The 72,089-nt window shown below is 35.5% G+C and overlaps 5 protein-coding genes and 1 long non-coding RNA gene across 6 annotated transcripts; 4 read left to right on the forward strand and 2 right to left on the reverse strand.

The window, feature by feature from the left end:
- The first annotated feature begins 8,084 nt into the window (after positions 1-8,084).
- Positions 8,085-9,505, forward strand: LOC143556537 (uncharacterized). Its single transcript, XM_077045827.1, has 5 exons — positions 8,085-8,091; positions 8,133-8,302; positions 8,419-8,773; positions 8,861-8,970; positions 9,077-9,505. Exons 1-5 carry the CDS (start codon positions 8,085-8,087, stop codon positions 9,317-9,319), a joined length of 885 nt encoding a protein of 294 aa, XP_076901942.1. The 3' UTR covers positions 9,320-9,505.
- Positions 9,506-11,722: 2,217 nt separating this feature from the next.
- On the forward strand, positions 11,723-18,265 carry LOC143556538 (uncharacterized). Its single transcript, XM_077045828.1, has 11 exons — positions 11,723-11,792; positions 11,907-12,032; positions 12,148-12,276; positions 12,387-12,641; positions 13,247-13,685; positions 13,802-14,494; positions 14,537-14,730; positions 14,886-15,043; positions 15,501-16,098; positions 16,191-17,723; positions 18,219-18,265. The coding sequence occupies exons 1-11, from the start codon at positions 11,723-11,725 to the stop codon at positions 18,263-18,265; spliced, it is 4,242 nt and encodes a 1,413-aa protein (XP_076901943.1).
- A 7,312-nt stretch (positions 18,266-25,577) lies between these two features.
- LOC143556527 (late embryogenis abundant protein 2-like) lies at positions 25,578-26,110 on the reverse strand. Its single transcript, XM_077045820.1, has 2 exons — positions 25,997-26,110; positions 25,578-25,793 (listed from the first exon to the last, which is right to left on the reverse strand). Exons 1-2 carry the CDS (start codon positions 26,059-26,061, stop codon positions 25,583-25,585), a joined length of 276 nt encoding a protein of 91 aa, XP_076901935.1. The 5' UTR covers positions 26,062-26,110; the 3' UTR covers positions 25,578-25,582.
- A 10,396-nt stretch (positions 26,111-36,506) lies between these two features.
- LOC143556528 (uncharacterized) lies at positions 36,507-38,746 on the forward strand. The gene is made up of 3 exons (XR_013139384.1): positions 36,507-36,667; positions 36,768-36,934; positions 38,530-38,746. It is a non-coding gene; the product is annotated as an uncharacterized LOC143556528 (long non-coding RNA).
- A 25,508-nt stretch (positions 38,747-64,254) lies between these two features.
- Positions 64,255-65,041, reverse strand: LOC143556529 (late embryogenis abundant protein 2-like). The gene is made up of 2 exons (XM_077045821.1): positions 64,983-65,041; positions 64,255-64,560 (listed from the first exon to the last, which is right to left on the reverse strand). The coding sequence occupies exons 1-2, from the start codon at positions 65,039-65,041 to the stop codon at positions 64,344-64,346; spliced, it is 276 nt and encodes a 91-aa protein (XP_076901936.1). The 3' UTR covers positions 64,255-64,343.
- A 2,608-nt stretch (positions 65,042-67,649) lies between these two features.
- Positions 67,650-68,293, forward strand: LOC143556530 (uncharacterized protein PAM68-like). The gene has a single exon (XM_077045822.1). The coding sequence runs from the start codon at positions 67,698-67,700 to the stop codon at positions 68,214-68,216; it is 519 nt and encodes a 172-aa protein (XP_076901937.1). The 5' UTR covers positions 67,650-67,697; the 3' UTR covers positions 68,217-68,293.
- Positions 68,294-72,089: the final 3,796 nt, after the last annotated feature.

The following is a 72,089-nucleotide window of genomic DNA, read 5'->3' on the forward strand; positions in this document are numbered from 1 at the left end:
TATTTTTCAAATATAAATATACTATTCTAAAAATAAGGATACAATATAAATTTCTAATGGATTTTTAAATATTTACTTCCAAGTAAATATTCTGGAAGCTTACTATAATAATAATATTAACATCTAAATATAATAAACACATATATATATAATATCTTCATTAATATCACACAGCCAAAAACCGATCGTCTTCTTCTTCTTCGAACTTCCAAAACACTAAACAGGTAATTAACTCTTCCAAATCATGGAGGTCCTTTTTTAATAATGTTTTACAATTGTTATCGTTTCCTCTTCTTTAATAATATCAACAATATTTCTGTTTTAATTATTTATAAATTAAGGTAATTTTTCAACCGGTTTGTGTTAATCCAAAAACATTAAATTTCATTTAATAATTAGTTAGTTTTCTGTTTCCATGATATAATCTTCTTTGCTTAAGCTAACCCATAAAAATTAATTGTCATTAATCAATGTGTGTGAAACATCAGTACATATTATAATTTAAACGATTACATACCTGTTTCCCGGTAAAGTAGAGCTGTAATAACACTTTCTAGACACATTGTTCGTAACTAGGTGTTTTTGAGTTATTTAGTGTGTTAATAAAAGAAAACCACTAACATACCTTAGAACACGCCTCGTGATTTGATTTTTGTTAACATATGTATTTGTCATATTTGTATTTGAAGTTGCTCTATATGTTATAACAATTTGTACTAAATGTTAGTATCTTCAGATAGTGATAATGGTGTTACCCGCTGTAACATCCTAAAATTTATAATGTTGAATAAAGGAAGTTATGTTTAGTGATTTCGCGTAATTAATTAAGGTCGGGTAAGGAGCGGACCATGGACTTGGATTAATTGAGATGGGTTAAATGAGAATGGGATCTAAGGGATATAAATATCCCCTAAACCCAAAATATCTTCATTTCCATCTTATCCTTTCACACTTCCAAAACACACACACACCACACACTACAACCGCCGGCCGGCCGGAAGAGAGAAAGGCGGCAGATCCGAGGGAGAGAGAGAGAGATTAGTTGTGATAACGAGTAAACAAGACCCAAACAAGCTCAAAAAGGTATGATTCTTGATCTTTGAAGTTTAAAGATCCGAGCTTTTAGTGTATAAACGACCGAAAATGGTCGGGAAGCGTAGTGGGTGATGTTGGACCGTAACAAGGGTGTTAAAATCGCTCGAAATGTTGGACAGAAACCGAAACAGCGGCTATCTGGGCAACTTCGCCTCATCTGGGCAACTTCGCCTTCAAAGCGATGAACTTCGCCTGCAAGCCAAGTTCGCCTGATGAACTTCGCCTGCAAGCTAAGTTCGCCTGATGGCAACTTCGCTGTAAAGCTCCAGGAGGAAGCTAGCTCGGATCTTTCAGGAGGAAGCCTTTGAAGAAGAGACTCACGCAAGCTCCAATCCTTACTTTACCCGATGGCGACGAGGATTTCGTTGTTTGTGCTGATGCCTCGCATCAAGGGTTAGGTTGCGTGTTGATGCAACGAGGGAAGGTGATAGCCTACGCGTCTAGGCAGTTGAAGGTCCATGAGAGTACTTATCCGACGCATGATTTGGAGTTAGCAGCTGTAGTGCATGCTCTCAAGATATGGAGGCATTATCTGTACGGTACTAAGTGTACTATCTATACAGATCATAAGAGTTTAAAGTACTTCTTCGAACAGAAAGAATTGAACATGAGGCAGAGAAGATGGTTAGAATTGATAAAGGATTACGACTGTGAGATTAAGTATTACCCCGGTAAAGCTAACGTGGTCGCTGATGCGCTAAGTCGTAAGAATGAGGAAGTCATTGCAGCAGTGAAGTCATACAAGTTGATCATGAACCCGAGTCTTTTTGAAGAAATCGTCAAGGTGCAGTCGGAGGTGTTAGTAGATGAAGGGTTAGTAAAGAAAGAAAGGATTTATGGCCAGCAAGACGAGTTGATGGAAAACACTCATGGAGTTAAAACTAGGTTCGACCGTATGTGGATCCCACGCTATGGTGATCTTAGAAGTCGAATCTTAGATGAAGCTCATAAGTCAAGGTACTCAATCCATCCTGGAGCTACAAAGATGTACCAAGACTTGAAAAGAGATTACTGGTGGCCAGGAATGAAGAATGATGTATTGATTATGTTAGTAAGTGCTTAACTTGCTTACAAGTCAAAGCCGAGCACCAAAAGCCTTATGGGAAGATGCAACCGCTAGAGATACCTGAGTGGAAATGGGAACACATCACCATGGATTTCATAACTAAGCTACCTCGTACAGCTAAGCAACATGATACCATCTGGGTGATTGTGGACCGTTTGACCAAGAGTGCTCACTTTCTGCCCATACGAGAGGCCATCTCGTCAGAAACGTTAGCAAGCTTGTTCATCAAAGAAGTTGTAACCAAGCATGGGGTACCGTTATCGATCGTGTCTGATAGAGATACACGGTTTACTTCGAGGTTCTGGAAGAAATTCCATGAAGCTATGGGGACGAGGTTGAACATCGGTACGGCGTATCATCCTCAAACTGATGGACAGTCTGAAAGGACGATCCAAACCCTTGAGGATATGCTACGTGCTTGTGTTTTAGATTTTGGTGGAAGTTGGGATGATCATCTGCATCTGGCAGAGTTCTCCTATAACAACAGTTACCATTCAAGTATTGGTATGCCACCGTTTGAGATGCTTTACGGTAGACGATGTAGAACCCCGGTGTGTTGGGGTGAGATTGGTCAGAAAGAAATGGGAAGCCTAGAAGTGGTTCAGGAAACGTCTTCAAAGTTCGATCTGATCAAAGCAAGATTGAAAGCCGCGCAAGACAGTCAAAAGTCTTATGCAGATAAGCGGCGACGACCAATTGAGTTTAACGTGGGTGACTATGTGATGCTCAAGGTCTCGCCTTGGAAGGGGATTATCCGTTTTAGGAAAAGAGGAAAGTTGAGTCCGAGGTACATTGGACCGTTCAAGATTGTATATCGTGTGGGTGAAGTAGCTTATAAACTGGATTTACCCGATGAGTTAGAAGGAATTCATTCAACCTTCCATGTTTCTCATCTGAGGAAGTGTCTAGCTGATAACACGTCTCACGTGCCATTGATGGATATTGAGGTTGATGAACAATTGAACTACATCGAGCAACCGATAGAGATCGTTGATCGCAAGGAGAAGCAGCTTCGTCACAAGATTATACCTTTGGTAAAAGTGATATGGAAACACCGCAAAGGATCGGATGCTACTTGGGAAGCCGAGGATGAGATGCGCAAGTTTTACCCTAGTTTGTTTATGTAATAGTTAGGTTTCGGGGACGAAACCTCTTTAAGGGGGGAAGACTTGTAACATCCTAAAATTTATAATGTTGAATAAAGGAAGTTATGTTTAGTGATTTCTCGTAATTAATTAAGGTCGGGTAAGGAGTGGACCATGGACTTGGATTAATTGAGATGGGTTAAATGAGAATGGGATCTAAGGGATATAAATATCCCCTAAACCCAAAATATCTTCATTTCCATCTTATCCTTTCACACTTCCAAAACACACACACACCACACACTACAACCGCCGGCCGGCCGGAAGAGAGAAAGGCGGCAGATCCGAGGGAGAGAGAGAGAGATTAGTTGTGATAACGAGTAAACAAGACCCAAACAAGCTCAAAAAGGTATGATTCTTGATCTTTGAAGTTTAAAGATCCGAGCTTTTAGTGTATAAACGACCGAAAATGGTCGGGAAGCGTAGTGGGGATGTTGGACCGTAACAAGGGTGTTAAAATCGCTCGAAATGTTGGACAGAAACCGAAACAGCGGCTATCTGGGCAACTTCGCCTTCAAAGCGATGAACTTCGCCTGCAAGCCAAGTTCGCCTGATGAACTTCGCCTGCAAGCTAAGTTCGCCTGATGGCAACTTCGCTGTAAAGCTAAGTTCTCCTAACTGGCAACTTCGCCTAAAGCTAAGTTCGCCTGATGACAACTTCGCTGTAAAGCTAAGTTCGCCTGATAACTTCGCCTAGAGCTAAGTTCGCCTGAGGTTTAACTTCGCCTAAAGCTGTAACATCCTAAAATTTATAATGTTGAATAAAGAAAGTTATGTTAGTGATTTCGCGTTTTTAATTATTAATATCGGGTAGGAGCGGGTCATGGACTTGGATTAATTGAGATAGGATAAATGAGAATGGGATTTCAGGGATATAAATACCCCCAAAATCCCAAAATATCTCATTTCTCACCAAACTCCACACACACTCCACACACTCCTCAAAACACACACATAACCGACCGAGATCCGAAGTCGAGACCCGAGATTTTGCTGGTAGATCTGAGTTGGAAAGGTAAGAACTAATCCCGCAAAGCTATTATTACTGAAAATGGTTAGGATTTGACGGGTTAATCGGACCCGAAACACAACTGCCCAAATCGGACCCCTAAAACGTCGATTTTAGGCCGATTTGATGGTTGGGATTTGTAGGCGCCGATCATACGATTCCGTGGGTACCAAAATCGAGTTATTTGGCTAAGAAACGAAGGAGTTATGGGCAAACAGATCTGCAGCGCGACAACTTCGCCTTCATCTGGGCAACTTCGCCTTCAAGCGATGAACTTCGCCTGCAAGCTAAGTTCGCCTGATGAACTTCGCCTGCAAGCCAAGTTCGCCTGATGATAAGTTCGCCTGAAGCCAAGTTCGCCTGATGGCAACTTCGCTGAAATGATAACTTCGCCTAAAAGCCAAGTTCGCCTGAGGGTTAACTTCGCCTAAAAGCCAAGTTCGCCTGAGGTTTAACTTCGCCTAAAAGCCAAGTTCGCCTGAGGTTTAACTTCGCCTAAAAGCCAAGTTCGCCTAAGGTTTAACTTCGCCTAAAAGCCAAGTTCGCCTGAGGTTTAACTTCGCCTAAAAGCCAAGTTCGCCTAAGGTTTAACTTCGCCTGAAGCCAAGTTCGCCTAAGGTTTAACTTCGCCTGAAGCCAAGTTCGCCTAAGGTTTAACTTCGCCTAAAGTGAAGTTCGCTTAGAAAATAAATTAAAAAAACCTAATGGAAAATGTGTTAAGACAGTTATCGAAAATAAAATTTTTCCAAGCTGACCTGGCAGCTTAACCCCAGCCAGGGGCTCTGCCCCTTGGACCCCGCTAGGGGCTGCCGCCCCTAGAACCCCGCTGCCAGGGGCGCTGCCCCCGGACCCCCGTTCGTTGTGGGTCATATATAGATAGAAATACAAAACGAGAAGTAGTAGTTAATTGATATGTGTAAATATTATACAGTTAGCCGAGCCCAGTTAAAGAAAGGAATTACGATCAACGGCGATCGTAACAGGATCCAGGTGAGTTTCTAGCCCCATTCCTTGTTATGTTTTCGGGGCTGTGTGCATACTTGATGTGTTGTTAATACATTTATCCTAAGTGATAAGTGTATGCCATATGTGATATATGTGATATGTATGAATGATTGCTTGATGGTTCGTGAACGATCTTCGGATATTGCACGTACTGTCAGGTTGTAACGTTATAAAGCCATATGCGATATATGTGATATGTATGAATGATTGCTTGATGGTTCGTGAACGATCTTCGGATATTGCACGTACTGTCAGGTTGCAACGTTATAAATATGGCAAGTATGATATGTATGTTTATGTGTATGAACGTAATAAAGTTAATAAAAGAAGGAAATGACGGTTGTATGGTTGTATGGTTACGAAAAGGGTACCAGACCCTAATAATATCTGTGATGTTAGGGACCAGACCCTCATAATATCTGTGATGTTAGGGACCAGACCCTTATAATATCTGTGATGTTAGGGACCAGACCCTAATAATATCTGTGATGTTAGGGACCAGACCCTCATAATATCTGTGATGTTAGGGACCAGACCCTTATAATATCTGTGATGTTAGGGACCAGACCCTTATAATATCTGTGATGTTAGGGACCAGACCCTTATAATATCTGTGACGTTAGGGACCAGACCCTTATAATATCTGTGAGGTTATAGGGCGAAAGGCTCTTTAAAACGTATGATTATGAATGTAAAGAAAGTATGTAAGTAAGAAAGAAAGTATGTAAGTAAGAATGAAGGTATGAGTACTTATGTGTGTATAAAAGAAAGTTATGAGGTTAAGTACGTATGTATGTAAGAAGGTGTTGTATAGTATTGTATGATTAACTAGAACTCACTCAGCGTAGCTGACTTTTAGTATGCACGCAGGTGAGTAGGTTGAGACAGCTGGCTTGAGTGGAGGACACATGGCAGAAGACTAAAGCCTGGCATCTGAAGATCTGATATGTTTTATAAGTTATGTTTTGATTTTGAAAGACAAGAGGAATGTTTTAAGACATGATTATGAATCGATATGTAATGTTTTATGAAAGTTTTATATTCCGCGTAAAGTTTTTAATTAACTCTGATATTTAGAACTGTGTTTATGAGTAAATCCAACACGAAAGTAGGGTTACCGGTAACGGGGCCTTACAAAAGCCAAGTTCGCATGATAACTTCGCCTAAAGCTAAGTTCGCCTAAGGTTTAACTTCGCTTAAAGTCAAGTTCGATTAGAAAATAAATTAAAAATCTAATGAAAAATGTGTTAAGACAGTTAATGGAAATAAAATTTTTCCAAGCTGACCTGGTAGCTCGACCCCAGCCAGGGGCTCTGCCCCTTGGACCCTGCTAGGGGCTGCCGCCCCTAGACCCCGCTGCCAGGGGCGCTTCCCCCGGACCCCCGTTCGTTGTGGGTCATATAAAGATAGAAATACATTATGAGAAGTGATAGTTAATTGATACGTATACTTGTTATACAGTCAGCTGTGCACAACTGAAGAAAGGGATTACGATTAACGGTGAACGTAACCGTGTTCAGGTGAGTTTCTAGCCCCATTTATGTGTTACGTTTTCGGGGCTGTGTGCATACTCAATATGTTTGTTAATACACTTATCCTAAGAGATAAGTGTATGCCTTATGTGGATAATGTGAAATGTATGAATGATTGCTTGATGGTACGTGAACGATCTTCGGATATTGCACGTACTGTCAGGTTGTAACGCTATGTATAAGGTAAGTATGTTATGTATGTTTATGTGTATGAACATGATAGAGATAATAGAAGAAAGAAATGATAATGTATGGTTGTATGGTTACGAAAAGGGTACCGAGCCCTAATAATACTCGAGGTATGATGTATGGTTGTATGGTTACGAAAAGGGTACCGAGCCCTACTAATACTCGAGGTATGATGTATGGTTGTATGGTAACGAAGAGGGAATCGAACCCTACTAATATTCGAGAACTAGGGAACCGAACCCTACTAATATTCGAGGAAAGAGGGTACCGAGCCCTAATAATACTCGAGGAAAGAGGGTACCGAGCCCTAATAATACTCGAGGAAAGAGGGTACCGAGCCCTAATAATACTCGAGGAAAGAGGGTACCGAGCCCTAATAATACTAGAGGAATGTAGGGCGTAATGCTCTTTATAACGTAAGATATGAAAGTAAGTTAATACAAAAGAAAGTAAGAAAGTATGAAAGTATAAAAGTATGAATGAAAGGATATAATTTTATGTGTATGGTATGATTATGTGATTAACTAGAACTCACTCAGCGTAGCTGACTTTTAGTATGCACGCAGGTGAGTAGATTGAGGCAGCTTGCTTGAGGAGACACGTGGCACTGAACAAGAGTCTGGCATCTGAAGACTTATGATGTTTTAATTTTAATGTTTTAATGTGAAAGACAAAGGATGTTTTGAGACAAGTTATGAAATATTGTAATGTTTTATGAAAGTTTTATATTCCGCGTAAATGTTTTAATTAACTCTGATATTTAGAACTGTGTTTATGAGTAAATCCAACACGAAAGTAGGGTTACCGGTAACGGGGCCTTACACCCGCGGTTATTGTGTTTTACGATCCTTCGAAACCGCAGATGGTATGTATTACTAATTATAAATACATTTGGTTATTTATTAATAACAATTTTTAGGCATATACGATTTTTATGAATTAACGATTGTTTACCATTTAGGTTATTCCTGCTGAGATATGTGAACACTTACTTCAACTTGAACCCGAAGAACGTTTTATTAATTTGTTTCACAATAACGACAATGGGCAGTTTATAAATATTGACTTCATCAACAATGAATATGTTTTAGCGTTTGGATGGAATCAGTTTGTTCAGAGAAATCGATTTGCTTTTGGAGATCATTTTGTTTTCGAACCTCTTAATGACCTTGAATGGCGTTTCTTTTGCATCCCTGATCACCCGACTTTTGATTTAAAGAATTTGGAGGCTGCTGTCAAATTTCCTACTCTAAGTTATATGGTATAACATTCATTTTAAATCATCAATTATCTTACATTAAAATATAATAATAATTTTATTATGTCATGTTTGTTCATAGTAACAAATTATATATACTGATTTACACTGTCTACTAGCCATTGCGGACTGATCAGGTTTTCCTGTTCTTTCATAACCCTGCCCATGAAGTAATCGTGCATGTTCTTACTGTTGATAGAGTCTCATGGGATTTACCGATATTTAATCTGAACAACGGTGCATCAACTTTTGGTCTTGGCGCTGCTTGGATCGAAGTTGCTAAACACGTGAATCTTATGCAAAATGACCATATTGTTCTAAGACATCTTAATGATAACACATTCAGATGTTATGTTTTTGACATAAAAGACATTGAACGTATCAACTTTGATCCACTTCTTGTCTATTACGGTCCACCCCTGAGTGATCAAATTGATTTTATGGACATACTTTTTGGAGACGACGAACCTGAAGGTTTGAATTCAACTTATTTTTTTGTTTTTTGACACTATGCATGTATTCAACATAATATAATAATCCTATGTACATTAGTTTTTCCAGCACCTGATGAACCAGTTCAAGTTGTAGATGATGATGTTGAAGACATGGATCAAGATGAATTGGAAGATGAACAAAACAACTTTCTCGAAGTCGTGGTTTCTAATAGATTGGTAAGTGATATTACCGTGTAAAATATTTAATTATTTAAACATTGGTTTTGCTTCTGGATGGTTATTAATATGGAGATTGATAATTTTTCAATATGTTTATTTTTAGCGTTTGCCTGCTGACTTTGCGCGTGACAATGACTTGGATGTTGAAACACCGTTGATGCTAATCAATCCCGAGGGCATAGACGTTCCTACAGAGATACGCTTGGAGTTAAATCAGGGGACATACAGGTCGCGTGTCCATGATTGGCAACTGTTTATTGACCTCAATGGTATTGAGAATGGAGATGTGTGTGTTTTCGAGTACCACCGAAACACACATTCACTTATACTTTTGGAAATCAACTGATTCCTGTAAGCCAAATCCGTATCATTTTGTCTCCGTGGGTGTTATTTAGTTTTCTTTGTTTTCTTTTGCGTATGTCGACACTTTTGGTTATGGTTTTCGATGTTTTCGTAATGACTCGGTTGAAGACTATTTAAAATGTTTAGATAATATCGTATGCTAAAGTTTGTATGTTTTATCTTTTTGATGATTGCGACATCTAATTTTCGTCATTTTGTTTACCTTACGTTAATATTCGTTTATAATTATAATTATTAAAACATATAAACTGACATAGTATTATGTAACACTAACGTATGTAATTAAGTTACTCAATTTTTTTAAAAACTATTAATTAATATATATATACATATGTTAAGTAAATCAAATATGTATACTAACCTTCTTGCTTTTTGTCTAAATTTGTTATTAATGGAATTGATATACTTTGCTTTACACATCTTAATGATCACACATTAGGCTATATGTTTTTTGACATAAAACGCATTCAACGTATCAAGTTTGATCCAGTTCTTGTCTATTAATTAATAATTTTAACCAAATTTAATCTTTCCATTTTTACATTAAATAGTTAGTTATCGTTTAGTCCCTTATAATAGGAATAAATTCATCAATATATGTAAATTGTTATTAACTTTTTTATGTTCATTTCTAATTACTTAAAATTGTACCAAACGGAATCAATAAATGAAATTTGATTAAAGTTTTTCATTCAAATGTTATACAAAGATTATGGTAATTAGATTTTTGTTATTTATTATCAAATATTTTGTGCTGAATAAATGTAATTATTAACAACATTCTCGGTCCTTCATTTTAATTGGTACTAAAGATATTTGAAATATGGCATGTATAATTATTTTTTCAAATCAATTACACAATCATAGTGATTGTTTCAAAAAAGACAAGTTAATTAACGCCAAATTATAAACAAAAACACTTTTCAAAATTTTTTCAATTAATTTTTACTTATATAGAAATAACATAATTTATTCCAACCATATATACTTTGTCTTCACTTAAAATAAGGTTACCATAAACAGTCACACCTTTACCTGAAGCCTATATATTGAATAGGTTAGCTTATAAAACATGTCACTCTAAAATTGTCACTACTAATACCTGCTCGGTTATTAACTCTGGCATTCATTCATTCGGAAGTTTTGATAGCATTTTAAGTTGAGTATTATTATAAGTTTGAAGGTATGTAAGATTTACTTTTGGAGAATACGCTATTTTACATAATCGCAATTCTTATAATTACAGCCTATGTAATTATTGTTCTCTACATCATATTAGATTTATAAATTTCACATGTTAATCATATTTTTTTAATTTTATATTTAGATGTCTTCAAGATCAAAGAGACCCACAGATTCTCAATCATCCTCTTCCAATAAGAGGAATAATACAAATGGTTAGTGACTTTCACAATTTAAGGTTACTATGTAAATACTATGTTATAATAATATTAATTTTGTTTCAAATACATGCAGTGTCATCGTCTAGACAACCATTGAGTATCATATCAAACGGTAATAATTTTTTTAGAATTCATTAATTGATTTTAATTTTTTATATTTGATGACCGTCTTTTTTTATTAGATCTTATATTTTATATGACATACGGCAACTAAAATTTTTGCTATTCGTCGTGTATTTGAGTATATTTTATAACGTAACTTACTTCGTTATTAAAACTAATTTAAAGTATCATATTTTACCTAAAAGATACATATAATAAAATGATTTTATTAATTTTTACCTATTGAAGATCAATTTTATATATGTTTTTATTATAAAAACAAAATATAAATTATATTTTTACATATATCTACCGCCATTTTTTACATAACACAGGAGTATTAAATGATACCTTCTTTACGTCAAACTAATATAGATCTCCAAAATCATTTTTTACGTTCTACAATTTAAAAATCAAAAAGGAATCAATATTCATTTGTGTTTTTAATATTTATGTTTAATATTCTGTTTTTTTATATAAATTACAAAGAAAATCAAAACTAATTACAATAGCGTATTACTTAACCGAGCTTTAACGTATTTCAGCAAATATAACAAAACTTTTGTGTACAGACTAATTTGTCTTTCTTAGTACTTATGGTTTATTATATTCTATTTATTATGTTATTCTAACGACAAAACCAATTTAGCGTCTCATCCATTGACATCATCTAATGTTACGCGATTCTACAATGGACAAGAAAATCACCCTCCAACAACTAACGAAGGTTATATCTCCACAAGCTCCAGTAACACAGGTACATTATTTACTTTTATTTTCTTTTTCGATATATTCAAAATATATGTATTCACTACATATATTTCTTATATCCGTGCTTTTAATTAACCAAATTTTAATTTTAAAATATAATAGTTGTCACGATGAATACCAAAGAATTTATTGCTAAGGATAAGCGAAGACATAGAAAGATGGTTCTTGACGGAAGGAGAAGTAAATTATTAAACAACAATATAAACAACACATCAACCGGTAAACTTTGGTTTCTAATAATTTTGTTATAAACCACTAAATTAAATTGATCATGATGATTACTTGTATTTGTAGTTAATTGTGGTAGTAGACTGAATACAATCATTCAATCAACTAATTCCAGTACTTCAACAATGGGCCAACAACATCAGACATCACGTCCTTTATTATCAATTAACGGTACCGGTGAAACTTCCATAGGTTAGTTAATATGTACTTTTTTTATTATTATGTTTTTGTTATTTCTTTTATCTATATTAATTTTTTTCTTTATTGTTTTTATTAACTGACATTGTAATTATTAATAATTATGTAGTTTCACCAACAAACACATTAAAAGATTGCTTAATGGAAAACCAAATAAATCAGAGATTGTTTTTAAACCGAAGACTCAACATTATTAGTCCTCAAACTACAAATCCACAACAACAGTTGTTATCACCAGGTAAACCAAGTACAAGTTATGTTTTTTTAACACATGTTATTTATGAATTTAAATATTTATATATGATGTTGTAGTTTCTTTGTATATTAACAACCAATTTTATATTTTAGATGTGAATGTGACATCTACTTATCGTTTGACACCACTATCTAATATTACCAACCACCATTTTACTTCATCTAATATATTAAGGCCTGGATGTTCTTCCTCATCTACAATGTTGTTTGGTCAATCCTCATCAACGCATCGTGCGTCTCGCAGAAGCTTTAATGTTGATCATCCCATACCCATGCCAAACTTAGATCAATTTGATACGCTTAACGGTGAAAACGAGTCTATCAATCCTTGCAAATCGATATCTTCAGGTACGTGAATTCAATTACATTTGGTTTTGTTAGCTACTATATTTATAATTTAACTTTTGTAACATATTTCATTGAATTTATAATTTAACTGGAGATCATATTTCATTGAATTATATGTATTCGTGTTGTACTTTTTTGGATTCATTCTGTTATTCCCTACTGTTTAAAGTTAATGTTTTTGGAAACTATTCATATATATATACATATGTTAAATAAGACATAGTGTTATTTAACAACACCAATCAAAATAACGTTTTCAATTTTGTGGTAAACTATTAATATATATACATATGTGAAGTAAAGAAAACAAATGATATGAATAGTTTATTGGTTACTGTATAATTTTTTTATTAATGTAATTTATATACTTTGCTTTAGACTTTTATACATTATTAATAAATAATTTCAGCCATTATTAACTTTTTAATTTATATATTAAATAATTTCAACCATGTATGCGTAACTATTGATTTCTTAGGAATGTATTTTTTTTATAAGTGATGGTTTAACTAACAAAATATCTCCAACTACTTTATTCATAGTTAATATATATATATAATTCATCAAAGTTGTTTTTTATTCACGTCATATTCTATTTTCAACAGATTATTTAGATCATGGAGATCAAAATGTCATGTGTGGAGTTTGCAAAGCATTATTATGGGATTTAGAGACCAACAAAGGAAAAACAAACAACGGTGTCACAAGTTACTCACTCTGTTGTAGTACCGGTGATGTGCAACTTCCGAACATCAAGCCTCCACCAATGAGTTATATGAATTTGTTCCTTGGTCATGATAGTACCAGCAAGTATTTTCTTCAAAACATTAGACGATATAATTCCATGTTTTCTTTTACGTCTCTTGGTGGGAAGATTGATAATTCTATTAATCGAGGAAACGCTCCATATACTTTTAGACTTTGTGGAGAGAATTATCATTCGTTGGGAAGTCTTCTTCCAATGCCTGACGCCAAACCACGGTTCTCTCAACTATACATTTACGATACTGAAAATGAAATATCAAATAGACGAGACATATTTCGGTACGTCACTTAACTCTTTTAATTGTTTTAATTATTACATTCATATTTGTATAAAAAATGATATTTTTTTAATTAGACGTAATTTGATTTTTTTCCCTGTCCATGTTTTTATGTAGGGAAACAGATTCAACTGATAAATTGTTGGACAACCAAATTATTTGCTTCCTCAAGGACATGTTGGATTCTCATAATCCGTTGGTTAAAAGTTATCGGATTGCAAGGGATTGTTTTCAACAAAACCCAAATTTGGATTTAAAGTTGAGAATAATTGGAACACGCAAAGGAGACGCAAGGACGTACAACCTCCCAACAACTTCTGAAGTCGCAGCATTGATCGTTGGTGATATTGGTGATGCAGTTGATAAAAGAGAGATTATTGTCACAACTCAAAGTGGATCTTTGAAACGTATTAGTGAATTGCATCCGTCATATGTTCCTCTTCAGTATCCTATTTTTTTCCTATATGGTGACGATGGTTATAGTATTTACATACTGCATCGTGATGTTCGAGGTTCGACAAAAAACAAACGCAAGAAGTGCACTATGCGTGAATTTTGGGCGTACAGATTTCAAGATAGGCCAGACAGCTACCCGCTAACTTTAAATGGCGGAAGACTGACTCAGCAGCTGTTTGTAGATTCGTACACGATGATAGAGACTCAAAGGTTGCATTATGTACGCACACAACAAAAAAATCTTAGGTCTGAAACTTATGAAAACCTAAGAAATCTACATTCGGCTGGAACATCTGACGTTTCCTCTGCTGGCCAACGTATTATTTTACCTTCTTCATTTACCGGAGGTGCTCGGTATATGATGCAAAATTACCTTGATGTAATGACTATATGTAGATGGTTTGGTTATCCCGATTTCTTTATAACCATAACATGCAACCCAAATTGGCCGGAAATCAAACGATTTTTACGAAATAAAAATCAAAAGTCCGAAGACAGGCCCGATATATTATGTCGGGTATTTAAAATGAAGCTTGATTCATTGATGAAAGATCTGAAGGATAAAGCTTTGTTTGGGAAGCTTCAAGCTGGTATGTTTTATTTTTGTAGTTCATAATAACATTGGTTTTTTAAGATATTGTTGATTATAATTATCAAAATTAAGCTATCAAAACAATTAATTTTAACATATGTTATCTTTTTTTTTAAATAAGTTATCTAATTCACAACTACTTATATCGTGCAGGTGTGTACACAATTGAATTTCAGAAACGTGGATTACCCCATGCACACATTTGCCTTTTTTTGCATTCTGAGCACAAAATTCATAATCCGGAGTGTATAGACAACTTTATCTCTGCAGAAATTCCAGATAAGAATGAAGATCCGGAGTTGTATTCGCTTGTAAGCGACCACATGATGCATGGTCCATGTGGTGTTCTCACCCTCAATGCACTTGCATGGTGGATAACGAATGCTCAAAAAATTTCCCAAAGAAACTTCAAAACGAAACGTCCATTGATTCTAATGGCTTTCCTGTTTATCGAAGAAGAGACTTGGGTAATGTTGTTGTTAAGTCTGGGGTAAATTTAGACAACAGACATGTTGTTCCTTATAACAAGAAACTGTTAAAAAAATATCAAGCCCATATCAACGTTGAATGGTGTAATCAAGAGGGTTCGATAAAGTATTTATTTAAGTACATTAATAAAGGTCCCGATCGTGCAACTATATCCCTTGTACAAAACAATGCTGCTAATCAAGATGAAAATGTAGACGAAGTTAAGGCATTTTATGATTGCAGATTTCTGTCTGCATGTGAGGCGGCATGGAGAATATTTGCTTTTGATGTGCATTATAGATTTCCTTCAGTTACTCGACTTCCGTTTCATTTACCCGGCAACAGACAGTTGTGTTTGCAGATGATGATGATGTTGAAGACGTTTTAAACAAACCCACTGTTGGTTCGTCAAGATTCACTGGTTGGATGGAGTGTAACCAGAAATATGATCTTGCACAAACCCTAACTTACACAGAGTTTCCAACAAAATTTGTTTGGAAACAAGACGCAAGGGTTTGGGAGCTTCGTAAACGTGGTTTTTCCATCGGTCGAATTCATCATGTTCCACCCGCCTTTAATGAAGCATACTTTTTAAGAATTTTGTTAAATAAGGTTAAAGGTCCTAAATGCTTTGAAGATATTCGTAAGGTTGATGGTGAAGTGTGTGCTACGTATAGAGATGCATGTTATAAAAGACGGCTTCTAGATGATGACAACGAGTATATAGAAGCTATTGAAGAAGCAACTCATACTGCAAGTGGTTACTACTTACGCGGTTTATTTGCAACAATGTTAATCACATATAGTTTATCTCGGCCGGACGATGTTTGGGAAAAGAGTTGGAAGTTTTTAATTGATGGCATTCTATATAAACAACAAATAGAGCAGAAAAATAAAGGTATCAAATGTTTTTCTTTTATTTTTTATAGATTTATCACAAATATGTTTATAAAAAACCTAATTGTTTAACAATTTTTTTATTGCCTACAGATTTGGTACTTTCAGAAGCCCAACTAAAGAACCTCGCTCTACTTGAAATTCAAAACTTCCTGTTGCGAAACAATTGTAGTTTGCGTTGTTTTCCCACCATGCCTTTCCCTGATGATGATTCAATTTCCGCATCAACAAATCGTTTTATGAACGAAGAACTTGCATACGATACACATCATATGACAGGTGAGTTTGAACGACTTTATAGTTCGTTAACAGATGAGCAATGCAGTGTGTTTAACGAGATAATGGAAGCAGTAGATGCAAAAAATGGTGGTGTTTTCTTTGTTTATGGATATGGAGGCACGGGAAAAACATTTTTATGGAAGACTTTATCTGCTTCCATACGATCGAAATCAAAAATCGTTTTAAGTGTGGCTTCAAGCGGTATAGCATCGTTGTTACTTGAAGGAGGTAGAACCGCTCACTCTAGATTTCTAATTCCTATAAATCTAACTGAGGATTCTACCTGTTCAATAACAAAAAATCCAGATGTTTGCAACTTAATTAAGCAAACTGATATGATTATCTGGGACGAGGCTCCTATGATACATAAGCATGCATTTGAAGCTTTGGATAGGAGTCTCAAAGATGTTTTAAAAGGTGTTAACCGTGATAGTACTCGAAAGCCATTTGGGGGGAAAGTTGTTGTTTTTGGGGGTGACTTTCGTCAAATACTACCCGTAATACAAAATGGATCACGTAGTGATATTGTTAATGCGTCACTTTGTTCGTCCCATTTGTGGTCCAATTGTAAAGTTCTGAAGTTAACCAAAAACATGAGGTTAACTGTCGGGTGTAACCCATCCGATTTTGAAGAGGCCTCCCAGTTCGCAAATTGGTTGTTGGAAGTTGGTGAAGGTACACTTGATGGTGACAATGATGGTAATTCAGTTATAGAAATACCAAATGATCTTTTGATCGGTGATTCTGCTGATCCACTTTCAGAACTTATTGATTTTGTTTATCCTGCATTATTGGATAATTTTAATGATATTTCTTATTTCCAAGAAAGGGCCATACTTGCACCCTTAAACGAGGTTGTCCAAGATATTAATGACAGATTTTTAACTTTCTTTCCGGGAGAAGAAATTGAATATCTAAGTTCGGATAGTATTGACAACTCTGAAACTGTCGGGCCTGGTTTCGATCAAGCATTGCACTCACCGGATTTTCTAAATGGTTTGAAGCTTTCTGGTATGCCTAATCATAAATTGGTTGTAAAAGTTGGTGTCCCAGTAATGTTGCTAAGAAATATTGATCAAAAAAACGGTTTATGCAACGGAACAAGATTACAGATTATTCAATGCGGTAGGCGTTTTATCGAAGTAAAGGTCATTTCGGGTACAAACATTGGTCATCGCACTTACTTAACTCGAAGTACACTAACTCCTACAGATAAAAAATTGCCAATCAAGTTGAAAAGAAGACAGTTTCCTATAGCGGTTTGTTTTGCAATGACAATTAACAAAAGTCAAGGCCAATCCCTAGCAAGAGTTGGAATATATCTTCGACATCCGGTGTTTACACATGGTCAGTTATATGTGGCTTTATCCAGAGTGAAGAGTAGAGCCGGAGTTAAAATGCTTATTTTAGACAAGGAGGGTAAAGTTACAAATCAAACTTCAAATGTGGTTTATAAGGAACTGTTTAATAATATATGAAGTTTTTATTTTTTATCCATGGAGTGATTGTAAAGATCGTTTTATTTTTCTTGGAAAGTTATTAACAATTGTATATTCTATTATCGTGGCAATATGTATGTATGATTTTTGTTTTTGACTTTAAAATTATCGTTTTATGTTACAAGATTTAATTATTTCAACCCGTGGCGCCCACGGGTCAATAAACTAGTGTGTATATATATATATATATATATATAACACTAACTTGAAAGCGGAGAATTACATGATTAAACATATTCGTAGCCGATATCTTCTAGAAGACCCATATTTTAATTAAAATCCCGAATTTATTCTTGCATATAAGTTATTATTTTATTAACTATCTTGTGATTAAAATCTGAAGTGGCTAAATTTTGGGGGATAACTAGAAGCACAAAGAAGATCAAATGAACAAGGTCTACGTGTTGTCCATTAGTGAAGGTAAGTTTTATATTTTGATTCTCATAGTCACTTCGTATCTGGTCAATTGACTTGTAATACATATATGAGAGAAGCTTATATTTCAAACATGTGAGTCGTAAATATTTTGTACATAAACAATTAATATCATTAGTTATTATAGTTTATATATAAGTGCTGGTATACCCTTTTGAATTTATTTATATAGCATATAGTCTTGAAGCCCAACACATTGAAATCTATTAGAAACACCAAAAAATGGCACTCACAAAACCAAATAGGGAGACATTGGGAATGATGTTTCTTTGCTTTTCTCTCATCCTTTTATTCCCATTTGCCGAGGGAGGTGGCAACAAATCGGCATATCAAGTTCTACAAAGCTACAACCTCCCGATTGGTCTTCTTCCGAATGGTGCTTCTGGATACACTTTGGACCCTAGAAGTGGTCGGTTTTCAGTTAATCTCAGTAGTACCTGTGAGTTTCATGTGGGAGGTTATAAGATCCGATATAGCCCCCCGATCACAGGTGTGATTTCCCAGAATAATCTCGGGGGAATAGATGGTGTAAAGGTAAAAATAACATTCTTTTGGCTTGGTATATCGAATGACAATAGGTATCAAGACCAACTCAGGTTCAAGGTTGGTGGTCTGGTAGACAAAGAATTCCCGGTCAAAGATTTTTACTCGTGTCCTAGCTGTATGCAGTTATAAACATTGTCACGATAGTTCTATCGGAAGGGAAATTAGATTGAAATGTATTGATGTAATGCAAATCTTGGATGAATTTTGTTTAATTTGATTAAGAATAAAATATCAATTACATATGCTTTGTTGAGTTATCAATACTTGCTATATTATAAAGAATTTAAGAATGTGTGGTATGCTAAGAATGTTTTGAGTTTTAAGAGTTTTACACAAGTTTTGATATATAGAGTACAACTCTTAGATGCATTTATTTTAAGTGCTAATAACATTTCTAGAGTGTAAAATAGTCTTTTGCAACTACCAATAATTGGTATAGTCTATTTAATTCATAATTAAGTACATTAAGTACATATAACAATACACATTTAATAGTAATATAATAATTATCTAAATAATTATATACCAAAATACAATCAGTGTTTAAGGCAATTCGGTTAGAGCTCGAGTTAGATTTTAACTATTACAAACCTGTTGCGAAGCTCGAGCCACCCACCCACCGGTTTCTAATAACCTCTTTAAACCTTCCTAAACCTTTTTATGTTGCTGGAAACAGGTCAAGGTTGAAGCTGAACTAGAATCATCTGAAAAGTTAACTCCTAAACCTTGTTATTTTGAATGTGTAAAATTGACTAAAAATTAAGAAAGGAAAAACGGAAATTGTTATCTAATTTGGTTTATAAGAAAATAGTGATTGAGATGCATGCAAATAGTGAGAAGAAGTATGAAGAACAAACTAAAAAACTTAAAAATGATGCATTAGAAGCTTATCATCTCAAGACGCAACAAGAGGGTCAAATTGATGGTGTAATGAAAATGTACACTGAATGTAAGAAGGAGTTGATTGAAACACAAGTAATAGTTGACTTTTTGAAGAATTTAGTTTCTACTAGGAGTATCATTTGAAAGTTGAAGGAGATTAAGACTGAAGATAAGTAAAAGACTTTTCCTCCATCCTTCAATGAGAATTACACAAAGAACATAAACAAAGAACAAAGTGAATCTTATTTGTATCGGTTTAGAAAAACTTTTGATGATAAAGATGAGTTTCTTGATAATGACAAGAATGTGATAAATGATGAACAAGGTGAATTTCAAGTATTTGATACTGATTTCAGTGACACCAAGGCTGATTTCACAAATGAAGACAAGCCTCTACTTCATTTTGTGAATAGAACTCACGAAGTTCATCAAATGAGAAAACCAAGAATTTGTCATCAAAAAAGGATTGAAACAAAGAATGGATTCAAGTGTTAGGAGAGCAAAGTCAAGAAGAATTTTGCTTTAGAAGAACAAAACTCAATTTAAGAAAGTTGGTCGTCTTGATGAAGAGGAAGTTGATGTTCACCAATAGATGTTCATTATGAGCTACATCCCGTATATAAAATTATATGCGGCGTTTGGCCTTCATTTTTTTTAAATAATAATATATTAAAACAATTTGTTAAATTAATAAATACTAATATTCTTCTTTGATTAACACTTTTAATAATTAATAAAATTTTAAATAAAATAATTATAATATTCGTTTTTAATTAATACTATTTTAAAATAATTTATTAAAGTACTAAAACACTAATATTCTTTCTTATTAATACATATATATATATATATATATGGGAGAGTTATCCTAAAAACAGGTAGTTTCCTACGAAGACTAGGAATAAATCATAGCCATTGGATCATATCAATCAATTGGTGGAATTTAAAATTACCAAAAATAGTTTCCTACAATTACTCTTTCACCATTATAACCGACATAGTTTCCTATAATTGTTCTTTCACTATAGGTTTTAATGCCAAATATCAAACTTCTATTAGTTCTTACCATTTCTAGAAAAAAACTTCTTTTTATTTGAACCCTTATATATATATATATAGAGAGAGATAAAGGATCCAATACAATAATGGTTTATCATACAATACGTACGCGACTCGTATACCCGTCGATCTTCAATTTAACGCTATGGCAGTTTTGTAATTTTCGTCAAATCTGATTCACTACTCCCATCGATTCCGTCCACCTTCATCGTCACCATTCAGCAATCTTCATCGTACAACGATTACGTCCATTGTCGAAGCCACCATCCACAATCATCATACATCGTCGTCTATTATTTGTTCACAGGTTTGTTAATATTTTGATAAAATTGAAATTGAAATTTATGAACCTAATTCATCAATTAACCTTTAAATTGATCTAATTAATCATCAATTTGAAGATTCGGTCGATTAATTTTTTCAATTTTTAGTGGGTTATGCCTGAACGTTCAAACTATTTTGCCTGAACGTTTAAACTTTTTTTCCTGAACGTTTAAAGGTTTAACATTTGAAAAAACACAACATTTAACATTTGTTAGTTTAGAAGTTCTGTTTAGAAGTTCTAAACTTCAGGTGTTTAATTTTTTTTTTTTGTTAGTTTAGAAGTTTTGTTTAGAAGTTCTGTTTAGAAATTCAAAACTTCTAAACTTTTTTAAAAACCCATAACTTCTTAGAACGTTTAAAGATGTTCATGATTTTTGAACACCCAGAATTTCATTGAAAGTATTAGAACGTTTAAAGATGTTCATTTTTTAACACCAAGAACTTCATTGAACGTATCAGAACGTTTATAGGTCTTCAGTTTTGTTTCAGATTGTTTAAACATAACATTTTGAACCCAAATAAGAGTTCGATTGAGTGCGTATTTCTGCAATCCCATAATCGATTGATGATTCTAAATACTTCTACACATCAATTCGATTGATTAAAATCATCATTTTGGTGTTTACTTTGGTCAGAACGTATAAACTTTGAGTAGAACGTTTAAACATGAACCCTAATCATAGCTCAATTAAGTGTGTTAATCTGTATTTTCATAATCGATTGATGATTTTAAAGCCTCTTACACATCAATTCGATTGATTAAATCATCAATTTTTTATCAATTTGAAGATTTTTAATGTTCAGTGACGTTCTTTTCAATTTTGGTTTTTGACTTTTGAGATTTCATACTGTAAGATGTGATTAGAGTTTAGAAATTGGATTAGATTGAGTGACAAGTTCCGAATTTGGATTAGAGTTGATTTGTAATCGACGAATTTTGATCGCGAACTACTGTTGGATTATTTACGAAATTTCCACCACACGTTTTTTAATCAAACGTTCTTGAATGTCGCATACCTAATATACGATAAGCCATTATTGTACGTTAACTCACCCCTTATATATATTCCTTTTTCAATTAATAATATTTCAAAATAGTTTATTAAAATACTAAAATACTAACATCCTTTTTAATTTATACTTTATGAGTTTAATAGTATTTTAAATTAAATAAATAATATTCTTTTCTTAATTAATAATATTCTTTTTAAAATTAATAACATTTTAATTACAATAATAATAATAATGTATAATACTCTTTTTTTAATTAATAACATTTTAAAATTATTTATTATAATACTAAAATACAAATATTATTTTTTTAAAAAAATTAAAATTAATAACATTTTAAATAAAATAATTTTTTATAATGTTCGTTTTTTAATTCATAATATTTTAAAGTAGATTTTTAATAATTTTTATAATAAATATTAAGTGATCTTAAGCTTAAAAAAAACCATATATGGAACACGACAATCAGGAGTTGGATGAGCCGCCACCGATCTTCATCGAGAGGGACAATGTGATACATGATTACCCCACTTGCAGTTTGCGCAGGCTAGCATCTAGGCCTAGCGGTTCTCCATACCCCGTCGAATGCAGCCGCAACCCAACTCGATCATTTGTTGGGGTTTTTATAGAAAGTTGTGGCGAGCGGCAGAGGACGAAGGACATTATGTGGGTGCATACCCCCGGGTCCCGATTGTTTTCCATGCCCCACGGGCACACCGTGAGCTAACGTTAGAGATTTACTTTACGTTTCGTTTGAGATGCTTGTTATTCCATTTGTCAAATACAATTTATGTAACACCATTTATGTACAATAATACAATAACTTGTTAATATTGTTTCAGGGCACGCGAGGTGGGTAAGCCGGGGGTGCCGATGGTCCAGGGGTGGATTGTCGTCGTGCGGAGATTTATTTCCGCATGTTCGGGGGTGACAATTACATGTTGAAGGAGCAGTTTGCGTGGCGCTCTCCTTATACACGCTGCAGGAGGTACACTAGCCAATTTACACAGAGAGCGTACGTGACACGCTGAACGACGTGTTGCGGAATTGGTGTTTCACGATTGGCGATGGTCAGATCGGGTCACGCCATACCAGCGTCAAGGTTTTGTCCATCAGGGACCTATTGCATAAGTACTCGCACGCTATTTTCTTAGTCGTAATATAAATTTATTATTATTATTTTTTGGATAGTATTGGAATTGGAAACTTTTCATTATGTTTTTGCAGGTAATTGCATAAGTTTAATTTCTTCGGGCACACTCTCTTTTGGTGGAAAACCTCTCAATACGTCGCGTATAGTCGTACACGGCATATTAAAGGGTCCCCCCAACCCACCCACCAAAGAGAGGGTGTTAGGAGAAAAACCCTTCCGATTTGGTTTCTAGTTGTTACTTTAAAGCTCTATACCGACTAATTGTATTGAGCGAATATTAGGCGGTGTGTAGCGGAGCGATTTTGGGCAAAATCGTCCAAATGTAGCCATCCACACCCCAGGTCTTTATTTTTTTTAATAAATATTTATGTGTGTTTAATATATATATATATATATATATATATAATTTTATGAGGTAACATTGAGCTACAAACCACTACATTTTAAAATGAAATTCACCCTCATACTGACAAGACGTCACGTGTCAAAAATCGAGCTTCAATGTAACCCCTCCACTTTATATTAACTTATATGATATTATGAGTTACATGTTTAAACATACCTAAAAGTGGGACAAGATTCAGAAATATTGAATGGTTTGGAATTACAAAGATTCCACTAACCCATTACCCATATAATATATCCTATGGTCGACACATGTTAACGATTTATGCTTCAACCTCGACATAAACTAACCTTACAAATCAACCACTCAATTATGAAATTTTTTTCTAATCGAATGATTTTATTATATTAACTAACCGGTCTATCTTAAATGGTTATTTAATTTAGTAATCCTTACTCACCGTACCAACTAGTTACTAAGACAAAAAAATATGTTTTAAGTATGAATATTTGAAAATTTACCATATAAATTTCAATTTAACTAATCCTTATTAATCTTGCTTAATCGCTAGTCTCATCCTACCGTACTGTATGTTGATGAATTAAGTTATTAATAGATATATTCAAACTAGTTTTTATCCCCGTATTACGGGGTTTTTTTATATTGTTTGTTCTAATATATATTTATTTTTTGATTTATATTTTTTTATTGTATGAAAGTTAATAATATACTTACGGTTTGATAATAAATTGTTTCACAAATAAATGAAATGTTATAACACGGTTTAAAGCTATATGGTTTTGATGAGACCCAATACCCGTTTATTTTTTTTACTATAAAATTGGTTTTTTTAATTATAAATAATATTTATAAAAGTTAATAATATACTTAAGGTTTGATGAGACCAAAGACCCGTTTATTTTTTTTACTATAAATTAAATTGGTTTTTTAATTTAAATAATATATATATCTTTTTTAAAATAGATAAGATATTAATTTTTAGTAATCCTATTTTATAGGATTTTTACATCAATAATTTGGTGATATAATTTTTTATTTAATGAGATGTTATAACCCGTTTAAGGAATATCTGGGTTTGGTAAGATCCATACCCATGAATTCGGGTCAAATGTATGAGAAGCCTCCATTTAAAAATCAAGCAAATCTGGTGACTCCAAAAATAGGGGGAGCGACCACATCGCGACACGTAGGATTTTTATGTTTTCGTTTATATATATTATAGATTATACTTTTATGTTTAATATAAAAATTAAGATATTTTAATTTTAAAATTATAAAGAAAAATAAGCCCAAACTAATAAGCATGGTTTCAGAAGTCGTTAACGGTGTAAAGGCAGTCGACTAGCGAGTTGCAAGTACTTGTAAAGTACTTGGCATCCATAGTAATAAGATATTTACCAAAGTTTTTGATAAAACTACATATATCATGTTATTATAAAGTAACAAATTATTAAGGCTAGCTTATATGGGAGAGACATGGTGCAACCCGTGTTAGCCCGACAAAAACACAATCCGGTCAACGATAACTCACCCATTCAATATGACTCATGTGGGACCTGTCTTCGTCATACAAACACACACACAGACACCCTCTCTTCTCTTCATTCAGCGGGTATAAACACCCTTAACGGCTTCTTTCGTGAAGCACCGGTGGTGATGTAGCCACAATACCCGTAATACCCAAATAGGGGTACCCGAAATCCCCCCCTATGCCGGTTCGAGATTAAACCAATTATTTATACAACTTTACACCCAACATCTTTACCTTTATTGCAATCATTAAACCATAAAAATCAATTGAAATTGATTTTGAGTATTTTCGTTAGCTTTTGGTTTTCAATCATCAAATAACAAAGAACCAATACTTTATTAACTAAATGATTGTTGACTCAATAGTCGAGTAACAACAAATTCAAGATTTTTAACTAAATCAGTTACGACGGTTTTTCTGTTTCAACAGCATTTGACGAAGCTCAGCCGCATCAATCTCGTTGGTTTGGCCCTCTGGCCTGTAGTAACCGGTTACCGGATCAGGAACCCATGGAGTCGACTTATTCGATTCATCACTTGCTACTTTCTTCATCATCGCAACTCCACTTCCCCTCGACACAATCCCCTGACTCGCAGTCGCAAACCCACGCCTGCTCAAATCATAGCATCGTTAGATAAAAAAATCAACAAAACTTTTAATCTCAAAACACAAAACGTAACCACAACATGCATTTATTGAAACTATTCATAAGGGCACAGTTGCGGCACAACTTGTTGCCATTTTATCTATCTCCTGTTTTGAGATAAATGCTATTGCTTAACATATGGAAATTAAATTGTGACGCAAAATTACCTGGCGGCAACGAATGAGAGCTGATCGACGATGAAGGAGATTGAGATGAGCTTAGCGCTAGCCATTTTCGGAGTTTGAATATGAAAACTGGAGAATTAATTTATTGACGAATGAATGAATAATAATAATAATAATAATAATAATAATAATAAGGGAAAGACATGGGTATTTATAGAGGATGAAGAAGTGAAATTATAATTAGCTAGGTCAATGGTCATGTACGTAGTTGCGCCGCTTCCTCCTTGTTGTTTGGGAAACTTTCATGAAAGAAGAATTCAAGTTCAAATTTAGTTGCCAAGTATGATTCCAAAAAAATGTTAGATATTCCCCTTAAAACTATTTTTTTACAATTTAAAAACCAACATGAATTGTTTTTGTTTATTAAAATTCTTTTAACAATATTTCAAAACAAAAATATATATTCACATGAAAAACGAAAATATATATTATGTTTTAGTAATACAAGTTCCTTAACATGCTAAACTTGAAAAACAAACAAGGAGCCCGACTTTAGGGTGATTCAATTGAGGGAATGGCTTTGGGCCTCCATCCTCCTAAGGCCTCCAATCTTAAAAGAAAAAAAATGTACAACAGATTGAGCAGCATGTAGGTCTGGAAAATTGGGAATTTAGGAACCTAGACTATTGAGGCCTAGTCGACCTTGAACAATGAAACGTCCAAATATGTGTTCTTTATGTTGATTAGGTTTTAATATTATTTCGGCAAATCAGTATCCATCCATCGTTCTTAAAGACAGCTTGGGGTTACGAAACTTACCATTTATCTATGTAAATTATCTTCATTTTTCTGTTTGATGAGATTGCATATTAACTTGATTCTGCTTAGTTATTTGTTTTGTACATTTGATGCAATGAAATTTAGAAAGTGAGTCTCAAATTCTTACTTTGTCCACAACATTTAAGTCGGCCCTGAAAAACATATATCTCATAATTATATTGGATGAAGTCATGAAAACAATACTTGACAAATCTTGTTTTTATCTTTTAAGGGACTTTAAATTTATACAAATCATTTTATTTGTTTTGTTTTCTTTTATTATTTTTTAAGCTACATCATTCACGCTCATATATTCTTATTAAAATAATATTTTAAAATATACTTTTAAATATATATATATGATCGTGGATGATGTATCTCAAAAGAAAATTTTAAATTAAAACACATAAAATAGTTTGTATAAATTTAAAATTTTGAATTTTATCGCTATTGTAATTATATCCCTATTCATATCTTCTCTCTGTCTTCCTGTTAATCGAATGGACAGATATTATTATAGCTTCAATATATTTTTATAAGTTTTATTCCATGCCATTGTTGATTGGTACTTGGTTTGTGAGACATGCCAAGTGGTCGATTGTTTTATACATGAATTTGCCCACCTGTGTAGTTGCGCCGCTTCTTCTTATTATTTGAGGAACTTTTCAAATAAAAATAAAATCTTAATACAATAGCAGTGATTACTCATTAATTATTGAAGTTAACATAAAAAGATAATAGTATAAATATGATGTAATATATATATATATATATAATTTTTATTTAAAATAGGAAGTTAGTCAAAGTTAAAAGAATTACAAAAGACTGGATGACCGAAACACCAAGAGCAAAATGATTATATTAAAATTACAAAAGAAAATTCATTTCTCCTCACATGATCCAATCCACCTCTCTCATTTATGTAGGGCCGGCCAGACAAAGTAAACATGTAAAGGTTAGGTTTTAGACCTTCGAAATTTGAAGGTCTCGTATTTTTAAGAAAAAAAAAAGTTATTATATATATAAGGTATATTATTTGTATACCCCGTAAAACGGGATACACGCACTCGAGCCTCGTCTTCAGCATTAACCCTTTTTTTAGAAAATAAAAAACTTGTTACGATCTCTCTAGGTAGTGGGACTAGGGTTGATCAACGAAACCGGTTCCTGGAACCGAACCGGTGGACCCGAACCGGTTCCTACCCGTTTTTTGTAGGAAACGGACCCTATCTGATTCAACCCGATTATCCGTGACCAGTTCTTGCATTTCTGAGTGGGGGCGGGTAGGAACCTGAACCGAACCGGAACCGGTTCTGGAACCAAACCATCCGGAACCGGTTAGGAACCGGTTCTAGCCGTTGGATCGATTATAGCCGTTGGAAATCGTTTTTTTGGCCGTTTTTTGACCGTTGGGGTTAAAAATAGCCATTTTTGGCTCCCCCAAGCACCCCACTACTAGTATAAATAGGTATTTGGTGTCATGGGTTCATCACAACACTCAAAACGCAATCTCGAACGCAAAAAAATACAAAAAAACGCTATTACAACGTTTTGAGTTCTCTAATCTCTTGTTTTCTCTTCTTCTATATTCATATTTGTTGTTATGGCTGCCTCACAATCATCGGTTGGTCAAGGTTCCAACGCCGAACCAAGTTTCGTTCGTATTGTACCTCATAATCGTAATCAAGAGATTTGGCGCAATTGGGATTTGGTTGAATTGAGTGACCATTCATTGAAGGCTCTGTGCAAGTTTTGTGGGGTTTATTTAAACCCACTTTCGAATTCAAATTTGAAGAAACACATCGAAAAACCGTATTGCAAGGCGTTGAAAAAGAACGTCGATTCGCAACAAACGCAAATGGATAGTGAAGGCGGAATATTTACATACCAAATTGATCGAGTTCAAGATCGTATGGCGAAGTTTGTGATTCAAGAAGCTTTGCCGTTTAGCCACTTCGACAACCCTCGCTTAACCGCCATGATTCGAGATACGCTTCAACCACAATACACTCACGTAAGTCGTCATACTCTTAAACGTTATTGTTTAAAATTGTGGAAGAAGACCAAAGAGGTACTAATTGCATATTTTGAAAATATAAATACCGGAATAAACTTAACTAGTGATGTTTGGTCGGCTCCACATGGTCTACCCGAATCTTATCTTTGTGTCACCGCTCATTGGGTAGACCCGTCATCGTGGGAAATGATGAAACGCACCATTGCTTTCGAACTTTTTGAGTATCCACATACGGGAGATAATTTGTTTGAAATTTTAGATTATGTTATAAAAACTTATAAACTAGAAAATAAAATATTTTCAATGGCATTTGATAACGCGTCGAATAATACATCGGCGGTTGATAAATTAAAATTAAAATATACGCCGATTTGCAATGGTGTATTTTTTCACTCAATGTGTGTTGCACATATCATTAATTTAATCGTGCAAGACGGACTTGCTTCGGATGAGGTTACATCGGTTATAAACGATTTTAGACTAATGATACATGAAGTTTTTAAGAAAAGTAAAAAAAGACAAATGGAATATAGAAAATTTTGTAAAGATACGGGAAGAAAAGCTTTGGGAGCTAATTGGGATGTACCTCATCGATGGAATTCCACTTGCATAATGTTTCAAAGTGCTTTGGAACAAAGAGAAACTTTACAAATGTTTCATTCTAGTCTTGCCGAGAATGATTTGGCAATCCCCTTTTCAAATGAGAAATGGGAAATTATCAATGACTTATCGACTTTTCTTGAAGTTTTTAAAACATCAACTACGAAACTATCGGGAACGTATTATCCGACAAGTCCCTTGGTTCTTTCGGAGTTATTTTTAATGGTTAACAATCTTAAAGAATTTGAAAATAAAAGTCCAATGTTTTCAAACATCATATTACCAATGAAGTTTAATTTAAAAAAATACTTTCTTGAATTGCCACCGGTTTTTACTTGCGCCGCCGCTTTAAACCCAATGTTAAATGTTACGGGGGTTGAATGTGTGATAGATGAAATTTTTTCAGCCTTAGATATGCATGAAGTTGACCCAAATTTTTCAACAGAGGCAAAAAATTATTTTAACTTGAATTTTAAATTTATGTATGACTTTTATTTAAATAAATATGGGTCAAACATACACATGCCTATGCCGGGGGGGTCTTCATCAAGTTCAAGTGCTACTAGAGTACGAGATCCCATGATTAGCCTTATGAACACCGTTCGCAACGTAACGGCTAAAAAACAAAGGGGTAACACCCCTTCAAGCGAACTAGGAAGGTATAGTGCAAATGATTACTCTACCGGTTTATCCGAAAAGGAATATGGCACTTTTGATGTTTTGGCTTGGTGGAAGGTAAAGGAAACCGAGTTTCCGATTCTTGTCACCATGGCCCGTGATTTACTAACCGTCCAAGCTTCTACGGTAGCTTCGGAATCCGTTTTTTCTCTTAGTGGCAGGGTAATATCGGTGAGAAGAACAAGACTAAATTCGGAGTCGGTGGAGATGTGCATTTGCTTAAAGGATCACTTGGACTCAATCGATCGTATTCAACACGTAACCACTCTCGAAGATGAAACACCACTTGATGTTCGAGTGCACGACGAACAAGAAGGCATTTCTACAAGTAATTCCGAGGAAGAAGTCGCCGCTCAATAATTACGACGAATAAGAAGGCTTTTCTAGAAATAATATGTCACAACTTTATATTTATAAGTTTAATGTTTTGTTAGTTTGTTTTTGAAGATTTTAAAACATGTAACCTTTTTTTTTTAACTTCTTAAAGTAAATAAAATGAATTTTATGTTAATTGTTTTTTTTATTTTTCATGTTATACAAATACGAATCGTAGTTTAGAATCCAAATCGCAAAAGAAAAAAAAAATTTTACACTGTAAGTACAGGAACCGGGTTAGGAACCGGTAAGAACCGGTTAGATAGGTTAGGGGTCCGAGGGTGGGAGGACCGGTTCGGTTCCCTAACCGGTTCGAGCCTGGAACCGGTTTAAAATGGGGTTTTGAATATAGGAACCGGTTCCGGTTCCTAGTCCAACCGTTTTGAACATCTCTAAGTGGGACAGCCCCTTTAGGCATTAATATTAGTTTGTTTTGTGGATTGTAGGCATCGCTATTAGTTACTTTATTTCTTTTATTCGATTATCCTTTTTTTCCAATGCCCTGTTCATGCATTTTTATTTTGTATTTTCTGTTTAATTTTCTTTCTAGCATATGTAATATAAAAGGATATTTTTTTGGGATATTTATACAACTGTGTACTAGGACAATTTTGTATGAAGTTATCGAACATAACTTAAAGTTGGATTTTTTTATCGGCAAATTACTTATATGTTTTAGTTGGGCACAAAAGATAGGGTTTAGATTGTGTTTCATGGTTAACAGATCAAAATTTATTAATTGGTTAGATAAGTGATTAATTTCAAACCTATTAATTGAATTAAGATAATGCAAAAAGCCCCCTAATTTTTACTCTGTTTTAGGCCCTAATTGGTTGCCCTGCCAGTCTTCCACTGCATTTTGCATGGTTGATTGGTTATCCAAAGGTATGATATCGCTTTTATGTCTTTGGCCGGGTACAATCAAAATACAATAGCACCTCAGATGCTTCAATTTCAGAAATCAAAGGCCGCCTCCAATCGCTCACCGCCCTGCCTTGAATATCGATCACTAACCTGGTGTTAGTTATTTCGATGTCATTTTATCATAAAAGATAACATAACTATAAATGGTGTTAATTGAATTGAGATTAAAATTTTAGAAAATACAATGTCTCTCAGCAAAAGAAAAAAGAATGAGAAAGTAAGAAAATAGTAAATGTAATTTTAATTATCAGAACTAAAACGTTAACAGTTATAAATAAAATATAGGAATAGGACTTGTGTTCATTTGTCTAGTTGCATATGAAAAATAATAAATAATGATACTGTACATGTACACATGCATACTAATCTAACCGTAAAGTCACATTAAAATATCTATTTGTCGTGTATAATAATATAATGTGCAAGTGTCGAACTTGTATGGATGATATCGTTATTATTGGTAGTTAAATAAAACACATCACATAATAATGCATGATGCAATGTTATAATATTGGTGGTTTACATATGTCTGCTTATGGGACTTCATATTTCCAACCATGACTCTTATTTTTATTCGTAACTTGAAATTTATTTGAATTCAAAAATATCAATACTCATTAAACCTGAACCCAAATTTAACAGCCCAAACCTGACCTATACTAATTCAAGTCGAGTATTTTTTAAGGGATTTCGGATAAACCCGAAGTACCCGATTGAAGCATGAATCTAAATGTCTAATTTAAATTACGTGGCACAAATAATTATATCGAAATGTCAATTTGTGATATATGATATATAAGTTAGCAAATTTGTAAAATAATGAAGACACCCTTCGTGATTTGTTGAATTTCCTCAACAGAATTATAGGCAGCCAAGAGCCACTTCATTATTTAATTCATGTTCTTATTTATACTTATTGAGTTATTTCATAACCAATTATCGTTACTTATACTACATTATAATTATAATAGAGATAGGCGTTCCTTCACCTCCCACATTCTCTCTCATGAGACAGACGCCACCGTCACTGCCGTTACCCCCATCTCCACCTCACTGCTCCACCCTTATTTTGCCACCGTCATCACCCATTCTCGGTTTTTGCTTATTTGGTCTTCTAGCATTTCATTTTCTAAGCGATTTGTTTTGAATGGCATTAGTTTGGAGGTTTCGCTAGTAATGCCTGCCAGGTGTTTGATTAAATGCCAACACCAAATTTTATTTTAATTTCCTTTGTTTTCAAAAACAAAAAAAGTTTTAATTTCTTAAGTGATTTATGAGGGCCTGTGGTGGAGAGCCCGGTCCTAGCTCGGGCACCGGGATTTGGCGTTGCCCCTTTAAAAATTTTCATGTTTGCAAAGATGGTATCCCGGGATTCAAGGGGTACTCTAGGTTACTCATGCATTTTCAGCGGGATCACTTCAATGTAAAGGAAAAGAGAGATCAGTTAAAGGAGCGTCTTGCTTCGGACTTGGAACTCTACAATGACGATGTCGAAACCTTGCGCTTGCTTAAGAACTGGTTATGCGGGGAGTGCATGGCCCTGCATGCCTTGAATAGGCCTTGTCTGCACGGAAAAGAAGTTGTTAAATGCACCCCACGTGCAGGAGGCGACTTTGATTTTATTGTGGGGATCCCTCAACCCCGCGATTCGCAGGTGGAACTTGGGAGTGGTCAGTCTGAGACGTTTGTGGTAGATGTCGCTCTCCTTGAGCGCGTCCTCGCCATTCCTATTGCCACTGTCAAGAGTATCCCGCCCACGTGTCGCATGGATTTTGCCCAGGCTTTGTCAGGGGGGCTCCGTAAAGTGGTGGATGCCCCGAGGTCTATTGAGGCTTGGGTTAAACTTTTGTTGTTGCCTCGTTGCACGTTACGTGTTATCAAACCGGCTACTAGGCAAGAACGAAGATCCGGTAACAGGAAATCGCTTCAATGTAGCTCCATTATGCGGGCTTTGGCTGTTTGGAAATATGGGGCAGGTTTAGAAGAGTTGGTGCTACCGCTCCTTGAACTTCCAGTGATGTGGGATTGCCAACATAAAGAAAAGGGAGGGGGCAATATCAAGCAGTGCCTCCGGAAGGTAGCGGACGGCCATTACACAGTGGCGATCAAAGTCCTGTGTTCATCCGGGGTCGCGCCTGCCGGGGGGGGATACTTTGAGAGCATTGATTGATAAACATCCTATGGTGGACCCCCCGACCATGCCCTCCGTCGTGCTATCGGAACCAGCCTTGCAGGTGGATGGTGATTGTGTGTTGGAATGTATTAAAACCTTCCCGAAAGATACATCTTGTGGGAGGGATGGTTTGCGGGCCCAACATATTTTAGACGCTTTCTGTGGCCAGGGGTCTCCGACCGCCTCCGGGCTCTTAAAGGCCATCACTGATGTTGTCAACTTGTGGCTTGGGGGGCTTTGTCCAAAAGTTCTAGCGGAGTTCGTTGCTTCGGCATCGTTGACCCCCCTGTTGAAGCCTGACAATGGAATTAGACCCATCGCAGTGGGGGCCATTTGGAGAAGATTGGTGTCGAAAGTCGCTATGCGTAAAATAGGGAAAAAGGTGGCTGCTTATCTAGGGGATTTCCAATTCGGGGTTGGGATCCCTAATGGGGAAGAAACGGTATTGCATAGTGCTAACAGATTTTTGAGCGCGTTTCATTCTGACGGGTCCCTGGCTATGCTCACTGTTGATTTTTCTAACACCTTCAACGAGGTGGATCGGACGACCCTTCTCAGGGAAGTTAGCTGCATATGTCCATCCATCTTCCCATGGGTCCAGTTTTTATATGCCCGTCCCGCCCGTTTATATGTGGGGGATACTCATATCGGGGCTTTTAATGGGGTGCAGCAAGGGGACCCCCTTGGCCCTCTTCGTTTTGCGTTAGTCCTTCATCCGTTCATCCTTAGGGTGTAGGGGACCTGTTCCTTGCCCTTCCATTTTTGGTATTTAGACGATGACACTATTATTGGTAAGGCTGAGGAGGTCGCTAGAGCGTTGGGCATTATTCGCTCAGAGGGGGCGTCTCTAGGGCTTAGGCTTAATATTCGAAAAACAGAGGTTTTTTGGCCGTCATGTGATGATTCGAAGAAAGTGTCGGGTTTATTCCCTGGAGAGATTAGCAGGCCTGCGATGGGAGTTAAACTCTTGGGGGGAGCGGTTAGTCGGGATGCAGGGTTTATTCGGTCTTTGGCAACTAAAAGAGCTTTGAGGACGGTTGAACTTATGAAACGCCTGCCGGACCTGAGGGACCCCCAAAGTGAGCTCCTTTTGTTACGCTCGTGCATGGGGGTTGCTATGTTAGTGTTTGGGCTCCGGACCTGTCAACCTGAACATGTCAAAGAGGCTGTGTCCATCTTTGATGCGGGCCTGCGGGGGGCAATTGAAGATATTGTTGTGTGTGGAGGACCGCATTTTGGGGACCTCCAGTGGAGGTTGGCTTCCTTCCCTATGCGTTGCGGAGGCTTAGGAATTTTCTCGGCTGAGGATGTCTCCGCATATGCATTTGTGGCTTCCAGGTCTCAGTCGTGGAAATTGCAGGACCACGTCCTGCGAAACGCTGGTGTTACGGGGGTAGATCCTAACTACTCTTTTGCACTTGGTAATATTGGAACAACTCTCCCGAACCTTGATATAGGCGGTTTTACTGATAAGGATACCGCCCCCAAGAAACCTCAACAAACCTTGGCGAGTGCTCTTTATGGTAAACATGTACATGATTTGGAGGAGAGATTCGATATGACCCCGAGACAAAAGGCAGTTTTAGCTTGTCTCAAGGGGGTTCATGCCCAGGATTTTTGACTGTTGTGCCCATTGAAGGTCTTGGGCAACGGATGTCGGCAGTTGAATACAGAGCCATCCTTAAATACCGGCTTATAATTCCCCTTTTCCCTCCAGATGAATTATGCCCCATTTGTAAAAAAGCTTGTTTGGATAGATTCGGTGAGCATGCCCTCCACTGTAAGGAATTGCCGGGATTCAAGTATCGTCATGACTGGGTTAGAGATGTGTTATGGGATGTGCTTAGACGTGTCGGGATCTCAGCCAAGAAAAAGGCACCTGTTAACTTTTTGACTGATCCGCGTGAGGGAAGATCTACCCTGCGTCCTGCGGATGTTCTTGTGTTTGGCTGGGCAGGGGGTAAGCATGCGTGTGTTGACCTCACTGGGGTGTCCCCGTTGGTGGGGCTGAGAGACAGTGGCTTCGTACCGGGACAGACGGTTTTGAGAGCGGAGTCTAGGAAGGTTGCTAAGCATGAGACATCGTGTTTGGAGAATCAGCACATGTTCATTCCATTTGCCTTCGACACATTTGGATCCCTAGCTCCCGAGGCGGTTCACTTCTTGGAGCGGGTGCAGAAGGTGGTCCACAGTGACTCGCAGAGCCCGAGGAACCAAGGATTTATATTTAGTAGAATAGGCTTTGCGATTCAAAAGGGGATAGCGGCGCAGCTTGTTGCTCGCTTACCCATTATCCAGATGTAGTTCGGTTTGTGTTATATATAAAAGACAAAATCATACTTTTGTGTAAAATATATATATATATATATTACACTCGGCTGCAGGCGCCTTCAATCTTCAGTTTTCGGGCGACTTCAATCTTCAGTTTCCGGCAACGTTATGATTCATCAATTGATTGCTCAGTGATTGCTCCATTCATCTTCAGTTGACGTTAAATTAATTCATTGCTTCCTTCAGTTTCATCTATAAATCCTCACCACCGCCCAATTCTCCTTACAGTTGCAAAATCTTAATTGATTCATGGTCTTTAGTTTTTACCTGAATTCAGATGCCCTACGTATACAGCCAGGTGATTTCTTTTCGTTCTGATTTGGGAATTTTATTGATTTTGTGTGTGTCAATGTGTGTTTACAATCGTAGTGTGCCTAGATTCATTCAACAGTTGTTGTGGGGGTTTTGCTTTAATGTGATTCAGCATTGCATTTTTTTCCATTCAAAAACATATAATGTAGTTTTCTCTATACAATGTAACAGTGAGTTATCTTTTGTTTTATTGTTGGTGTGGTAATTCTCTGAGTTGATGTTAATGTCTTTTTAGGTAGGATGGTGGTAGTCGAGATGCCATTGAACAGTTTTAGGTTATAATATATTGGTTATTAATACTTTGTAATGATGAATTTGATAATCTGAGTATTATATTGTGGTTTTTGCATACTAAGGTTGATCTGTTGAGTAAAAAATCAGTATCCGAATGTAATCACTTTGTTGAGATATTGTGTTCATGATGAAACAAGGCTGCTTGTTTGTGAGTTGATGCATAATGGATCATTGGAAATTCAATAACATGGTGAGACACCTTTTTCACTTTTAGTTGGATCGTTTCGAGCTCTATTTATAAAAAAAGCTCATTTATGTTCGTTTACTTATCCCCACTTCTCATAATTTAGATATCCTCAGCTCTCATGACTGACACTCAATTAGGGCAGCGACGGGGTGAAAACTTTTAAGAATCATCGTCTCTCTCTGTCACCAACGCAATTTGAAGTCATCGTTTACAACTCAAAAGGTGTGGGGATACAGTGGCAACCGGCTTTTCACAACCTTCAACCAAAAGGTATTCTTGTTTCCTTCATTTTTTTATTTTCGTTTTCTTCGTTGGTAATGGTCTCATCAATTTTTAAGTTCTTCTTCAACTTTTATGCACTGATTCATCAGATCAATCGTTTAGTTCGTTTTTGCATTTTTCATTTTTGTGCACTGATTCATTAGATCAGTCGTTTAGGTCTTTTTTGCATTTTTTGGAATAATCCGCCATTTAGTTTTTAGAGTCGCACTTCAAAAAGATGAATCGAAGTAATATTGTGTTGAAATTATCTGGTTTGGTGCTGATAATTTAACTTGTTTAAATGAAACTGATAATAAAAGGACTCACTCAAAAAAAGTGTTTTGTTATGCTATATAGATGGCTACTATCGTGATTAGCGATGTTATGTGATGTCGTCAATGGAATCACGATCGATTAACTAGCGGAAAGTACAAGCTCACTAGATCAATCGTTTAGTTCTTTTTTGCATTTTGTTGGGAGAATCCGCCATTTAGTTTTTATACTCGCACTTCAAAAAAATGAATCGAAGTAATATTGTGTTGAAATTAATCTGGTTTGGTGCTGGTAACTTAACTTGTTTAAATGATTCTGATAATAAAAGGAATCACTCAATAAAAGTGTTTTGTTATGTTGTATAGATGGCTACTATAGTGATTAGCGATGTTATGAGATGTCGTCAATGGAATCACCATCGATTAACTAGCGGAAAGTACAAGCTCGGTTGCAAGATAGGAAGTGGATCCTTCCCTGAAATTCATGTAGGTTTTACTATAAATTTCACTTTCTATTGAACCAGCTTTTCTTCTTGTATAGATGGCTACTATACTGGGCATGATTGATTGATTGATTGATTGAACCAGCTTATTATTCAGTTTTCTTTTTATGGCAACTTTTTGTTGCAAGTGTTGAACATAAATTACTAGCGAATATACTTTCATTTCACTTTTCTGATTACCTGGGTTATTCACTTTGTTGTTTAGGTGTTTAGTAAATTGGTTATAATGAATTTAATCCAAAATCCAAATTAAAATTGTTCTTTTCATTCGGTTTTTGAAATGATTTATTTTGAATTTTGGAGCTTATGGTTTGAAATTACAAAATTTAGTTGTCATATTACTTTCTATTCTGCATGAGAACAGTAAGGTAAAGACTATTTTTAAGTTTATCATGTCCGTCACCAACGAACAGACTACAAACCTTTTCTTCTTCATACACTCTACAGGAAAAGGCATTTTACAATAAGCTGCTAGAATTTGAATCTGGCTAATTGAACATGTATAGCTTGCTTGCAAGAGCTTAAGAACCGATATATGGTTTAGCTGTCATGTAGTTTCACTTTAATATCGCCGCCAATATTTAATTAATAAAATGCATTTCCCTTTCCCTAAATACTTACACAACTCGCTAGCTTATTGTAGGATCCTGGTTCCTTGATTCTTCCAAATTATGCTTCTTTGATGGGCGATTTGGCTTCGGTAAAAGCATAAGACTCAAACGAGTGGCAGGGTAGCTATCTATACTTGGCTAAGGTTTGTTTATATTGACAATATGAATGAGTGATGAACATCGTTCGCTAATCATCTCATGTCTCACTTTGTATGCAGGCAGGGGTTAGTAGTACCCAACCAATGACAAGAAGTTGTTCGTCTGAATTAAGGTAACATTCAATACGGGGTTGGGTCAACACTTTGTCAATACGGGTCGGATCAACACTTTGCCCCAAAATATCTTTTATAAAACCCTATATTAGATTTGTAGTTCGAATTCCATTGACTTGATTAGAACACAGGCTTTCTGCTTAATTTTTATTTAAGTGCTTGTTTTATTCCAAAAGATGGCTGATCCATGAGATTAATGCATATTTATTATTTCAAGATTTAATATTAAATAATATTAGTTATTATTTATAAGGCATTTAGGTATAACTTCACGTCAACAGATTGCATGCTTGTATTCAGTTAACGCCTTTTACTTATGTTTTTATTTTTTATACTTTTTCCTTGTGCATTTAGTTATCTAAAATTTTGCACATTCTGTTTTATGCATTTTTAAGCAGTTCGTTTAGAGTTACTTTTTTTTTTGAGTTTACTCAAGGTTCAGTTTGGTTGTAAGTTTAAATGGTTCGGCTTGGTTTTTGATAATTAAAAAACCGTTACCAACATCACACTCCTCTTAGTGATGCCATTGTATTGATGGAGATTAATAAAGATAACGAGAGGATTGATGGAGCTATAGCTGCAGAACTTTGTTGTTGGAGTTTCAAACTAATAACAGACGGATTTTGAAAGTCAAAAGAAACGGGAATAAAGTGATTCAGACGAAGGGCACTTTGGTCATTTGTAAAGGTAGTAAGAAGATCGAAAATATGAAAGTGATATGATGTTTCAGATGAGCAAGTGAATGTTATGGTGCATATTGACTTTGTTAAAGTTGGTGTCGAGCTCAGTTCTTTTTGAAAATCTTCTTAATTCTTACTTTAAATTGTTATGGTGCACTTTGGTCATTTCAGATGAGCAAGTGAATGTTTGGATATTATTGTAAATTTTTATGGTGCATATTGACTTTGTTTGTAAAAACAAGTGAATGTTAATTATCCATGGCTGTTTGAAATTTTGTAAAATAACCCATTATTAGGTTTGATTGATACCGCAATACATTAACATTTTGAAAGATAGTTCTTACATAGAGTTGATGATTATTTAGGAAGATCGTAACTTAGAAAATTAATGCTTCATGCTTTAAAACCCTTCCTTACACCATTTCATGCTTCAAACTTCAAAACTTTCGTTAAAGATGGTGTCGAGCTCAGCTCTTTTTGACTCATGACAACCCGTGATTGACTTGTTTCGAGCTCTTTTCCTAAGCCAAATTGCACAACACTGAGTTGAATGCTTGTTATTTGATTTATGACCCAAGTTCATTACTTTTGACTCAAATTTTAAGCGGCTACTTTTTATCATCAAGAGTATTAAAACAAGATCACCATTTTCAATGATTTCTCAATTGTATATCTTTGGATATTATATAGGTTTCAAATCTTTGCTTCCAATAAAAGAAACCTTTTTGAGCATATGTCGAACCCTTTCTATGCTAATTTTCAACGATTCTCTATATATCTAACTAGGTTATAAACCCGTGTGTTACACGAGTTTGAATACAGTGTTTGAAAAATTAAATATCATCCATTATCTTATTATATGATTTTGGTTCTTCAAGTTGCAATAATTATGTACAAAAAACACATTAAAACTCTTAAAAATTCAAAAGAGCTGAAAAATGTAAAACAAATGTTTCTAAGTATATTGTTGTTTTAGTTTCAACGTATCTTTTCACTGAACTAATAGTTGCAAGAGTTTCTATTGGTAAAAAGAATTACCAAATTATTCAAATTGAGGGTTTAATGATATTAAATTATTAACCATCCATAACTAACAAAAAATAAATTTGCGTGGCATACTTCTTGTTTTTTTTTTGTCTAATCCATGCATTAGGTTATAAAAATAGAAGAAAGAGCAACTGCTATTTAGTAATATCGTCAAAGAAAGTATAATACTAATAAAGTTATAGACAATTTATTACAATTTTTTTAGGTTCTAAACATCTTTTTGAACTTGTAATTTTAGATGATCTTGACACATTTTATTTAACTCCAACAACGACATACAAGAAACTAAACAGCAAGTGGCGGCGCAGGGAACGGCGGCGATGACTGTGCTACGGTGATGTTCGGCTTTTAAACTGATATAATCAGTTGTTTTCTTTTCGTGAATAACCCAAGACACCAACAAATGGAATTGAGCTCCACGTTGTTTGGAGAGTTGGTGACGGCAGAACAACCTTTTTTCTTGGTTGGCAATCTTTAGGTTAATATAATTATATATAAGTATATAATTATTAAAACCTAACCGGGCCTCCAAACCAACTCGTTTAAAGCCCGAACAAGTTTATTTACTTAGTAAATAAAGTATAACATTTATAACTATTATAAATGATAATTCCGTCATAGTTATATTCGTTATTTACCGGTTAACAATGTAAGCGGATTTTTAGTTCGTTGCCCAAGGTGTAACTCTTACGGGTCACAACCCGGTCGGTCACGTTGACTTAAGCGAACCGGTCCATATTTCCAACAGTCTCCCACTTGGACGGATTCAGGTTAAGTTTCTCAACGCTGACAACCAGCGGTACTCTAGCTACACATGGCTGCCCCCAACAGGTTATAACATTTTGAATTCATTAACCAAAGGATCTTGGAATACATTATTGCAAGATAATGAAAATTATAGTAATCGTTGTCATCTATCCTTTCCGTATAAGACACCAATTGAACAATGAGACATGGATTAGATCAATCTCATATGACGTTCAACCATTATCGTTTTCGTTCTCAAGTCAAAGTGGTCCAATCAAACACACAGTAAGTTTGGGTGAGGCCTCACACTTCACCAGTTTGAATCAACGAAAGCGCCAAGATGTCTAACTGTTACATATCATGTAAGAGTACAGAATCCCATCTTGATTACATACAACTCCCACTGAACTTCAGAATACTCCCAACCAATGCCTTTATGACTGGCAGTTACGCGACAACGTTTGACACTGATCAAAGAATACCTTTAGTAAACGAAAGTTCTAATATGTATCTCAGGTCTAAGGATACTAAATGAGCATACCAATATCAAATGCATCTTATGACTAAGATCCATGAAGATGATTTGATGTGAGTTACATACAACGTCATTCATAATGAGGTCTGTGAGTTTGGAAGTCAACCCTTTGAGTCCAAAGTCAGAATAGTCTTAATTCAGAATCGCTCCCACGAGTCTGACCGACTACGGATAATTTAGAATACAATATATATGGATTAAACGTATTAAAAATGAACACAGTTATAATATTCAATGTTTGCGTTTAACCATTAAATCAAAAGTGAACTCAAAAGTATAACTGTTTAAATGTTCATACATCCAAATACTAAATCAAAACAAATTACTAGCTAATCTAAGACCGATAGCATCTCTGTGTTGGTCATACTTGTCCTGAATCATCGGCTTAGTGAACGGGTTTGCTAGGTTTTGATCTGTGTCTACTTTGCTTATTATGATGTCACCTCGTTCCAGTATCTGCAATATTAGGTGGAACTTCCTTAGAATGGGCTTGGCTCTGTGATGAGATCTGGGCTCTTTGGCCTGAGCAATAGCACCCGTGTTATCACAGAACACCTCGATTGGTTTGCGAATACTCGGAACCACATCAATATCGGTGATGAACTTCTTCATCCAAGCAGCCTCTTTAGCAGCATCCGATGCAACTATATATTCGGATTCGGTGGTAGAATCCGCCACTACACTCTGCTTGGAGCTCTTCCAATAAATAGCTCCTTCATTGAGAGTGAAAACCAAACCTGACTGTGAGCGAGAATCATCTCGGTCAGTCTGGAAGCTAGCATCAGTGTAACACCTTACAGTGAGCTCCTCTTCCACTCCCCCAAACACCAAGAACATATCTTTGGTCCTCTTCAAGTACCTTAGAATATTCTTTACAGCAGTCCAATGGGCCATGCCAATACTCTGTTGAAAACGACTGGTCATGCTTAAGGCATACGAGACGTCTGGTCTAGCACACAACATAGCATACATGATAGAGCCAACCGCAGAAGCATATGGAATTGCTTGCATATGCTCAGACTCAATGTCCGTTGCCGGATATTGTGATTTGCTCAACACGGTTTCTTTAGTCATTGGAACAGCTCCTTTCTTGGAGTTTTCCATTGAGAAGCGTGCCATTACTTTGTCTATGTAAGTACTTTGACTTAGCCCTAGAATCCGCTTAGATCTATCTCTATAGATCTTTATTCCCAGAATATAAGCGGCTTCTCCAAGATCTTTCATTGCAAAACAAGATTCCAACCAGTGCTTAACTTCCTTAAGCATAGGAATGTTGTTTCCAATAATCAGTATATCATCCACATACAAGATAAGGAATGATATAGTGCTCCCACTAGCCTTTCTGTAAACACAAGGCTCATCTTCATTTTTGACAAAACCAAACTCTTTGATTTTCTCATCAAAGTGAAGATTCCAGCTTCAAGATGCTTGCTTAAGTCCATAAATGGACTTATTCAATTTGCAAACCCTATTAGTATATTTAGGATCGACAAAACCTTCAAGCTGAACCATATAAACATCTTCATAAAGATGTCCATTAAGAAAAGCGGTTTTTGACATCCATTTGCCATATCTCGTAGTCATAGTACGCGGCTACGGCAAGTAATATCCTTATTGACTTAGTCATAGCAACGGGCGAGAAGGTTTCGTCATAGTCAACACCTTGAGTTTGAGTAAAACCTTTCGCGACTAGCCGTGCCTTATAGGTTTGCACATTTCCATGCCTGTCGGTTTTTCTCTTGAAAATCCATTTGCTCCCTACTGCCCGACTATCGGGGGGTAGCTCAACCAAGTTCCATGTAAGGCCCCGAACCCGGTGACCTTACTTTAGCGTCGGATTTACTCATAAACACAGTTCTTCAAATCAGAGTTTTTTTAAAACTTTTCGCGGAATATAAAACATCAATCATTTGTTACAAAACATTAAATCTTTTCTTTGATACCATAACACAAAACTTTATTTTTAAAACATCTTTACTTCTTTCTTCAGATGCCAGCCGTTCAATCCATGCCGTGTGTCATCCTCATGCTAACTCTATAATCAGCTCACCTGCGTGCATACTAAAAGTCAGCTACGCTGAGTGAGTTCTAGTTAATCAGGCAACATACAATTTATTCCCATATATTTCTTCCCGTATCCGAAGACACATATTACTACCTTACCCTCGTATAAATATCCATAGGAGGATCGTCACGTAATATCTATTAAAAGAACCATTACCATTACCATTTTCGTAACCATACAACCATACATTATCATTTCTTTCTTCTATTATCTCTATCATGTTCATACACATAAACATACATAACATACTTACCTTATACATAGCGTTACAACCTGACAGTACGTGCAATATCCGAAGATCGTTCACGTATCATCAAGCAATCATTCATACATTTCACATTATCCACATAAGGCATACACTTATCTCTTAGGATAAGTGTATTAACAAACATATTGAGTATGCACACAGCCCCGAAAACATAACAAGGAATGGGGCTAGAAACTCACCTGAACTCTGCTTCTTTTTCTGATAGCTGTAAATCCCTTCTTTAACTGAGCTCGGCTGACTGTACAAGTTACACGTATCAATACTCGCCTGATCTAATCTGGTGGCCTAGTATTAGCTTACTTTAACTTATCGCTTTTAATTTATTTTCTAATCGAACTTGGCTTTAGGCGAAGTTAAATCTCAGGCGAACTTGGCTTTAGGCGAAGTTAAACCTTAGGCGAACTTGGCTTTAGGCGAAGTTAAACCTCAGGCGAACTTGGCTTTAGGCGAAGTTAAACCTTAGGCGAACTTAGCTTTACAGCGAAGTTGTCATCAGGCGAACTTGGCTTCAGGCGAAGTTGTCATCATGCGAACTTGGCCTCAGGCGAAGTTACCAGTTAGGCGAACTTAACTTTACAGCGAAGTTGCCATCAGGCGAACTTAGCTTGCAGGCGAAGTTCATCAGGCGAACTTAGCTTGCAGGCGAAGTTCATCGCTTTGAAGGCGAAGTTGCCCAGATGCAGGCGAAGTTGCCCAGACAGCCGCTGTTCGGTTTCTTTCCAGCATTTTGAGCGATTTTAACACCCTTTCTATGGTTCAATATCACCCACTACGCTTCCCGACCATTTTCGGTCGCTTATACACTAAAAAGCTTGGATCTTTAAACTTCAAAGATCAAGAATCATACATTTGAGCTTGTTTGGATCTCGTTTAACTTGTTAACACAACTAATCGCTCTCTCTCTCTCTCTCGGATCTGCTCGTTCCTCTCCTCGGATCTGCCCGGTTCCGGCCGCCGGCGAAGTTGTGGTGTATGTGTGTGTTTTTGGAGTGTGTTTGGATAATGATAGAAATGAAGATATTTTCGGGTGATAGGGTATTTATATCCCTGAAATCCCATGGACCTAAGGCCCATTCTCATTTAACCCATCTCTATTAATCCAAGTCCATAACCCACATCCATTACCCAACACTAGCCCGACCCATACCAACTCCTATTCTATTATTTATTTCCTGATAACCCGAGTAAACTTTCCCTCTATTAGTAAGTAATATAATTAATATCACTTTGAAATATCGGAATGTTACAAGTCTACCCTCCTTATAAGAGGTTTCGCCCTCGAAACCTGCTTAATCCTTGTAAAAGGAATACTTCCTGTATTCAAATTCTTTCTTGAACCGACTTAGCTCCCTAACTTACCGGTTTATCCTTGGTCTTACAATCAACGAGTGATGTTAATTAATTTAGCTTCCTAGGTAGCCTGTCCATGAAGTCCTTGGTGATACACTTTCTTATCCAGACTTTGCAAGTGCATATCGCTTCCACAAGCATACTCTTCTTTCTTGTCCTTTAAATAGAAACATTGCACTTACTATCATTACACTTAGCACTGAATGATCATTCCGTCCCATTACAACCTTTAGCAAATATACTGCTTTGCAATACGTTCAAAACATATTAATTCCAAAAAAAAGGAAACCTTTTCAGTTTCTTCTTAATGGTTACTTCTTAGAAATCCCTTTGTCTATTCCTTGAGAGAGAACACTTCTTGCAATTCTTAAGCGCATCCATTGCATAACTTGTCGGAGAACTCCTTAAGTCACCACTTATACCTTCTTTCATTTTCAGCTCTGCATCAACATGTAAGGTTCATGAGTTATAGCTGTCCAAGGTAGCTTGATCATGAAGTCCATGATGGTACATCTCCCTCTTTCTTGACTAATCAAGCCTCGCGTTGTCCTATGAATCCATTGTTGTTTGCCGTTGCATATCAGGCTGCCTGACCTATCGTAACCAATTACCTTAACCGACTTCCTTTCTGGCATGTCTTGACTTTCTTTTATAATACCATTCTATCCTTTCCGTTCCAGAGGACTTCCTTCCATGATCACATGATTATCAATTACTCACTAATCATTTGTGCCAAGACTCGTCTAAACCCTATCTACGCTTTCCTTGCATGTCTTTCCACCTTTTGTCCCTGGTTTCTAGCATCCTCTTGCGGTGTGACCGTCGGCTCCATATTCGTAACACATGGGGTTGTTCTTATCTGTGTATGCAAAGTATCAAGTATATCCATAGCTGTCACATACCATGGACTCATCTTCATTTGACTTCTACTTAAGCATGTGACTTCCATTAGTATACGCCTTCATTATAACTGACATCTAGACTTATGACCTTCATCCAAAGACTTAAACATTATCAACTCATTCTTACCTTCTATACGAGCTTTAAGCTCAAACGTCAAATCCAGTCCCAAACGACATCGAACTCTCTTAAGGTCAATCATAAAGAGTAGCAAGGAACTCACATCTTTCTAATTCTACCTTACAATTCTTAACCATCCTCATATTTTAACGAAAGTATCGCTAGTGGTCTCTTCTATATGGTCTCAGGTACACAACTAGATTCTTCTTAGCGTCTTCTTTCATATTCACTACACTATGTAGCCTCATCCTTTCATGCATGTTTACTCAGGATATCTTGACAATCACCGTCCTTCTCAATCACCTCCGCTTCCTCATCATTCGCTTCGTTACTCCCGATCCCAGCAAGTTCCTTTATGGATTTAACCATTGCAGACATACTACATTTCTTGACTCATTCTAGTTGGCTTATCTCCGTTTCTTTCATGTTGCCTCCACTTGGACTTCCCAGTTCGAGCTGCATTTGATGCTTCAGAGAACATTTTTGCCATTGTAGTGCGATACAATTTTAGCAACTCCATTAATATTTTACTACAAGCTCCAAGTGTGGTCCTTCTTCAATACTTCCTAAAGTTGAAGTCCTGCTGCTTTCGTACATCGCTTTGTCACCCTCTTCAAAAAGGGTGTCTGGTTGGAACGTATTTTACCACAGCGTCCAGTACGACCTCCTTTGTATCGGTCATCTATCTTATCTCTAAGGAAACACAAACGTTATCTCTCTAGGAATTATTTAGCACATGATTCGTAAGGTAAATAGTTAATGACAGTGGCCAAGTGTAATTAACTCTTTAACATTACTCCTCAGGTTCTACATATTTCCCTTTGTGATTTCACTTGTGCTAGTTTCTACTTCACACACAACCATAATCATACATATAACCTACATTCTTATCCTTAGCAATTAAGCTAGCATACACACATTCCTTTTTTAGCAATTTAGCTAACATTCAAACATTCTTTCTATAGCAATTAAGCTAACTTCCTTACACATTCTTACGTTATACATGAAATTAATCATATAATTTTACCTTTACCGAGCTTGCTTATGTGACACATGGCTATCTTGAACTGGCATCTTCTTTCATTTCTTACTTTAATCCCATTCTCTGTTCGAGTCTAAGCATGTAGGATGCTTAAATCTCTCGAACTTTGCTCTGATACCAACTTGTAAGGCCCCGAACCCGGTGACCCTACTTTAGCGTCGGATTTACTCATAAACACAGTTCTTCAAATCAGAGTTTTTTTAAAACTTTTCGCGGAATATAAAACATCAATCATTTGTTACAAAACATTAAATCTTTTCTTTGATACCATAACACAAAACTTTATTTTTAAAACATCTTTACTTCTTTCTTCAGATGCCAGCCGTTCAATCCATGCCGTGTGTCATCCTCATGCTAACTCTATAATCAGCTCACCTGCGTGCATACTAAAAGTCAGCTACGCTGAGTGAGTTCTAGTTAATCAGGCAACATACAATTTATTCCCATATATTTCTTCCCGTATCCGAAGACACATATTACTACCTTACCCTCGTATAAATATCCATAGGAGGATCGTCACGTAATATCTATTAAAAGAACCATTACCATTACCATACTATATATAATTTCCATAGGAGGAACACTCTGTATACTTTCCATAGAAGGAACACTTTACTATCCATAGAAGGAACACTATACTTTCCATAGAAGGAACACTATATTTTCCATAGAAGGAACACTATACTTTCCATAGAAGGAACACTATACTTTCCATAGAAGGAACACTATACTTTAAGTTATTATTTAATATCCATGTAAGGAGCTATTCACTTCCCTTGACGATACGTGCAATATCCGAAGATCGTTCACGTACCGACAAGCTTTCATTCATAATGTTCATACATCATCCTTACATTACATACAATATTAATATCTTTATTTATATCCCGACAGTACGTGCAATATCGAATATTAGTAGGGTTCGGTTCCCTAGTTCTCGAATATTAGTAGGGTTCGATTCCCTCTTCGTTACCATACAACCATACATCATACCTCGAGTATTAGTAGGGCTCGGTACCCTTTTCGTAACCATACAGCCATACATCATACCTCGAGTATTATTAGGGCTCGGTACCCTTTTCGTAACCATACAACCATACATTATCATTTCTTTCTTCTATTATCTCTATCATGTTCATACACATAAACATACATAACATACTTACCTTATACATAGCGTTACAACCTGACAGTACGTGCAATATCCGAAGATCGTTCACGTATCATCAAGCAATCATTCATACATTTCACATTATCCACATAAGGCATACACTTATCTCTTAGGATAAGTGTATTAACAAACATATTGAGTATGCACACAGCCCCGAAAACATAACAAGTAATGGGGCTAGAAACTCACCTGAACTCTGCTTCTTTTTCTGATAGCTGTAAATCCCTTCTTTAACTGAGCTCGGCTGACTGTACAAGTTACACGTATCAATACTCGCCTGATCTAATCTGGTGGCCTAGTATTAGCTTACTTTAACTTATCGCTTTTAATTTATTTTCTAATCGAACTTGGCTTTAGGCGAAGTTAAACCTCAGGCGAACTTGGCTTTAGGCGAAGTTAAACCTTAGGCGAACTTGGCTTTAGGCGAAGTTAAACCTCAGGCGAACTTGGCTTTAGGCGAAGTTAAACCTTAGGCGAACTTAGCTTTACAGCGAAGTTGTCATCAGGCGAACTTGGCTTCAGGCAAAGTTGTCATCATGCGAACTTGGCCTCAGGCGAAGTTACCAGTTAGGTGAACTTAACTTTACAGCGAAGTTGCCATCAGTCGAACTTAGCTTGCAGGCGAAGTTCATCAGGCGAACTTAGCTTGCAGGCGAAGTTCATCGCTTTGAAGGCGAAGTTGCCCAGATGCAGGCGAAGTTGCCCAGACAGCCGCTGTTCGGTTTCTTTCCAGCATTTTGAGCGATTTTAACACCCTTTCTATGGTTCAATATCACCCACTACGCTTCCCGACCATTTTCGGTCGCTTATACACTAAAAAGCTTGGATCTTTAAACTTCAAAGATCAAGAATCATACCTTTGAGCTTGTTTGGATCTCGTTTAACTTGTTAACACAACTAATCGCTCTCTCTCTCTCTCTCGGATCTGCCCGTTCCTCTCCTCGGATCTGCCCGGTTCCGACCGCCGGCGAAGTTGTGGTGTATGTGTGTGTTTTTGGAGTGTGTTTGGATAATGATAGAAATGAAGATATTTTGGGGTGCTAGGGTATTTATATCCCTGAAATCCCATGGACCTAAGGCCCATTCTCATTTAACCCATCTCTATTAATCCAAGTCCATAACCCACATCCATTACCCAACACTAGCCCGACCCATACCAACTCATATTCTATTATTTATTTCCTGATAACCAGAGTAAACTTTCCCTCTATTAGTAAGTAATATAATTAATATCACTTTGAAATTTCGGGATGTTACATTCCAAACTTGGTTATCCTACATGGATTGCATCTCAGCGTTCATGGCATCTTGCCATTTCTCGGATTCTGGATCCAAGATAGCAGATTTGTAGTTAGTAGGCTCTTCGCCAGACTCGGCTACTAATAAGACTTCGGGACCATCTAGATGCCATAAGTATCTAGAATTTGGTATGGGAGTCCTACTACTTCTGCGAACGCTCGTGTTCACGTCTGATGTATCAGCAACAACTTGTTGATCAGACGCTCCAACTTCCTCAGCGGTTGTTTTTGGTTCTTGAATTTCTTCAAGATCGACAATGTTATCTCCAGTTCCTCGATTGAGAAATTTCTTCCCAAGGAAGTGTCCTTTCCTCTTGATAGAAATCGTATTTGTATCAGGATGAAAGAAGTAATAATCGCTTTGGTTATAGTATCCGACGAAAACAACTTTTACGCCGCGGGGATCAAGTTTGTCATCAGACTCACTTGAGATGTAAGCATCACATCCCCATACTTTAAGGTAAGACAATTTGGGCTTCTTTCCCTTGTGCCATATCTCATATGGGGTTTTGTCTATCTTCTTAGTTGGAGCTAGATTGACAATGAGGGCGGCGGTCATAAGGGCGTAACCCCAAAAGGAGTGAGGCAAGTTAGTTCTACACATCATCGATCGAACCATGTTAAGCAAAGTTCGATTTCTCCTCTCGCTCACGCCATTATGTTGGAGTGTGCCAGGTGGAGTGAGTTGTGAAACAATTTCATGCTCTTTTAGACGAGTGATAAATTCTGAGCTGAGATACTCTCCACCTCGATCTGATCGAAGCATTTTAATGGTTTTACCAAGTTGTTTTTCCACTTCGCTTTGAAACTCTTTGAACCTTTCAAAAGTTTCGTGCTTGTGTTTCATAAGATACACATAAGCGTATCGGCTATAATCGTCGATAAAGGAAACGAAGTATCTTTCATGGTTTCTAGTCATGGTTCTGAAAGGTCCACATACATCAGAATGTATGAGTCCTAACAGATCACTTGCTCGTTCACTTTTATGAGTGAAGGAGTCTTTGACGAGTTTGCCAGCTAAGCAAGATTCGCAATCATCAAATGAGTCCGGTCCTATGGATTCAATAATCCCTTCGGATTGGAGTCTTTTAACTCTTGCCTTGCTTATGTGGCCAAGTCGGCAATGCCATAGAAAAGTATCATTGATGCTAGTCTTGATACGTTTTGAAAGATGATATACGTTATTGTCAGATTGAACATCAATCTCATAAATACCATTTCGAGGTTTAGCCTCAAAATAAAAGATATCATTTAAGTAAGCAGAAATAGCCATGCTATTAAAAACGTACTTAAAACCTTGTTCAAGCAACAATAAAAATGAAATGATGTTTCTGGTCAAACCAGTAGCATACAAAGAACTATTCAAAGGAAAAACTAGGCCAGATGGACAAGTAAAATGAAAAACTCCAGTTGCCAGAACTGGTACTCTCTTCCCATCTCCAACGATGAGTTCCATGCTGTCTTTATTCAGTTTCTTCCACTTCTCAGGCTCCTGCAAGACATTAACAATGTGGAAACCACATCCGGTATCAAATACCCATGTGTTGCTAGAGACAGTGAAAAGTTCAATAACGTGTATGGGAATACCTCAAGAAGTGCCTTCACCATTGGCCTTCTTCTTTGCTATCTCAGCTAGATGCTCGGGACAGTTACGCATCCAGTGCCCCATCTTGTTGCACTTGTAGCACTGGCGCTCCTCAGGAGGCGGCGGTGGTGCCTTTGCAATTTCTTGTTAGTGTTGGTGGCAGATTTGGCAGCAACAGTAACTTTCTTCTTGCCCTTTCCCTTATAACCCTGATTCTTGGGTTTAGGCTTCTTTACACCAGCAGATCGGATCATCAGAACTTGATTGGTCCTTGAAGGAATGTTCATCTCAGCCGTTTTGAGCATGTTGTGCAGCTCCGGCACTGTCTTTACCCAACCGTTCATGTTGAAATTCATTACGAACTGGTCGTAAGAGCTGGAGAGAGAGTTGATGATGAAATCAGCTGCCATCTCATCGGGCAGGGGATAATCAAGTTTCTTAAGCTGATCGATGTGCCCCTTCAGCTTAAGAACATGTGCACTGACGAGAGACCCTTGTGCCATCTTGCAACTAATGAGTTGTTTCATGGTATCGAACCGTTCCTGACGGGCTTGTTTCTGGAACATGCCCTTGAGTTGTTCCAGCATCTCATAGGCACCAAAGTCTTCTAAGCCCTTAGCGAGCTCAGAAGTCATAGTGGCTATCATAATACAGGAGACATCAGCCGAGTCATCCCTATGCTTCTCAAGAATTTTTCAAGCGGCGGCTGTGTTGTTTTCAGGCTCGGCTGGAACAGGTCCATCGAGAACATACAGGCGCTTTGCCATGGTGAGAACAAGTCTCAAGTTGCGATGCCATTCGATGAAGTTGGTACCGTTCAGTTTATCCTTCTCAAGGATAGACTTAAGGGCGTAGGGTGAATTTTCGTTTGATGACATCTGTTTAATAAAGCAAAAGTAAATTTAATTAGCATTTTCGACGTTGTAATCCTATTATTAATGACCCAATTAACATTAATAAAATAGGGATTTGAGAATCTGGCTTCCAGTTAGTAATGGCAGCTATAGCACACAACATTAGTAAGTGGTTAGGCAGATTGACAACGATTGCCAATTGTGAATAGAGCACAACTCTCGGTTATGAGACCCATTAAGACAACCATTGCCTAAGTAGATACGCTTAGCCTCATCTATGCCTACCTTAATCTTCAGACAGCTGTAGCACGTAACAGAAGAGTAAAGTAATAGTCGCCCTAGTACAGACACGTGTGAAAGAGTCGGATGTGTCAACGAAACCCTTTCACCTTGAAGGGATAGGCTAGAAAACAAGTGCGGTGCTGTAGCTCCAAACACTCGAAATTTCGCAGTATGCCTCAAGTGTGGCTTATAGTAGGATGACATTAACTATTGATTTTAAAATTGGGATTAATTTTAGAATTTACCAAATAGAGTAAAAGTCCAGTTTTACTGTATTAATCGGGACAACTAGATGAACCCTTTCATCTCTCAGGACACTCAGTTTTAAATAACCTATTAAAACTAAGTTTGTCGCGATATGACTAACCAATTTTAAGTTAATAGTTAAACTATTAAGTTATAAGGTTTTGGAAAATCAAATTTAGTTTAATTTTGCAAAAACTCAATGAAAATTTATTTTAATATATTTGGTATTAGGTTGGTGGTATTATAACCTATTATAATCAAGCAATCAACCACAATAGCAATCAAGAATATGTAAATCTTAAATGGCCAAAAGGTGATTGGTCTTGCTAGAGCCTATTAGCAAGACCAATCGGGTCAAGGGGTCACAACACAAACAACCACAATGATGGACTCCTGGTGCATCCGGTCATCTTTGCTAACTCCCACTGACATCAAGAACTCCACGAGCTCGTCCTCGGTTTTCCTTCGAATCTTCTTCATTACAATTTTAAAAATACATATAATGAAAAACCAAACCCTATCTATTACAATTTTGAACCATCAAGGTGGCCAAAAACCATAAAATAAAACCGAAAAATAAATACAACTTTGAATCATCCATATGGCCAAAATCAAACAACCAATCACACAAGGTCGGGCCAGATTTACATATTCAATAAAAAATAATATTGAGCAATATTTTGGTCAAATAAAATAAATAAAAATTGACAAAACCAAGATAGCTCAAAAATTGACCAAATTATGATGTAGATCCGGTGAAAAGACCAGATTCGACTCGTATGTTGTAACCAAGGATCTGATACCACTGTTGGGTTCTAGTGGTGATCAGTCAACAGTTTAACAATTAAACCCGGTTATAATTGGTTTCATAGTTATTAATCAAATTAATAATAAACAAGAAAACGCAGCGGAATATTAAATCGAGTAATCACCAAAAACGGAACCGTACAGGATCCGGTTACATACGATACGAGTACGAGTAAAACAACCAAAGTAAATAAATAATATACATGACATTATTTAACTTTTACCTCGGTTAATAAATAACCGGTTGAGACACCAAGGTTCAACGAACAACGCTAGTTGACGAACAAGTAATGGGACAGCGGCGGCGACAACCTTTGATGGTAGCGGCGGCGTGTTCCGATCAGCGGCAGCAAGAAACAAGGACAGCAAGTGGCGGCGCAAGGAACGGCGGCGATGACTGTGCTACAGTGATGTTCGGCTTTTAAACTGATATAATCAGTTGTTTTCTTTTCGTGAATAACCCAAGACACCAACAAATGGAATTGAGCTCCACGTTGTTTGGAGAGTTGGTGACGGCAGAACAACCTTTTTTCTTGGTTGGCAATCTTTAGGTTAATATAATTATATATAAGTATATAATTATTAAAACCTAAACGGGCCTCCAAACCAACTCGTTTAAAGCTCGAACAAGTTTATTTACTTAGTAAATAAACTATAACATTTATAACTATTATAAATAATAATTCCGTCATAGTTATATTCGTCATTTACCGGTTAAACAATGTAATCGGATTTTTAGTTCGTTGCCCAAAGTGTAACTCTTACGGGTCACAACCCGGTCGGTCACGTTGACTTAAGCGAACCGGTCTATATTTCCAACAGCATGTATCATCACATCATGCATGCATTAGGACATGCATGTATTCGATGGCGGATTGAATATTTTAATGGACTATGAACAACTTATTATGAGTGGGCCAATTATGTCATACGTGAATATGTCAACTTGTGTAGTTGCGCCGCTTCTTTGTTATTTGGACACTAGCTGTTGCTGCTGCTTTTTATTATTATTATTAGAGAAAATTCTCAAAACAGCCCTTTTAATGAGAGAGAAAACAAGAAATAGCCTATGAGATTTGAAATTCCTAAAATAGTCCTTCAAATCTCACGTCCATGTTAGTTTGTGAGATTCCCCGTGATTTTTCGTGGACGAATCAAATTCTGCCAAGTGTCTTCCATTCCCACCTACCACGCAATTTTTCATCCTAAATCTGTCGGAAACGTAACTATTGACATCAAATATAACCTTAAAAAAACCAACTGTAACGTGATGTTTCAAGCTGTTTTATCGGCAACGTGAGTTTTCAAATAAGATGGATTTTAAGTTATTTTGAAATTCATCTCCTTAGATGAATTTCATATGAATTTCGTTTTTTTTTTTGAAAAAGACAATCATCTTCATAATCATCTTCCTATTCATCTTCATCACATTTATTAATAATAATCCCACCACCTCCTCCAACCATATAACACCACCTTCTACACCCTCTACCCACCAACACCAGCACCAACATCCTTATTATCATCGTCATCTGGTGAGATTGAATTTTGGGTCGGAAGAGGTCGAGGCGGTGGGTGAAGGGAGCGGTGGGGATGCCGGTGAACTCTTAAACCATCTGGCGGAGGTTGGTGGTGTCGGTAGTGAGGACGGTGGTGGGTACACGGCGGGAAGCTCGGGTACGTTTCTTGGGGTTCTTGGTTACTACAACATGATGATCGGATCCACGAGTTTTAGTAGTAGGGTTTTGGTGGGTGAAGATGGTTGGTATGATAATAAGGATGTTGGTGTTGGTGTTGGTGTTGGTGTTGGTGTTGGTGTTGGTGTTGGTGTTGGTGTAGAAGGTGGTGTTATATGGTTGGAGGAGGAGGTGGGATTATTATTAATAAATGTGATGAAGATGAATATGAAGATGATGATGAAGATGATTGTCTTTTTCAAAAAAACGAAATTCATATGAAATTCATCTAAGGAGATGAATTTCAAAATAACTTAAAATCCCTCTTATTTGAAAACTCACGTTGCCGATAAAAACAGCTTGAAACATCACGTTACAGTTGGTTTTTTTAAGGTTATATTTGATGTCAAAAGTTACGTTTCCGACAGATTTGGGATGAAAAACTGCGTGGTAGGTGGGAATGGAAGACACTTGGCAGAATTTGATTCGTCCACGAAAAATCACGGGGAATCTCACAAACTAACGTGGACGTGAGATTTGAAGGGCTATTTTAGGAATTTCAAATCTCACGGGCTATCTCTTGTTTCTCTCTCATTAAAAGGGCTATTTTGGGAATTTTCTCTTATTATTATTATGGACGTGGCCCCAGCCTCCTTCGTTTTTTCATTCGGTTGTGTAAAGTTATCATTTTTCGGCCAACTTTTTATACATAGTGTAACTTTCCCTGTTTCCGACCAAAATTTTGAGCCCGGCCCACTTGGTTGTTTGCTCAGCAGTGTTAATTTATCCTTTTTCCCCAAAAATTATTATACATACTTCAAATTTAACTGTTTCCGACTAAAATTTTGAACCCATCCTCCTCCGTTTTTTGGCTCGGTGGTATAAATTTATCATTTTTCAGCTTAAATTTTTATACATGATGTAAATTCACCCTTTTCCGACCGAAATTTTGAGCCCACTCCCCTCTAGTATAATAATAATTTATTGTTATTATTATTACTACTACTAGTGTTAAGCCCCACAGCGTTGCGGTGGGGGCGAAAACCATTCAAAAGGTAACCTTGAAACATTTATTGAACCCGTGTATTGATGGGCCGGGGGCGTTGGACCCGTGCTTTGTGGCGGGATTGTTAAACCGAACGAAAAGTTGGCCTAAAAACGTCCAATCACGGCCATTTGTTGCGGCTTGTTAACCCGTGAAAAATAGATCGAAAAGTAAAACACAAAAAATAATAACTAAGTCGTCATATGACCAAAAAGTTGAATGGGGAAGATAGACATAAGAACGTTAAACAAGACATGCGTGTTACCACGAGTAAATTTGGACTAAAATGTTAAATGAAAATTTCGTAAAACATGAAAAGTATTAGAGAACAATGTTGAAAGTTGAAAATTGTTAGAGATTAAAAATGAAACACATTTTGTGATAACCTTGTAAAAAATAAAAAGAATATTGACTAAAGATGAAATATGAAAAGTATATAATGATAAAAGAGAAAATTAGAAAAAAAAAACTCAACGCACGATGTACAACTCATTATGCTTACAAAACTTCAAATTGTTATATATATAATTACTATTATTATTATTATTGTTATAAGCAAAATAAACTTAATATAATTTAAAAAAAACACGTCATTAGTTTACTAAGTATTAACATTAAATATAAATACATAAAGGCAGCTATTAAATTACTTATAAATGTTTCATATTGAGTTAGCATATCCAAGCCAAATTATAAGCTCTAATTAAAAAAATATAGTTTTGTTAAAATGAAGCAATTAGACTCTTCAAATTGGAAAGTGTGATAGCAAAAACACAAAAAAAATGTCTATCATTCTAAAAAACATTTACATAAGAGGTTAATTAATATAAAAAACGGGTGAGATTATTCTAAAAAGCGGAACAAAAATAAGATGGGTGAGAAAGATTTATAGCAACAAAAAAACTCATAAAAGGTAACTAAAAAAATCATAAATCAAAATTTAAAAATGTTTCCAGCGTCTTCCTCTTTTCCATAAACACACCCAGAGACAATTACATGTCGCACCCCCTCATTTATCGCCCCTTTGTCGCTAGCGGCCGGTGTTTCTCGCCCTTGTCACCCGATATTTGTCGTCCACTACACTTAGACTATCTACAATGCTAGAGCCTTTGCTTTAAGCCCTTGCCACATGCTCTATGGCAACTCATCTCTCGAACACTTTTTTCATTTCTCTTACAACAAGCATCTAATATATAGATCTCTTATATCTCCTTACAAAACATCTCTTTCTTCTCCTTTTTTAAGCCCTTAACTAAGAACTTTTTTCACTGTCTTTCATCTCTCTTGTCCAGATCATAAGTCACATTATCAAAAATTACTAAGGGCCTCTTTTTTATTTTTGCGTTGGAGATCTTAGTCAAACTATATATATATATATATTCTGAAAATAATTAACTCTGCCTTGTATGTACCTCATATAAAATTCTGTAACCATTAAGATATTATAGAAAATGTGTTTTTAACTTACTTTAAAGTTTAGGATTCAAATATATTGAACGGTATGGAATTAAAATGATTCCACCCACACGTATAATATACATCTTGTGGTCAGCACATGTTCACGATTTATGTTCCAATTACCTAACCTTACAAATCAACCACTCAACTATAAGTTTTATAACTGAATGATTATATCTGGGTTATTTAAATTTACTTCAAAGCTATGAATCTAAACTGATATCTTTTATTGAATGGGTTAGCTTGTTATCACTTTACTAGTTAGGTTTACCATACCTAAAGTAGGACACAACATAAATATATTGATTAGGGGTAACATGCTAACATTTTATATTGAATGGTTTAGAATTAAAAAGATTCCACCCACACATAATATCTTATGGTCGGCATATGTTCCTGATTTGTGTTCCAAGTTCCATATAACCTAACTTTGCAACTAATCATCCAATTATGATCATTCTGAACTATCTATAGCGTTTCTATATTTCTTTTAATAATTATAACAACATAATATATTTCCATATCTTCCTGATTTGTGTTCCAAATTCCATATCGGTATTATAACCATACATATTCTCAAATCATCTTTACATTTTCACGTCATCACTTACTTTTACATTTTTTTAAATAAGATTTTCACAATAATATATAATATTTAATTTTTTTATTTTTTATTTAAATAAATAGCAATGTAATAAATAGATATATTTTATTTTTTCTCATATTCTGATGTATAGTTTTTTTTAATACCAAATTTTTTTAAACCATAAAATTTTGTAAATTTACATTTGCAAAGATTTAAACGTACCATTTTACTTTTGTAAATATGGACAACATATCACTAAACCAATATGTCTTATACCATTCACATTTTATCTCTTATTTTCTGTGAGAAAATGTAAGTTGATGAGTGAGAGATTATAGTGATTCTTTTGTATATTTAAAATTTTAATGTTCATTCTGTAATTTTTTAAAATATTTTGAAAATGATTATGAATTGAGAAAAAAAAATATGAGAAATATAAAGTAGCGTTTTTAAGTATAAGTTTGAAGATAAAGAAATAAAGGTGAATCATCTTACATTGTACTAAATTATATTAAATGTAATGAGGCATAGCATCTATTTTAAAAATATACATATTATTCCAATTTAAAGGACTTCTTTTAGAACCAGTTATTCAAATTCTAATATATAAATAGATATCTTTTAGTTTTGTGCATATAGTTAATTTATTTTTCTCATATTCCGGTTTATATTTCGATTCTTGTTTTAAATTATAATTCATATTTTCATATTTGAATTCCCTTTCAACAAATCAAATTTCAAGTGTAGCACTCCAAATCACCAAAACCAATTCGATGAAGACCTTAAATTTACAACCCTTGATTATCAAATTAAAGATACATAGGTAAAACTTATATGAAATAAAAACATCTGTATTTAATAAACACATTTCCTCTACAAAACAAACCATACGCAACACTTAACAAGACATTAGAAGAGTACCATCAAACAAACTAATGCTTTGATCGTTGCTGACCAAAACATCAACAAGACAAGTTACATAACTGTGTAAAATCGGATGAATAAAACCAACAAGTTGCTAGCTTCATTCATCTTCATCTTCTAACAAACCGATCGATCCATTTTCAACTAAATGATTCAGTTGCGTCGGTTTTTCTGTTTCAACAGCATTTGACGAAACTCAGCCGCATCAATCTCGTTGGTTTGGCCCTCCGGCCTGTAGTAACCGGTTACCGGATCAGGAACCCACGGAGTCGACTTGTTCGATTCCTCACTTGCTAATTTCTTCATCATCGCAACTCCACTTCCCCTCACGCTTCCAGATACAATCCCCTGAGTTGCCGTCGCAAATCCACGTCTGTTCAAACAATTCAAAACAGGATCGTCAATAGCGAATCAAAAATACTAATTTCCAATCTCAAATCACAAAACATAGTTATACAAGTGTGCATAAAACCCGGTCTATTACAAAAAAAACTAGTCCCATAACAAAAACCGACTATTTGGTTTTCATGGAAAAAAAAAAGACTTAGACCAAATTTTTTTCACCTAAAAATTTATGAGCACAGATGATAAAACCGATAAAAATCCGAAATTTGAACACAAACTAAACCCAAAAAGCGAATTTTCAACTTCAGTTAAGGCTTGAGCCCAAAACCCACCCATATCACTAGCTTAGATTGTTATTTCACAAAAACATTAACCAAACAAACAATTGAGCTTAAAGGCAAATTAGTTACCTGACGGCAACAAGTGAAAGTTGATCAACGACAAAGGACGAGATACGCTTAACACTAGCCATTGGTTGGAGATATAGAAGCTGCTTCCAGCCTTCTAGAATGAAAGCTTGTGTTGCAGACTTAGAAGAAGAAGTTGTTATTGACGAAGAATGAAGAGCATGTGAAGTGAACTATTTATAGGCTGAGAATGTGGAACTTGGAAGGAACAAGTGGCGAAATTGAGCCGGGTCTAACAAATTGACACCTGGGCCCGGGTGTCCGCAACGCGTCTGGAAGAGACGTTTTCTGTTTTAACGGACGTCAACTCTTGTTTAACTTTCTATACTTTTTAAAGGTTGTGCACTAACCACTTGATCAACTCGTTTTTAGATAAATTTATACTCTCTAATAAAAAGTACAAGTTTTGTCACTTGTCACCCCTAAATTAAACCCCACCATTTTTAACACATTTATTATAGTAAAATAATAGTTACAATTTTTAGAATTTGTTAATTTAAAATTTACTTCTTATTTTTATTTCAAACATTTGATATTTATAATTATCTTTTACTTTAAAATTGTTTTAATGACTATTGTATAACACTTGTATTAATAGTGTTTAATGGGTTTATTGTTTTCTTGTATACTGATTATTTATTAAATATTATACTTTCAAGAACTAATCGTGTAATGCATGGGCCTCAACCTAGTAAAATAATATTAAGAAACAATTAACCTCTAAACCCATATGAATTAATAAAAAATAAAATAATCTATTTCATGTGCAACTAATAAGGTCTGGAAAACCAAGGATGCAGGGGCAAATTCAATATTTTGTTTCAATCCGAAGAGTGAATTAAACCGAAACGGTTTAAAACCGATTGTATTTACCCATTTGGTTTTTATTGAAGATTAATAATTAGTTAGCTTAATATTAATAAAAAAGTCATACATTAAAAGGTTTTTTAAAAATCTTTTACCGTAGTATAATAAAAGTTATAAATTTGTTTTAAGTATATTTTGGTTATTGACAGTTTAACACTGTTCCAAAATAATAATAATAATAATAATAATAATAATAAAATAGTCAAACAAGAAAGAAACATTAAACAAAGGGAAATTAAAAAAACAGTTCAAATATTTGATTGATTGGGCCAATCGATTGTTTTATACAAAACATGATGTTCATATAGGGGGTGTTTGAGATTTCTTAATTTGTTTTCTTATAACTTTTCATTAAGTTAATAAGTTACAAAAGTGTAACTTATAAAACTTTTTCTATCACAATATAAGCAATCCCAAACACCTTATTACCTTTCAAAAAGTTTATAAGTTGTAAGTTAGTGAAAATAAGCAATCCCAAACACCCCCATATATTAAGCGATAGTCCCTCATTTGTTTACTATTTCTTACTTAAAATGATTATTTTTATTTGCTATTTATATATATTTTGCAAGTTAAAACATAAATTATATGAATGAAATATAGCTAGCCATACAGGTCGTATTCATGGGTCTCGCACTCTCGTTTATGAATAAAACAAGTACAAAATAACGAACACATACTAATTTTAACATAAATTAAGTCCGTTGTACTAAAAAATCTATTTTGGCGTGTATTAAATATTCCAACAAATGGCGAACTTGTATGGATGATAACATTATAGAGAAACATTTCCCACAATAATACATAATGTAGCATAATAATATTGGTGGTTTACACATGTCTATAAATAAATGGGACTCAAGTTTCCAATCACATAATATTTCTTAGATATATTGTTTTATGTGTAGATACTAGAAAATTAAATAAAATCTGTGTTGTTCAAGTATAAACTTTTTAGGTAGGTCTTTAGGATCAATATGAGTTGTTTTAATAAAGCTACAAACATCATGTAAAACATGTTAAAGAAAGTATTGAGTCAATAGTCTTGAAAACCATGTTACGAAGGTCATATCGGTTTCAAAATTCAAATATTAAAATGCATGACGAGCATATATGTATACATGTATCTATCTGTAGAAATAGTTACTAAGATATGAGAGAAACATTCATTAATATGAGAGGGTCCTGTGAAACTCATGTAAATACAATATCGGTTGTGGTAGTAATTAGTAATTACATGCCTGTTAATACTCACTCGTATTATCAGGTAGTCTTTTTCATACTTTAGTAAAAGTTACATTTTTTAGTCGTTTATGACAGAGATGTGGTAAAGATAAAGATATTTGATAAATTGAGATGTGGTAGATATCAAGAGGGGAAGACAAAGACGCGAGATGAGGGTGTACCAAAGTAAACAAGTTTGGGAAGGGATTATATATAGATATTCAATTTTGTGGTGATTTGAACTTATATTTCGATGAAGGTATATGAAAAAAATGTAGCCCTCAGTTTTGTTAGAACAAAACACACCCATCTAATCGACTTCTAATTATATTTCATAGTAAGACTTGAAAACTCAACCATTAAGGAATGTTACACCGTTTAACTAGCTAGTTACACACAATGTACCGTTCTATTAAATGAACTTTATTTGACATCGATCTGTAACACGATACCTGCACATAACATGATACAATTTAATGAGTATTTAATTATTATATGCAATTAAAAAATGTGTGAAGTTAATAAATTTTGTTGTAGCTAATCCTATATAAACATACTACTAATTTAATGATATATCAGAGTTGTAAGGATTCTTAAATTTACCATTTAAAGTAGCGAATCATTATAGATTATAAATGTCTGGTGTTGTTTGCAAATGCAAACGTGGTGGGTGAGGTGGCATGGGCACCGCTCAGGAACACCGTCTTTGCTCTTACCCCCATGCAATAGTAATACATATATGAGGCGGTGATGGCGATATCTACACACCGATCAACCCACAAATATCATACATTTTATACAACTTGTTATGGATAGTGAATAATCCAATAGGTTTGGAATGCAAAAGAGAACCATTTTCATGATTTATGGAAAAAATGATGTCCATAGAGAGCATATCAAACTTACTAAACTATTATCAAATAGACAAAATGGCAAAAGACGTTCTTTACGTTTGAACGTTTTTTCAGTTGACGTCCTTTAGCAAAAGAAATAGCGGAAATCATACTTCATGTTTCAAATTCCTTTCATTTTACGTCTTTTGACACTAACCCTGTTAATTTTCTCGTTAAATCTGATTATGTACAAGACACATAAGGGTAGTTTTGGAAATTCACATATTTTCAACAATTAAAATAAAAAGATAAAAATATTCTAAAATAAAAAACAAACTCACACACACTCTCTCTCTCTCTCTCTCTCATCCCCTCTCTTTCTACACCACCAGTGCACCACACATACACCACACCGCCCTGGACAACCGCCGCTTAAAGCCCAATCCAATCGATTATGGCTAATCTTATATCTGAAAATCCAATCCTTTCGATTACGGCTAGCCCCCCGTCATCAATTTTGCTTTGTTGCGTCATTTTCATACTTGTTTAATCTTCAAATATTAGCCCATCATCTTAGTCTAGTTAAGATTACGAGTGTTTGTACAAGCTTAATTGAAGTTTCATCCACAAAATCAAACTATATTTGAGTTCTATCATATTTCGAGATCTAGGGTTCATTACCGTAGATCCGATTGTTTTTAATAATGATATTCAGGTTCTTAAAGGTCGATTGAGGATGCATGCGGAGAAACAGATCAAAAACATGAGATCTGGTGGTGTCTGGTCAAACGATTGGAAGCTGTCATTGGTGGTGACTGATGGGTTGTGGTGGTTCCATGGAATCGATCGATTTTGGGGGATTTTTGACGGTGAAGAAACAGTCCATAGTGGCGTTTGTGATGGTTATCCTCGTCGGTGGCAAAAAAAATAATCACCGGCGGTGGAGATTTTGGGTTGACGGGAATGAAACAAAAGGAAGAGAGAATCAGAGAGAGAGAGAGAGAGAGTTTTTTATTTTAAAATATCTTTTATCTTTTTATTTTAATATTAAAAAATGTGAATTTCCAAAAGTACCCTCACGTGTCTTGCATATGATCAGATTTAACGAGAAAAATTAACATGGTTACTGTCAAATGACATAACGTGAAAGGAATTTGAGACATGAAGTATGATTTTCGCTATTTCTTTTGCTAAATGACGTCCTCTGAAAAAACGTTAAAACGTAAAGGACGTATTTTGCCATTTTTTCTATCAAATATGATAGTTTTCTCAAAAATGAGTTGTACACACAAATAAAGATTGATTATTTTTATTATTAAAGCATAAATTATAAGCAACATATTTCATCTCCTAAATTAATTTCCATATATTAATTTTACGAAGCCATTGCCAACGGATTCAGTTATGCCGACGGTTTCTATGTTTCAGCAACAGTTCCCGGAGCTCCGCCGTGTCAACCTGCTCTGATTGATCCTCCGACCGGTAGTAACCGGTCACCGGATCCGGAACCCACGGAATCGAGTTCTTCGATTCACCACCTTTCTTCACCATTGCAATTCCACTAACCCTAGCGCCGCCGGATACACCGCCGCGTGTCGCCGTTGCAAATCCACGTCTGTCGAAAATTATAATCATGAAACAAAATATAATTAAATTGTGGGGTTGGGGCAAAACTTGTTTCCTGTTTACTTGTAATTTTATTGTAATCGTTTTAAATTTAGTGATATTTAAAAGCCGTTTTTATTAAAACTATTTAAATTACGTTGAAATAGAAGACACATTTACAATAGATTACGCCCCTAGAAAGTTGTAAATCAATCTCCATAACATGCCATATCAAATTAAAACTTAATTTCTTTGTGTTATTCTGTTAAATGTATTTGTTATTTAACAAGTAGTGACTACATCGAAACATAAGACATATGGACAACAGGTTGTCTCGTTATCACTTTTGAATCGCAAAATCCAATTTTTTAAAACTACGTTGATTGATCTTGGAGTCATAACATCATTGTGCAATGATTGGTTGGAAATTACCTAGCAACAACATAGAGTTGATCGGCGATGAAATCTGAGATGATCTTAGCATTCGTCATTACACCGAATGAGAATTTAATTGTTTAGATTTAAATCGAACCGCTTGAACCAGAAGATCTTTGAGAATTGTGGCTTGTGAAGCGAGTGGTTGATATTTATAGAGTGAGGGGTTTTGAGGAGGTTGAAAGGGTCCCATAATTGACCCGAGTACCCGACGTACTCATGGTTCAAAACAATTAAGGAAGTGGCTTTTCTTATTTGGGTGGTATAATAATAGCATTAGTAATAGGATCCAAAATAACGTATTTTCTTATTTAACGAATCTAACCATCTATATAATTATCTATCATGAAATGATATGTGTCTCTCTCAGGTTGTTCCTCTTATTCTCTAGAGCCACCAGATTGCTTGAGATCTAAATGGAGGCTTCTCATGCATTTGATTCGAAATCGCGGGTATGAGTCTTACCAAACCCAGATAGTCTTTAAATGAGTTATAACATCTCATTTATTTGTGAAACTCTTTCATAATCAAACAATAATTTTCGCGGGTCATGGGTCTCACCAAACCTGGATAACCCTTAAACGGGTTATAACATCTCATTTATTTGTGAAATAACCCCTTAATCATCAAAGATTAATTTCCACGGGTTATGGGTCTTACCAAACCCTAATAGCTCTAAAATGGGTTATAAGATCTTATTTATTAGTAAATACTTTCATCCTCAAACCCTAATTTAATTTATCTTCTTTACATGTTTCACCATTGTTGTTCTATCATCTCCATCGCCGGTTAACTTCCGATACTACCCGTCATCGTCAACTACATCAATGTCCCATTTTTCATTAGATAAATATTTGTGTTCGTGTTTGTTCATTTAAAAAAATCAACGTGTTCGTGTATTTTTGTTCATTAAAAATCTAAAAAACCTACACTTCTCAATTGAAGAATTCCCAAACGCAAAAAAATATAATAACAAACTAATATATATGTATTAAATTAAAACAAACTACGTTAAAAAAATAAAATAAATCATCATAAAATAGCAAAACGATTATAAACAAAAACTTAAATAAATCCCCGTAACACGGGAGGATCAAACTAGTATATATATATATATGTGTGTGTGTGTGTGTAAACTAGATTCGGTGTAGTTAAAATTTTTAACTTTTTTTATTTGTTTTTTGTTATTGTTTTTTTAACAAATACTATCATATACTAGTAGAGTGCATGTGCAATGTTAAGGGAGCGACATGTTGCAACGACATACTTTGTCATGCTGCTTCATAAATCAATTCGTGATATAGTGAGTTAATTTGGTCTGTAATGTTAATTTTAGTTGTGTAATAACTAATAAGTATTTTAGATGAATAGAATATACATGAAACAAATTATTTAGATAAATGTAGCAATATGTAATATATTTTAACATGTATCTACATGTTTTATAGGATATAACTAATTGGGATAAATAAGTAAAGTCGAGGAATATTCGGATAACTGAATTGAAAAGAAAAAAACACCAAGATTAGATTAAATAAAACTTGCAACTTTTACGCTTTAAAACTTGTATATTGATACAGCCATGACATGTACCTTATTAGCCAAGCAGCGGTTTTGAATAAAATTTATACCAAAATGTAGAGAAAAATAAAAACGTTGTAATGGTATGTTAAAAATTAAAACGTAATATACTAAAAAATACAAGATAAATACTAAAAAAAATAAATATGAGTAATTTATGGACAAACATGAGAGGGTGAAATAGTAAAAATACTACTTAAAATTATACAAACTAATCAAAGATGAGGAAGGGAAAGATGTAAATATATTTCAAGAACATATTATAATATTGCTAATCACATTGTTGACGTGCATAAAAAAGGCGATGTTGCAGTTTCTAAAATGTTCACAACTACACAATTGAAGCGTTGCATTGCATATGCCAAGATCAAAAAGCCAAAGATTCATTTTGCTTTGTGGTTTAAAAAGACATGTTTGTCCCTTAAATTAAAATTTTAATGCAATGAAAATTGTAATTATAGCAACCAATATGGTACCTCTTACATTTTAAGAGGTTCCTTGTATTTGTTTTATATATAACATAGATATAGATATAGATAAAATTTGAACTCAAGACTTTCAACTACTTAATGTATTAAAAACTGTTTTTACCAATAGACCGCTAACCTCATTAATTATTCTTCAAAAAATTTTAAAAATTAAATATTAATGTTGAATAGATTTTTAACGGGGGACACTAGTACGATTAATACATATGTGCAGGCTTCTTAAAGTTCTTAAACAATTATATTGAAGTTGATGTAATGTAAACTCTTTTAACAAAGTATAAAACGTAAACTCATTAACCTTTTAACAATTTTCAGAAGGAACATCTTATATGATAAAAAGATTACAGGTTTGGAAATTTTCTTAGTTGACTATTGATATATACACTCACAAGAGATGTGCGTGGGTCGAGATTTTAAACCTGATTTTCCTAAGTGAATTTAGTTTTTGACAATTTATATTACTAATATCTTAGCTTAAAGTACTCAAATATTAAAATATCTTGAGAGAAAAGACAAGATATCACAAATGTAATAAGCCAACACAATATCATTCAGCCATCATCCACCATTTGTTTTGCAGATAAGGTTTTTTAGAAAATAAAAAGTAAGAGAAAACAAATGCCTATTGAAAATAGAACAAAGCATGAAAACTGTGTACAGTGTGGAACTAGCATCCACATATATTACAACTTTACCCTTCAAGAGCCCATCACAAAATCACATACCTGTTACAAAAAGATGGAAGATCAATTCACAGGCAAAAGGGTTTAATAGGTCAAATTTGGAAAAGAAAAAAGTTATGATAAATGAAGAGAAGATGAGGAAGATGAAAGAAGATGCAGAAGCAGATGATAAAATACCAGATGTGGTGATGAACAGGATGATAGTTAGGATATTGTTTAACGTGGGGGTGCCTTTGGTAACTGGTTTAGGTTTGCTTCAAGTGTTTAGTGTAATAAAGGAACAAAATCTATGGCAAATTCCACGTTGGCTGCCATTCTTGACAACTTTTATAACTTTTGGAGCTTCAACAATTGGGATTGCTTATGGTACTTTGTCCACTAGTTGGGATGCTGAAAATAAAGGCTCTCTTCTTGGGTTTCGAGAAGCTAGAAAGAATTGGGTTCAGATGTGGGAGGAAGATGAGTCCGTGAACAAGTGAGGTATAATTCATAATGTGTCTTTTTATTATCAAGAAAAAGTTGTTCCAAGATTGTTTTGATATGTAAGAGGTTTTATGATTTTTTGAGTTTAACTTGACTAGGTTGGATAAGGTACCTTTGACCCGTTTGAGTGTTATTTGTCTCGAAACCTCAAAATATATTTGCGTCGTTTAGAGAGAAAATGTCTCGTTTAGTAAGTGTGTAAGTCTAGTAAAAGTGAGCTGAAAAAAATAAACTGGCCAAACATAACGAAATGATTTTCTTAACATTAAAAGATACATTTGACATGAATAGTGAACTCGAACATGGCATGATTAACCAAACGTTTCATTTTCATAAACATTAACACAAACATGTTCAATAAGCATGCATGTTAAACACGAATAATGATAACCAGTTCAATAGCCGAATGGTGCTACACGAAGTTTAACCTGATTAAGTATTAATAGTTCAATAACATGAAACATGGTTAGAAAGTATTAAGACACAAGAAACATGTTTTTGAACACTATGGGTCCAAGCCCAACTAACATATGTAACTAGAGGTGGGGAAAAAACTCGTTTTTGGGCCCGACCCGCATGTATGAACCAGGTTTAATTTTCTTAGAAAAATCGTACCCAAGACTAGACCGGAACCGGTTCCAACCCCCGACTCTGCCAAGCCAAAACCTGGCAAAACCGGTAAAAAACCACACCATACCCAAAACCGGTTCTTAAGTTATATAAAATATTAGGAGAAAATATGAGAAAATCTATTATCTTAATTAAGTCTTAAACGCTAGTCTAAATAAAATTGGATTATGTCACAGCCCCCGACCCCTATACCCCGGAAGGGGGAGCCGTGAACATTGATGGGTGTCAGTGTTTATTAAGTTATTTTGCAGCGGAAAATTTCATCAGAACCGTAGTTAGGAAAAATGATCAGAGTTATAAAAACACCATGATTATTATTATGATAAAACGGCAACTTAATCCCTTTTGATACAAACATAAGTTTTATAGGGTTAAACCCATATTTACAAAACACGTTTCTTTATTCAGGTGACAAGCCACTTATTTAAGCTGGAAGCCCGCAGGCATCATTCCTTTGTCTCTAACAAGTCACCTGAAACATGTTTAAAACATTTGATCAGCAAGAAATACTGGTGAGTACATTCATTTGTAAATGACACATTTTACAGTTACAACATTAAGATGTTTTACATCTGCCTGCTTACAAATTACCGAAAGGTACTTGTCACTCGACCGTATCTATGACTGTGGTCATATTACTTATTGGCTAACACTTGTCCAATAAGTAACGTGTAATAGACCAGTAGGCAAGCCTTGTATACAAAATCTCACAATACCAGTAGTAACCATCCCGTAAGTCTACAGAGACTTAATCACTGTAATGTATTTAAAACACTTTAAAAATATATTTGAAACCATTTAGACCATCTGCCATGAGTTTAATAGGTTTTGAAATCATCATGACAGTGTCAGAAAAATAGTTGTCTCACACAGATGTGAATGGTACAAAAACTCGAATGTCTCACCTTGCAAGTTTACAATTAAAGAAAACCTCCTGGTATTAAGCACCTAGGATAAACACAATGTAGTATCACTAGATTAGTATAAAACCAACAATCATAACGATAATCATGAGAGTAGAAACTTTACACGATGGCACAATGTCATACCTTACAGGCAGAGCTTTCGGATTCGTGTATATCTCTTTCGATCGGATATCGTTACGATACTCGGGTATTATACCGTTATCTTAATATATAAAAGTATATGTGTGTGAAATCAGAGAGAAAGTAGAGAATTCTGTGCGAAAAATGAACGTCCCATTCACTTCCTATTTATAGCAGGTTTTGAACCCCATCGCGCTACGCGATGGCCATAAATAGAAAGCCATCGCGTATCGCGAAGTAGCTTGTAGCTATGATGATTCAGCCCTAGGCCTGCTACGTGACACGCCACGTGGCAGGCTACGTGTCCACTGCGTAACCTCCACGTTGCGGTACGCGATGGGTAACCCAAACCCGTCGCGTATCGCGATGGAAGGTTTTTTTTTTTTAATTCCCAACAAAAATACTAAGGCGGCCCTTAAGCGGCTCGCTGCGATGCGAGCGTGCGAAGTGCGCCATCAAAGCGCCCATCGCACTTCGCCCGTGCCCGTGCCCGTGCGCGTTCGGGTGCGAAGCACCCTCCGCTAGGACCACTGGGTGTGATATGTCTTATAAGAACATTAACATAGAAATTTCCTTTCTTATAAAGAGCTCACTAGTTTGTTAATCTAGCGATGTGGGACAAGAGTTTACAAACCTATTTATACTATTGTGGTTCCTTCTCCATTTCTTTCCTCCACCAATGTGGGATGGAATTTCCTTCACTTATCTCTTTACTTTCATTTTATGGTTTGTTATAGTCTCCCCTCCTTATTTTGAATCTCGTCCTCGAGATTTGGTTGGAATAAGTGTGGGTACTTTCGTTTCATTTCAGATTCCAATTCCCAAGTATATTCTGGTCCACGCTTTGAATCCCACATCACCATGACCAGAACTATTCTTTTATGCTTGAGATTCTTGATCTTTCTATCTTCAATTTGCAAAGGTGTCTCAATGAATTTCAACTTTTCATTTACCTTTATATCTTGAAGGGGTACTTCAAGTGTTTTGTCAGCTAAACATTTCCTTAAGTTACTTATATGAAATACATCATGTATACCTGACATTTCCTCTGGTAATTCTAGCTGATAGGCTACTGGTCCAATTCGTTTGAGAATCTGAAATGGTCCAACAAACCTTGGACTTAACTTTCCTCTCTTACCGAATCGGATTACTCCTTTCCATGGAAATACTTTCAGTAGCACTTTGTCTCCAACTTGAAATTCCAATGGTTTACGTCGATGATCCGCATAACTTTTCTGACGATCTCGTGCGGTCTTTAATCTTTCCTTAACTTGATTTATCTTATCAGTACTTTCTTGTATGATTTCAGGACTAGATAATTGTTTTCCTCCTATTTCTGCCCAACACACTAGAGTTCTTCACCTTCGTCCATAAAGGGCTTCAAATGGGGCAGCATTAATACTTGTATGATAACTGTTATTATAGGAGAATTCTATCAGTGGTAAATGGTCATCCCAATTTCACCAAAATCTATTACACATGCTCTCAGCATGTCTTCCAATGTTTGTATGGTCCTTTCACTTTGACCATCAGTCTGTGGATGGTATGCTGTGCTCAAGTTTAATTTTGTTCCCATAGCTACTTGGAAACTTTTCCAAAAATGAGAAGTAAAACGGCTATCCCGGTCCGATACAATGGATAATGGAACTCCATGTAATGTGACAACTTTGTCCACATACAACTTAGCCAATTGTTCCATTTTGAAAGTTTCCTTCATCGGTATGAAATGAGCTGATTTTGTTAATCTATCCACAATCACCCAGATTGTGTCATTACCTTTTCTTGTGGTAGGTAATTTGGTAACAAAATCCATTGTTATTAATTCTCATTTCCATTCTGGCATTTCTAATTGTTGAAGTAATCTGGATGGCTTTTGATGTTCTGCTTTAGCTTGTGAACAAGTTAAGCATTTTGTAACATAACTAGTTATGTCCTTTTTCATTTCTATCCACCAACAGATTTTCTTCAAATCTTGATACATTTTATCTCTCCCAGGATGCATTGTGTATTTGGAGTTATGGGATTCTTCGAGAATCTTTTCTCATAACCCTCCTATGATTGGTATCCAGATCCTGTTTTCCATTCGGAGAATTTCGTCATTTCCTTTGACAAGCAGATCAATGGTATGTACCATTTCTTTTTTCATCAGCAATATTATTTTCTTCTATTGCTTGTTTCTAAGCATTCTTTACT

Source organism: Bidens hawaiensis, unplaced genomic scaffold (assembly GCF_021521415.1).
Source record: "Bidens hawaiensis isolate Kalapana, Puna unplaced genomic scaffold, B.hawaiensis_p1.1 tig00018610_1, whole genome shotgun sequence".
NCBI classification, from domain to species: Eukaryota; Viridiplantae; Streptophyta; class Magnoliopsida; order Asterales; family Asteraceae; genus Bidens; species Bidens hawaiensis.

Excerpts from the sequence above, each read along its gene's own strand:
- LOC143556537 (XM_077045827.1), top strand. Across the intron at positions 8,303-8,418 it reads TTCCTACTCTAAGTTATATG|CCATTGCGGACTGATCAGGT; the intron begins GTATAACATTCA and ends ACTGTCTACTAG. Across the intron at positions 8,774-8,860 it reads TGGAGACGACGAACCTGAAG|CACCTGATGAACCAGTTCAA; the intron begins GTTTGAATTCAA and ends TAGTTTTTCCAG.
- LOC143556538 (XM_077045828.1), top strand. The coding sequence starts at position 11,723 with ATGAATACCAAAGAATTTATTGCTAAGGATAAGCGAAGACATAGAAAG. Across the intron at positions 12,033-12,147 it reads TACCGGTGAAACTTCCATAG|TTTCACCAACAAACACATTA; the intron begins GTTAGTTAATAT and ends ATAATTATGTAG. Across the intron at positions 14,495-14,536 it reads TCATTTACCGGAGGTGCTCG|ATGGTTTGGTTATCCCGATT; the intron begins GTATATGATGCA and ends GACTATATGTAG.
- LOC143556527 (XM_077045820.1), bottom strand. The coding sequence starts at position 26,061 with ATGGCTAGCGCTAAGCTCATCTCAATCTCCTTCATCGTCGATCAGCTC. Across the intron at positions 25,794-25,996 it reads CTCTCATTCGTTGCCGCCAG|GCGTGGGTTTGCGACTGCGA; the intron begins GTAATTTTGCGT and ends TGATTTGAGCAG.
- LOC143556529 (XM_077045821.1), bottom strand. The coding sequence starts at position 65,041 with ATGACGAATGCTAAGATCATCTCAGATTTCATCGCCGATCAACTCTAT. Across the intron at positions 64,561-64,982 it reads CAACTCTATGTTGTTGCTAG|ACGTGGATTTGCAACGGCGA; the intron begins GTAATTTCCAAC and ends AATTTTCGACAG.
- LOC143556530 (XM_077045822.1), top strand. The coding sequence starts at position 67,698 with ATGAAAACTGTGTACAGTGTGGAACTAGCATCCACATATATTACAACT.